The 72089-nt window shown below is 47.3% G+C and overlaps 3 protein-coding genes across 3 annotated transcripts in view; all 3 read right to left on the bottom strand.

Moving 5' to 3' along the window:
• Positions 1–42214: 42214 nt before the first annotated feature.
• LOC142803024 (uncharacterized) lies at positions 42215–44110 on the bottom strand. The gene has a single exon (XM_075888124.1). The coding sequence runs from the start codon at positions 44108–44110 to the stop codon at positions 42215–42217; it is 1896 nt and encodes a 631-aa protein (XP_075744239.1).
• A 17048-nt stretch (positions 44111–61158) lies between these two features.
• Positions 61159–62634, bottom strand: LOC142803023 (uncharacterized). Its single transcript, XM_075888122.1, has 2 exons — positions 62270–62634; positions 61159–62163 (listed from the first exon to the last, which is right to left on the bottom strand). Exons 1-2 carry the CDS (start codon positions 62423–62425, stop codon positions 61159–61161), a joined length of 1161 nt encoding a protein of 386 aa, XP_075744237.1. The 5' UTR covers positions 62426–62634.
• A 7665-nt stretch (positions 62635–70299) lies between these two features.
• Positions 70300–72089, bottom strand: part of LOC142803022 (uncharacterized) — a 21266-nt gene continuing 19476 nt past the window's right edge. Inside the window, exon 3 of the mRNA XM_075888121.1 lies at positions 70300–70335. Coding sequence (XP_075744236.1) covers positions 70300–70335 — 36 coding nt within the window. The remainder of the gene's footprint in view (positions 70336–72089) is intronic.

Below are 72089 nucleotides of genomic sequence, written 5' to 3'. Positions count from 1 at the left end.
TACACCATCGACACATTAAACAGCCTCTTAATGAATATTTGGTGGCTTTCACACCATTCAACACACAAAAACATTTTCACAACACGACATTGTGACAAGGAAGTATGGCAGAGTGACGAACTGACATGCAGCTGTTCAAAAGTTGGAGACAATGCCCTCCCACTCCTAAAATATTGTCCCCTTCATGATTGATGAATGGACACAAGAGTAGGGGGTGCGATGTAGTAGGTAGAGGTGGTTTTATTCTACCCGTAATACATTCTTGACGGAGATACTAATCCCTGGAATAAAAACAACCACAGGTGGTGCAACAACGAAAAAATCCACGACATTCTCTGCTGGGGCAACATCCACAGGGGCAATGGTGGTCACTTTGACGGCAATGGCCGCAGTGGAGGCAATGGTCATACAGGGGGCAATGGTCAAGACGGTAGATGAACAATACACCAGGTGGCTACAACCACAGCAATGGCAGCAATCAAAGAATCCATAATATCTGCAGGAATAACCACCACAGTGGTGGCCAGGCGGTAGTGGTCACAGATACAGCACTGGTGATAGTTGTGACGACATTCTTTGCGAGAATAATGTGCAGTGCATCTTCAACGAAAGGTGAGGCAATTATTTAAGCCATGATATCTATTTAAGCCATGATATCTATGGCAGCAAGGTAGCAGCCACAGCCGAAGTGGCTATAGTCTCAGTGGCAGCAATGGCAACACGGAAAGCCAAAGCCGCAGAGGCAGCAACCGCCACCAGGACAGTAACTATCACAGTGGCATCAACATTTTCACCAGGGAGAACATTCTGTGGAGTTACCACAACCACAGGTGGTGCAACGGTGAAAGAGGAAACATTTCCTGCAGGAAAATTTGCACACGATGTGCTTTTTCGAACCTCAATGAGCTGTTAGCATACATGGATATTCCATGAATGACATCAGACACCTACGCAAAAATACACAATAACATTGGAGACGTTATCAAGCAAGTATCTGTCTGAAATGAGCATCGACAACCTGTAGAGAGCATCATCCGAGCAGAGTGAATCCAGTCTGTGCAACATAGTGATAAAAGAGCGCAGCCTGTTTCTTGACAAAGATCTCTTCCTAGGAGCTACTCCGCATGGTTTCATTGATGAGGACGTTCTCGTGAAAGTGAAGTGCACACACTCGGCAAAGACCTCACTACACTAGGAGAAATTCAAGCCAAAAAAATACCATGTTGTGGGGGAAAACAAGGACAGTACATTCCAGCTAAAGCCAAATAGTAACTATTGGTAACAAGTGCAAGGCCAGATGAATATCTCCCATCAGAAATGATTGTTTGTGGTGTGGACAAAAAAAAAGACATCAGCTTCGAAGCAATCCTGAGAGATGAAGACTTTTTGAAGAAAGAGATGCTTCTCCAGCTCACAAAAATTACACATGCACTGCATGCTACTAGAGCTAATTGGCCCAAGGAGGAGCCATGGTTTACGAACTTGCGAGCCTGATTATATCACCGAAGCAACAAAGAACCACGTGCCCAGCAGGCTTCGAAGAACACGCCCAGAAACGGGGCCACCAATAAATCACCGAACAATCCTGTTCTGAAAATGCTCTAGCCTGGCTTTAGAGATTGCAAGGTAAATCATAAGTCAAGCACAATTCGTTTCGTTAAGGCCGTTATTCATGCTGATGTAGAGACACTGAGATGATAATCAGAATAAACTTTGCCCTGCCTGCACAAGTTACTTCCTGCCACCAATCTCAGAGCATTTTTCTAGCTTTGTTCTTTCATTTGGAGATAGAGCACTGCAGAACCTTCGGCTCACCGGAAATCCCAGAGCCTCGGCACACTCTACAATCGTGTGCGGTTTTCTCAATGAAATGTTATGAATCTTATAGGCAACCAGAGTTGCCACCATCTTTCAAGTAAAAGTCGCCAAACGACGAGCAGGAAATTGCCAAGTTGTCACTCTAGATGTATTTGCCATGCCTAGTAAAAAAATTTGCAAATTATGTGTAGCCCCATACAATGTACAATACAGTACTATCGATAACCCCTAAATTATATTGACATTTTTCATTGCCAGACACATCTCTTGGTTTACTATGAGAGTGCTTGGAGCGCCTGGTTCTCCGAATAGTCGCGAGATGCTCTTTGTGGCACAAAGGCTGCAGCCATTATGAATGGAATGCTCATGCTTATCCTTCCATAGCAATCCTCTTAACACCGGAAAAACGGAAAGAACTTCTTCGAAAGTACTGTGTAACCTTCACAATGTGAGCACCAAGCTTTCTGCGAGGCCAAGTTTATGCAACACATTAACTTCACTGAAGATGCTGAAGACCACTCAGAGAAGCCGACTTATTGGTGTGACGGAAAAATGAGTAAACAAAATCAACTACATGTAGTGAATTAGAAGGTACTGTAGCAGAAACGAAGTCGACAAGATATTCAAGAAAGCTGGAGCTATGCTTGAAACATGCAGCTTATCATTTAGCCACTTCACAAGCCAAACTTTAGAGAAGCTTAAAGCACCTTAGAGAACTTAGTTTAATACCGCAATCTCGCTGCACGTGAAGCAATCCGCTGACTAACACATTGCTGGTAGGTTGCTGGGTGCTGGGGAGACGCACCACCATCTCTGTAATCTAGATTAATTAAGAAATAGCACTGTCATACTAAAGTGTGCAAAAAAAGTGACTTTTACTTGTGAGTCTAAAAGAATGAAAAAAAAAACACTATCGTCTTTAAAATGTTCCTCATTTGTAAGAAAGACACTGAGCATAGAATGCATAATTCATTAAAAGACATAAGCCGAAAATTGCCAAAAATTCGCCATGTCACCATTTCTAATTTTAGGCCACCACGAGCCTCTCAAAGTCGTCAATTTGGCAAAAAGTAGCCACCTGTGACAATTCTATAGGCAACACACATTTCTTATCTTTTCTAATAACCATCTCACCCCCATTCACAACTGAGTGTATGTTGTGGGCATTAGTTACGCGCTTCTCATATATGCATTATCATAATCATCACCCGTCTGAGTCTTTGTCTTCATATTCACTGGGTGTCACTGCCCATCATCATCGTGTGTATGCGCACTCTCTCAGACTGCCCATTCGCTACAGAGCCCTTGGGCTGAATAAATGCTGGCTTAACCCAGACGTCACACGTGGTGGAGGTGGATTTTCGGTCCTTCGTCGTCTCTCACCTCGCTCGACCCCCTGCAGCTTTGTTGAGGCCACTGTTTGCGCCCACTGTCCGGCAGTAAGTCGCAGAACATGCCGGCTGGCGCTGTTGCCATCTCCCTCCCGCCATCTTCAGTTGTGCCTCCTGTTTACGTACACAGCCACCAGCATGATCCCCCTCTCTTCGCCTGTCTTTGAGAAGAAAACGTGAAGGACTGGCTCAATGAATACAGCTGCGTGAGTGTTGCCAATCACTGGGACGATAAGGCCAAGCTCCTATATGTCTCTTTCTATTTTACCGGTGTGGCAAAGACATGGTACTTCAACCACATCATCGACATACCCAACTGGGCGACCTTCGAGCAATAGCTCTGTTGCGTTTTTCGCACACCGGCCCTTCGGTCCACAGTCGCGAAGAGAACCCTCGACACTCGCCAACAACATCCCGGTGAGTCGTACACATCGTAAATCGAGGACGTTTTAGCGCTCTGCCGGAATCCGACAAAATACGCCACATTTTGAAGAGTATAGGCTTTGTTGCCTTCAATGCCTTGGCGGCTCAGAACCCGGCAACCATCGCAGACATCGTTGCAATATGTCAGCACCTTGAGACACTCAATTCGGTTCGTCTACAATCAGACATTGGAGAATATTATTCCACGACTAACAAACGTATTCGTCACAAGTGAAGAGTTGCAGACTATGGATTTCTCACCTCCATAACCGTGTTCTCCACAGTCTACAGGAGCGGTGTTATGCGACATTATCAGGGCAGAACTGACATCCTTGAACTTCCCTGCGCACATCCAGTCACCCTGTATTGGCCCATATAACCTATGCGCAAGTCCCTGTCACGCGTCCCAGAAAAGTAAACACGGCGTTGCCGCTACCATCGTACGCGTCGGTCGCTGCCGCTCCTCCGCTCAACTTAAATTTGGTGCCGCCTAACGCTTCATCTGCACGCCTGACCGCACTCTCTTCAGGTACTCCGAATGCTTTCTACCGTTCCCCCCGACGCTCATATCGCCCAGTACACTATTACTGCAGGTATCGCGGCCACATTTCTCATTTCTGCCACAAGCGCCAATAAGACGAGCGTCGCAGTTAGGACATGCAAGAACGAGATACTTCATCCTATCAAGGTCAACGCCATTCATCGCCTCCACTTCGGTCTCCATCTCCACCCGCATCGAGTGCACCACAGAAGAGCCGGAATTCCAGACGCTGCTAACCTTCAACCTTTTGCCGCTCCTGCTCTCCACTTCGGCCTGCCTCATTCGCCACTGCCAGTCATTTGGAAAAACTAAGTGATGCTGTTTCTGGGGAAAAACTGCATTCCCAAATACGACTGATATTCCTCCATCGGGCCTGAGCAACACGATTTTTGTGGTAGTGAAAAGAGTGTACATCGATGCTCTGGTGGACTCAGGTGTAAGATTTTCTGTTATGCGTGTTGATTTAGGCCAACATCTGAAGAAAGTGATGACCTCTTACGATGGACCCTTGTTGGTTGATGCTAAGGGGTACACCATTCGGCCTTCCGCTTTCTGTACAGCCAGGGCTATCTAGATTAGCAGAAGGCCTCCTCACTTCTGACACGGCCTCTGAAGTCACTCCACCTAGCCTTACCGAAACCCGTCGAAATAGACCCCCTCATTTTTGCACCCAGCGTCACCTAGGTGACTTCTCAGTAATCTTGGTGCACCACTCCCGTCGCTCCTTCGGAAAGCCTCTTTTTTTTGTCGATAGGTGGTACTACAATTTATATTTGTTTTGTGAGAGCACATATTAGCACAACACCAGCAGTTGTATGCTTGCCGCACACGTGCAAATACAGGGCTGCTCTGGCAAAGAAAGGGGGGCTGTTGCGTGCCAAATCGTCGAGGTGGGTACGACGGTGGGCCAAAGGTGTGTCTGTTTTCATTTCTTGCTGATCCCATACGAAAAGCGCAATGGCAGCATGCCGTGCGGCGACACGCCGGCGACGCGTCGCCGGCGACGCGTCGACTCTTTAGGCCTTTCGCTACGGACCCATAGGCCATCGGACACGGAGTTCCGATGATTTCAAATCTCCCACAAAAATTGAAAACTCATGTTTTATGGACATGTAGCGCCATCTAGCCTAAGCTTGGGCAACCAGCTTTTCATTTTCACCTTTCTTGGTTTACATTTCGCCCGCCGAGCCGCGCCCGCGTGCGCACTTTGAACGGAATGGTGTTTCGTTTTACGTGGTAATGGCCGCCATTCCCCGTCGCCCGCTGCGACAGCTGATTGCTGTTGCAAGCATGTCAACCGCTTCTACCGACGATTTTTTCGATCTGAGTAGTGCAGACGACTCGAGTGACGATGTCGAAGTTTCAGAGTCGAGTTCCGACGATGATACTCCAGACCAGACGCCTCAGACTTCGACATGTACTACCAAGTAGGTATCGTTTTTGACTTCGCACTGCTTATGAAGAAAAAAACGCACTTGATATTTGACGATAATGGTATCCTTCCCTTGCTTAGGGTCTCAACAATGTACGGCAAGGATGTTTTGCCAAATGCAGCACGTTGTATCAAGTTTTCACCCGCAAGACAGTCTGGCCCCCATCTTGCAGCAGCGCTACGGAGTGACAAGCGGCGCTTCTCAAGGGCACTTGACTTTTTCCTTTTGTTTTTCACGATGGAAGTGCTCCAGACGTTATGTGATAACACTAACAAGTACGCCTGGATGCGCATTTTGGACCAACAAACCTACGCTCACCGGGACGGCTCCTGGGAAGAGGTAATGACACTGGAGATGCTGAGGTTCATCGGACTAATCATCTACATTGGGGTTGTTGATATACCATGGCTCCAAATGTACTGGCGGACGACGGGGATATTTTCAAGCCTTCTCCCACCAAATATTATGAAACGGGACAGATTCTTTGCACTATTAGCCTTCCTGAGCGTAGGGGACCCGGAAAATCTTGCGGCTGCAGCATCTGATGGGAAAACTTGGAGGGTGTCATGGCTCCTGCGACACATAAATCTGCAGTCACAAAATTTGTTTAAACCACAGCGCAACCTTGCCGTGAATGAACGCATGGTGAAATCAAAAGCGAGGTCAGGAATCGGGCAGTGAATTCGGGACAAAGTGACAAAATTTGGATATAAGCTGTGGGTGCTGGCGGATTCGAATACCGGCTATACTATAAATTTTTTTGTGTACACTAGAAAACGCGAGGTACCCGCACCCCATGGATTAGCGTTTGACGTTGTGGCTCGGCTTTGCGCAGAGTATCTTTATCAGGGATATAAAATTTTTATGGATAACTTTTATACGTCGGCAAAATTATTCGAACACCTCCTTGAGCACAAGACGCTTGCCTGTGGGACCACTCGCAAAGATCGTCGGGGCTTCCCAAAAGAATTGAAGAATGCTACGTGGGAAAGAAGGGCGCAGCGTAGGGGACGTTCGCTGGATTCGCGAAGGCAACATCCTTTTCATACAATGGAAGGATCGACGTTCTGTGTGTCTGATGAGCATGATGCGCACAGCAAATAAACATGTTGCTGCTAAAAGGAGAGAGAAAAGGGGAGGCCAGTGGGTTGTGAATACCATAAAGAAGCCCCTCCTTGTTCATGAGTATAACACCGGAATGCTCGGCGTGGACAAATCTGATCAAATAATTGCCACGTAGAACGTACTCAGAAAGTGTGTACGTTGGTGGAAAACATCGCTTTTTCATGCTGTGGACATTGCGTGCGTAAACAATGTTATATTATTTAGGAAGCACCAAAAAGAGAATCCAAATGTCGAAGAACTATTCAGAAACAGGAACTTTGGCCAATTGGCGTTCAGTGAAGAATTGATTCAACAGATATTTCAATGCGATGAAGTTTCTTAAGGACACACCCCTTTCTCACCCCCCTTCTCCCCTCTAGACCCCGTTCGGCACTAGCCGAAAAGAATGGAAAGAGAAAAAACTGCAAGCTCTGCTACGAAAAAACAAAACCACAAAACAGAACGAACGTATTCTGCTCGACCTATAAAATTTACTTTTGCTTCCTGCCTTCACGAGACTGTTTCGCCGAACGGCACAGTCGTCGGGGCCAGTAGGTTGGTGGGCCGAAAAAAATTGTTGACATGCTACACTGAATTTGTGTTTATCTAGAATGATAGCTAATAGAAGTAGTAACAATTCGTATATTTCAGATTTCTCAAAATAATTTTTTCACTTTTACATTCACTAACTTGTGAAGTGCTTGTATAACTTTTTGTACGTTTTTTGTTATTTAACAATTAAATTTACCAATTCTATAAGTCTCATACCAAAGTGTTTTATATGTATAAAAGGTGGAATCAATAAGCTACCACTTCATATATTACAATGCATTATGTTCTTTTTTTGTCAAGAGTAATAAATTTTTGTGCGAAAGTGCAAAAAAAGTGCTGTTTTTCTGCCGTAGCAAAAGAGTTAAGATCCAAAGGTAAGCAGTGGCCTGTTGCTTTCTCAAAGTGAATGCCGCGTAATCCTGCACTGAACAGTTGTGTGCAAATGAAGACATTAATGCATTACCGTACACGCTATGTTAAATGTTCGCGGTTGCAACTTGTCTGGCTTGTGGTTTGTCTCGTGTTCACTTTCTCAGGCGTGGTTTGTGTGTTGAAATGTGCACCAAGAGCGAATGCAGTTTGCGTGCAAAGAAATAACTGAATGCGTGTGCGGCAATGTTTAACGGACTAACATGTATTCATTTTGTGGTGTTGGCAACACAATATCCATGCTACCAGGCCGATATTGCCAATATTGTGCCCGCATGCATGCGATAAGGTGTTCTTTGCCACACTCATTGTCTTTTGATGGTCATATGTGCAAGTCTGTGAAAGCCATTTCAATCCTGATCATCTGCACACAAATTCCAATAACACGGATGGCGACGGCCGAACAATAGAGGTGCCGATAAAGCGAACTCGGATTACGTCTTACGCTGTTTCGACCATCTTCCCTGATTGTCCAAGCTATCTCTCTTTTACAAAGCAGTCACAAAAAGACCCAGATGTCAAGCGGAGACGCAGCGAAAACACACAACTCCAAGAAGCTGTCCAGCAATCAAGAGCAGCTTATGAGATGGACGAAGCAAACAACAAATTACAAAGCTTAGAATACATATCTTCGCGTGTCCACTGTTTCCACCACAATGGCTTCTGAACAAATGTTTACTGTGACAACTGCATCATATTTGCTCACCTTGAGCCTACAACGCAAGCACCAGAGCTCCTAGCATCAGTGACAGTGTCAGCTGGCTTATGTGTGCGCGTGTTTTGGAAACATGTACAGCTGGCATCGAATGAAGAGATTGATATACCAGGACAGGTTCTCGATTTTTGCCTCTTGGAAAATCTTCTGGATAGTGTGTTAAACTACTGCAAGAAATGAAGCCATCAAATGATGGACGAAGTGAGTGCAGTTTTCGAAATGGTCGTAGCTCTTTTCGATGATATTTGTGACGATGAACTAAGACAGCATGAAAGGGCGGCTTAAGCTAATGGGAAAGAAAAGTAATGCATGTAGATAACTTAGCTGACCTATTGGTTTTCTGTTCTCCGTTGCACACGATTTCACCCCATGCATATAACTTTCTCAGAAGTAGTAGGAAGATGCTGTTGCCACATGAAGCAACAATTAGGCGAGCTTGCGCTGCTCAAGATGTGAGTCCATCAAAAGAGCAAACTGAAGAAGATTTCTTGAGGTTCATGAAGGGACGAGCTGTTTTTCTCAATCCTCATGAAGGGAATATTCTGCTCATGATGGACAAAATACATCTCCAGCAGTTTTTGAGTATAAAGGCGGTTGTTTTACAGGGGCTGCTACTAATTGTGCTGAGCCAGCTAATTGGCTTACGTGGTTATAGTTCAGTCATTGCTTTCATCATACAAAGACGTTGCTCACAAACTTCTGTGAGCAACGTGCAATAATAAGTGCAGAAGAACTACATCATGTTCTGCGAAGAGTGATAATAAACTTAGAAGAGGCTGGCCTTCATGTAGTTGCTGTAATTACCGATAAAGATTCTATTAACAGGAAATTAATGCCACTGTTCAGCAGAAATAAGGAGCCTGGGATTGTATACCCTCATCCGGCACAACAGGAGCAGCCGTTGTTTCATATAACAGACACAGTTCATTTGCTGAAATGCATTCGCAACAATTGGTTAAATCAAAAGACCTGCAACAATTGCTTGTATTAACCTCTTTTGAATGTAACAACAGGATGTGAAGATGCAAGAAGATTCATTTACATCTCTGAGAACGCTCTATGAGGCAGTGTTATTAAGGTTGCATATGGCCTCACTTACAGATCACTGTACCCCGCCAACTTGGAAAGGCAGAATGTACAATTAGTCCTCAAAATTTTTGGCAGCTTTGTCTCATTAGCTTTGAGGCTTAAAGGAACTAAGCTGAAGTTACTTCTTGCTGAAAAAACAGCTGTATTTATCGACCTCATTCTAAGATGGTGGAAAACTGAAAATGTTAAAACTCCCCAAAAAGGATGGAGGCTACGTGATTCCTGTCAAGGGCCAATAAGTGATATGAGTTGCCAACAAATAGAATTCCTTGATAGATTTGTTGCTTGGCTTGACAGATGGAAAAGCGTAGGCATGAAGACAGGCACGCTGATAAATGAAACCGACTCTGCTTTGAGACTGTCGACATATGCACTGATAGAAGTTTCACGATATTGCCTCAAAGATTTAGGATTCAAATACGTTCTTTCAGGGAAATACCAAACTGATTCCCTCGAGGCAAGGTTCGGAAAGAACAGGCGACTCTGAGGTTGTCACTACAATGTCTCCATTACTCAGTTACTCGAAGCGGAGAAAAATATCCGCACCCAAAGCACATTGCTTTTGACCGACTTCATTGAGTCATCTAAAGAACAGAAAGAACTATGTGCAGAAGCTCTGATTAAGAAGTACGAGGTCTGCCTGTCTGAGAAAGAACTGAAGAAACCACGAGAGGACATGTCAGCTATAGCTATATAGCCGATTTTTGCGCACATGCTGCTCTACGGCGTCAGCCTTGTGATGACTGTTCCTCACACCAAATAATCAAAGAAAGAAAGCTCAAGCCAAGTGACCATGTTCTCATCGACGCTATGAGCGAAGGTGGTCTGAAGTTTCCCCAGCCATTTGCTATGCAAGCAGTAATGCGTACAAAAATTGTTGATGATGATGATGCTGTTTGGTGCTTTGTAGCGCAGGGGCCATTTGATGGCCAAAGAGATCCAGTTCATGGGACGAGATGTGGACAATGATTGTAATTATCGGCTGCATATACCCGCTTTGAGGAGGTACGATCACTAAGCAAAGGGAATGCTTTATGCATGCTAATTGTATGTTGTTCAGCAGCGTTGGCGGCCACCCACCACGGAGCCAGAGGAGACTCTGCAAGTTTGTGGATGCTGAAAGCTTGCAGACGTCAGCCGTACAACACTGCCATAACCCAATAAGTCTAGACCAAAGTAGGCTATTTGCACAGTGTTGACCCTTGACGTCGGAAAAATTGGAAGTAAACAGAAAGGAGAAGTAGACAGGAAAGATAAAAAAGTGAGAAAGACGAAGATGTACGAGAGAGAGAGAGAGATAGGAAAAGGCGACTGCCGATTTCCCCTGAGTGGGTCAGCCCAGGAGTGCCGTCGAAATGAAGCCAAGGCAAAAGGAATGTGTTGCCTCCGCCGGGGGGCCTTAAAGGTCCAATCTGCAAGGATTGTTTGGGAGCAAGAAACTGCGAATGAGTATGAGCACCTATTTCATGCTGAAAGTAATTAAAGGCTGGTACTGCTAAGCATCATGAAGTTCCTGCAGGCTGATAGTGAAGACATTGATGCTTGCAACAGCGGCCACTGTCCAGACCTTGTCCGGGAAAATATACTGAAGCCTGCCATCAACACCCCCCCCCCTCCCTTTGTTGAAAAACTATGCGGTTTCCACCAATCATGGCATCACCAAAAAGCATATGCATGCTAAACTAGCTAAGCAAATTTGAAACATTAAAATGAACCTGTAAAGTCATCCCTTTAACACAGAGCAATTTAATTTCACCATGATTGTGCTTTTGTTGAATGTGCAATGTGTGCTAAAGGACAAGTGCAATGCGTATATGGCTTTCACAATGATGGTATGTAGTATGTGGTACATATCTTAAAGACGTCTATTAAATGCTGTTGATGTTTTGTAAAGGAATGTTAAGTGCTTGTCTATGTTTTACCTCCCACCCCCTTTCAAACGTTTTTCTTCTTTCACGCCGTATTCTTACAACACTAAATTGCTTACTCGCTGAGTGTGCTTTGTGACGAATGTCCAATGCAAATAAATGATCCTGACAATGCATAAAACTGCTCTTTCATGTTTTTTTTTTATTGCGGTGCCGTAGTTTTACGGCGGCCAGGAAATTTTGTTTTCAATGTCCCCACATGCTCATTTCTTTCGTCAATGGTTTAATAGTACTACGCTATTAGAGAGCTGTAACGAGCACCTTCAGCTGTCACAGTATTACAAAATAAAGCCGCAAATAGTTTGAAGTGAGCGCAGTTCACGCCTGCTCGTGGGTAGTAGCTGCACGAGTGGCGGAGCGAAGGGGCTTGGCATCATGAGGAGAGTGTGCAGGACTTGTCAATAGTCTAGGTGCGCTTTGGTACAGCCCGTGTTTCTATTGGTAGTATACGACATCACATTCAGTTCGCCGTCCAGACTGACTGCTCTCACCAATGAACTTTAGGATAAAATTCTTTCTTCTGCCCCGTCAACTATTTGCTGTGGCTAACGCGTCGTCCACCTTACTGACACGGACTTCACGCTCAACGACACCCTGAGGCCACTTCGTTTGACAGCTGTGGAAGATACCGAATTACCATCACGTCGACAGCTAATTGGAACTATTACCACCAAAGACATCAACCATGGCGACGTCTTTGTCTCATTATAATTTAGTTGCTTCGGTAAAGGCATCGTTCTCACCTCTGGTGTGGTTCGTATTCTCAATGGTTCCGTACTTGTCACCGTCATGAATACAACATCCGAAAAAGTTCTACTTCCTCGGAACACCACAGTGGCCTACGTGACCAATCCAGAGCCTACGTGAGTCGTGCCACTTGATGCCGTCTCCTCCAACGACTGCCCTAGTGGTGAGCCTGCTTTGTCTCCCACTTTTACTGCATCCATTTTACTACAGCCACTTTCACAGAAGCAACAGCTGTTTGCTTTGTTAAAGAAACACGCAAGTTCTTTCAATGTTTACTCCTCGACGTTGGGCATCGCATCGAATCTACAAAGTCGGAACATCTTTTGTACGTCGCCGCGGCCCTACTGCGTGTCTGTTGCTGAGAGAAAAATTGTCAAAGAAAACGTAGCTGACATGCTCAAATAGGAGGTAATTCACCTTTCATCTAGCCCTTGTTCATCGCCTGTACTTCTGATTCAGAAGGATCGCTCCGTGCACTTTTGTGTCGATGACAGGGCACTAAACAAGATCACTCGCAAGAATCTGTACCCAATGCCAGGTATTGACGCCCTTCATTCAATACAAGGGGCGAAATAATTTTCAAGCCTCGACCTACATTCCGGATACTGGCAAATTCCTACGCTATGCACGAAGAGGATAAAGAAAAAAACGGCATTCGCAACGCGCGACGGGTTATACGAATTCAACGCTATGCCTTTCAGGCTGTGCAACTCGCCCGCTACTTTTGAGCGCATGATCGATACTGTGCTGAGCTGCCTCAAATGAAAGACCTGCCTGTACTAGTTGGACGGCATCGCTAATTTTTTGTCAACGTTTTCGCAGCACCTCCAACGTACGGATGATGTTTTGACCTTGATTGATTGATATGTGGGGTTTAACGTCCCAAAACCACTATATGATTATGAGAGACGCCGTAGTGGAGGGCTCCGGAAATTTAGACCACCTGGGGTTCTTTAACGTGCACCCAAATCTGAGCACACGGGCCTACAACATGATGTTTTGACGTGCCTTGCTGCTTCTTGTCTCCAACTCAACACCAAAAAATGCCATTTCGCCACAAAACCTATCAAGGTCTTGGGTCATGTGGTGACCAAATACTAAATACAGCCGGATCTGGACAAAATTGCTGCAATCCTCGCTTTCCGCGCCCCGAAAGGGCGAAGAAGTTGCGAAGTTTTCTTGCTCTCGCCTCCGATTTCCGCCGTTTTACACGAAACTTTGCATCAATAGCGGCTACAATGGGCAAGCTTCTTGCTTCCAACGTGCCCTTTCAGTGGTCGGAATAATGCCAAATGGCATTCGACCTGCTAAAGGCTGCCCTCACGTCCGAACCTGCACTCTGCCACTTTGATGAGGCTGCACCGACTGTCCTACAAACGAACCCTAGCGACCGCGGTATAGGGGCCATTCTGCTCCAACGCGACACGTCTTCACAAGAGAGAGTAGTTGCACCTCTTCACAAGAGAGAGTAGTTGCATATGCCAATCAAGTACTAACAGCAACCGAGAAGAACTATATATACCATAGCTGAGCAGGAGTGTTGGCTGTGGTCTGCTCAGTGCAAGCGTTCCGTCCCTATCTACACAGCCATCATTGTACGATCGTTACTGACTACCACGCCTTATGCTGGCTGTTCACGCTGAAGAACTTAGCTGGACGCTTGGGTCGGTGGATTCTATGTCTGCAGGAGTATGACTTTGCCGTCATTTACAAGTCTGGCAGAAAACACCAAGACGTCGACGCCCTTTTGCGCTGCTTGCTACCACATGCCCAGCTCAGTAACAGTCAAAGTTCGGCCATTACATCTACCGCAGCAACCACGCTCGCTTCAATAGACCAGTTATTTTCGGGCGACAAGCACACATCGCATTCCTGTCAGTTGTCTGATCCGTACTGCAGGCGTATTATGTACCAGCTCTCAGAAGCTTCATTGTGGGCATTCGTTATGCGCTTCTCATATATGCATTATCATAATCATCATCACTCAACTGGGGCTCTGCCCTCATTTTCACTGGGCGTCATCACCCATTATCATCGTGTGTGTGCACACTCTGTCTCAAAACTGCCCGTTCGCTACTTAGCCCTTGGGCTGGATAAACACTCTCAACCCAGATGTTATATTATATATAATGCAGACATTTTGCTATTTCATTTTTCTACAAGTAAGAGACCAGTTACGGCCGGCAGTGAAATATAGGTGTCCTGACACTCTGAAGTTTGATGCGCTGTAGTGGTACTGCGGCCCTACATAAAGCAGCATTTCTATATTATCACGACAGCATTTCGTCTACCAGCACTTTTTGTAAACAGGGTGTGAAAATCGTCGCTGCTGAGAGATCTTTCTCGAAGTAGTCGTGTCCTGCTTGTAGCTAATCATCTTATTCTGCGGCGGCTGCAGAGATTTTGCTGCAGTGGCAAAATAGACAGTGGCGGCTTCTGCAGTGGAAAGTAGACATGAAGAAACCTATGTGGTTATTTTTGCGCTGTTTTGGCGATCAGGAGATGATGGTTCAAATATGTGACAAGCAATACCTCGTGGCTTTTTAGGAACATTATAAGAATTCAGGCAAATTAAAATCTTCAGACACAATAACGTTATCACCAACCCCTCCTAGAATACTACGCCTGGAATGTCGCTAGCTTTTCCATAAGAGGAACGCTGCCACATGTTTGGAGCGAGCCCTGTGAGATGGTGCTAGCTACTGTAGTCGAGTAATTAAGTGTGCCACCGCTGTTATGTATAGTATACCACTTCTATGCGACACCGTCTACATAGGCCCAACAGGAAGATGTGTAAATGTTGGAATGTGATGGCATTATGCAGATATATAATGCGATAGCCTATCGCGTATTGCTGCGAACTGCCAGAGATGTGGCTGTGAATCTCATTTCAGCAAGACTAGCATCAGTGGAAGGCATAAAGACCAGACAACTCAAGAGGTAATTCAGGCTTGGCATATCACAAGATCATGCACCAGCTTGCCATCTATTACTTCGCAGTACAAAGAAATATTGCATTTAATTATGTAGCACATTATATATAAAGTTGGTTATTATCTCCACAATAGAAAATCACTTAAGTGTGGAGCACTTTTGTTTTGTGTACTAATTCACGATTTATGTCATCATATTTATGGGTAGGATACTATTTTGTTAGTTATTACCTATGTGTATCCACATGAGGCTATATATTTGTGTTCCGCGCATGTGAACACAAGATCAGTGTCCGCCACTTGTGTATTCTATGATAATTTGCAATTTTGTCACACTTTGTGGCTATATTCATGAATTGCCACAAAAGCCATGCAGTGGTGGCTCATAAAGGCTATTTCTCCATGTATTTCTACACCGTCTCTAAGGCAAAGCTTCCTCTTAACAAGGAATATGGCTTCGTCATGAACTGTCATTTCCTCTGCACATTGAGCCTAGTTTGCTTGACTACTAATGTTAACGGGATGCTGAACAATGTTTTTGCCACCAAGATATTCAACAAATTTGAAAGATTGGGTCATGAAATTGATAGGTACAGTTTCATTTCAGGCAGAAACTGCAGCAAAATGATGAAATTAAGGCGTTTTTCATGAACTGCCGCATATAGCATTTGCCCAATAAACTAGACGAGGTGACATGTGACGTTGCCCGAAATAATCGAGCCAACAATTTCAGCCATCACTCGCTTTTCCCAACCCACTCATCTCCCCCAATGCTTCCCAGAGTGACTACAAACAGCACCGTTAATGAACAATGCTGGCAACAAACAAGGCTCTTGCCTGAGAGCTTGGAAACTACAGAATAAAATTTGCGTTCCAGCAAACGAAACTGGTCACGAATATTTATCACGTAGATTAGGAACCATTTCCGCAACAGATGGTTCGGAACTAACGGTTTGTCCACAGGCTAGCAGCAGGTTCGCCTCGCGAGTCCAAGTTGAGAAAGGCCTTTCTTGGAATGAGCTTACCTTCAGTTGTCTTCGGTCAGACTCTTAGGAAGTTTTTACAGTAAGCTTTGAAACACTTACCACCTTTTCCTGAAAGCAACAAAACCATTTAAGGACTAAATTAGAAATCAACTGAGTGGTGGAGCGAATTTCGCTCACTTGCCAATCACTGAGGCACTAGTGGCCGCACTACTGAACAAACTAGTTTACTTATTCCAGCAATTTAGCATCAAGCAGAAGACTATCACGTGAAATCAAAACTTCATAATACCATCAGAGCTCCAATTATTACCAGTGTTGCCACATGAGCATTAAAATATTTTTCTGCTAGTGCTACATTGTGAGCCTAAGGTGCTTATGAATTGATCAATGTACTTTGCCCGAAAAGTGTGAGCGCCAAGAGTCAAATGGAGAATGCAAGCTGTGGTCAAGCTGCATAAAAGAAAATGCCAGCACGCTCCATCAAAGAAGTGGTTCTTTTTTTTTATACAAAATCGATGGTACTATCTCCTGGCACATTTCCCTATGAAAACAAAGAATCAGTTCTCTGGCAGAGTGCACTGGCATCCACTTTTGCTCGGCTTGGCCACAGCTCCCATGCACCATTTTACTTTTGCAGCATCTGTATGGCTTCAGATTAGGGACTACTGACATAAATTGTCAACATGCCAACTATTTCTGAACACCAAACATCTTCAAACACAGGCCTGGCTTGGTTGTTCAATGGCCGACTCCCATGAATAGTGCCTGGTCTCTATTCCAGCCTGAACTCAAACTTTATTTCTCATGTACAGCTGCGGTGAACAACATCGTCACCAAAATCTGGTAGAATGAGGCCACAACAGCTAACGTTATAAAACTGCGAGACACCCAAGACATAAACCTAATCTAACATGATAGCTGTACGACTGCAGCATACGGGTTCAATACTAAACAGCAACACTGTAAAAAATTACATTTCTGCACCCCCATCGTCAAGTGGGTTGGAAACAGTATTTTTTTTTCACGAGTCGATGAGGGGTACCAACGCCGCTGCCCCCCCCCCCCCCAAAAAAAGTGCTAATGCATAAATGCCCTCCTTCTAGTACGGGGAGCCCCTTAAAGCGGTATTCACAAGAGGGAGAAATCCCCAGAGGAGAGGCGAGGATGGCGCATCGCGTGATGAAGACACGGGTTCGTGTGTTGACGTGACCTCGGGGCTCCTTGGGGGACACAGGGATCGTTTCTCCGATTAGTCAAACGATCCCCATGCTGCGGGGGATGTAGCAGAATTTCAAGTGCTTGTCTGGCCACATAGTAGCCCTCTCTCCTGTAAAACGCGGTGGTGGCGGCCTTTCCATATTACGCTCTGGACTTGCGGGCACCGTGATGGCAAAAATGAACAATGAAGCAACTTTTTTCTTTTCTGTCGTGGAAGAATATCCTTGCAGGTGAGACATCTGTTCTGAAGACTATAGTAAAATTAACCCTAACAATGATGTGTGGGAGACGATAGTCAAGCAAATTATGGAGCACTACCCTCTCCATGGTCTGATATTTAGTTTGGTTTTAAAGTAGTTATTGAGATAAGAATTGAGACATCACGCTGTTTTGTTGTTGTTGCTGCTGCTCTGCTTGGTTAACCTAACGAAGAGGAGGAGAAGGAAAGAACTTTATTCAGAGTCCGGCGAGTAGATGGGGTGGGCGATTGGCCCCGCCTAGGTTACGGCCAGGAGTCCTTGAATCCTCGCGGCTTCCTCGGCCCGCTGGACGGCCCACATTTGGTCTTCGAGGACCGAACTGAGCATAGCGGCTTCCCAGCGCGCGTGAAGGCAGTCAGCAGAGGCCGCATACTTGTTATGAGTACTAATCCCTCTACATTCCCATAACATATGCTCCAGAGTGGCTCTGGAGTCGCAACGCTTGCACCTGTCCGTTTTGTATATATCAGGATATATAATGTGCGATAGTGCAGGATTCGGATATGTCCTAGTTTGTAACTGCCGCCATTCGACAGACTGTCTTTTTGTTAATTTTGGGTGAGGGGGCGGGATTATGCCCCTCTGTAATCTATAATGTTTTGTAATTTCATTGTATCTGGTCATTCTGTCTTCCCACTCCCACTCGTCTGCCACGCCGTAATCACCGGAGGAGGTTGGGGCGGCACTTGAGAGGGCAGCTCGGTCGGTGAGCCCTCGAGCTGCGTCATGTACAAACCTGACGAAGATGTCTTACTTTTTAGATAAATTTTTTAATGGGCCTTACGAGTCAAGATTACACGCTTAAAATAGTCGAAGGCAGTCGTAGAATTCAAGGGCTATTTTTTATTTTCAGAAACATGACATAATTCACATTTCACTTTATCGGCTGTACTAATGAAGCGGATTTTTAGGCTGAATTCGCATAGTGAGGACAGAAGCGATCTTCTATTATCTTGTGTTTCGAAATTATAATGAAACTCTTCTTCAGATAATTGTCAAATATTAATAGGCTAAATCACTTCCGTTCTCACTTGTTCTCATGAGAAAAATGCCATGATAGCATAATTTCTTCATTTACATAAAGCCTGCCTGCATCAAAAGATATTTCACTGAAATTCTTATCTGCCGACTCAATAGTAGTATTTGACGAGCCAGAGAGGCTGTGAGCAATTTTGTAGCAAAAAAAAAAAAACTTCATTGTCAATGACACTGCCAGGATTGTCGCTTTGGGCAAGTTTGTCTTTGCAAAAAAGAAAAGCTTGTGGTGGCGATTCAAACTAAGGGCAACGTTGCGTCTGCATTCCATAAAAAGACATTAACAAGAAAGTTTGTAAAAGCAGCAAAACAGCAGGAAAGGGGGGTGTATGCAAAAGGGGCACTCCCCCCCCCCCCCCCTACTACTTTCCTCACCAAAGATAAACCAGCGCTTTTCTCCTCCAATAAGGACACAACGCAGATTTGACTCCCCCCCCCCCCCCTCTTTCAAGACGAAAGCTTGCCGACGTCTATAGCTTGGGGTAAAAAAATTCTTCAGTGCTCGTGCTCCATTGTATGGTGGAGGCTCTGGCCACACTGATCTCCCCCCCTGTTCCCCTCGTCCCTGTAATACCATTGCCACACGGCACCTGTAATCTCAGTCACTGCGAATGACATTAGGTGTTAATGTCACCTTCCTGGCTGCTACACGGACGCAGTGAATGACATTCACATCTAATGACATTCGCCCGTTGAATGTGTTCACCGAACTCATGGAAGCGCAACATGTATAACCACGTCAACAGGCACTTGGCAAGAGATTACAAAATCGACATCTTTAAGCAAGTGTAATGGATGTTCAGATGTTTAGTAATTGTTGTTAACTTTTCTGTAACGTTCTAACGCACAACACGACAGTGGAAGCAATTTCTGCAGCTATGTTCTCTTTCCCAGACTCCGACTTCATGCTATAGCGCCTCCTGTCGACCATATTTAAAAAAGCTCGCTGTTGTTTTCGTGTAGCGTTGCCACGTTAGACTCACTAGTAGCAGAATGAATACACACGAAAGTGTGGGACACCAGTTCTCAGCATAAACGAATTGGCGTGTAGACGCAGCTCCAAATCCCTCACCCATCTGTGATGTTTTTTTAATGGCAAGCTTGAGGCGTCTCATTCGGTTCTGATGCTTCATTCGGAGCAGCTGGAGAGCAATTAATGTTTCTTTGCACTGATCATCATTCATCTCTACCACAAATTCATGAATGCTGTCACGGTTCCAAACATTGCCGACTGCATATTTCAAGCGGCCTTTAGCTAGTCTTGCTTTGGATGTGTACGAGGATCTCTATTTCTGCTGATGCTGTTTTATCACGTCGCAGTACATTATGAACCAGCAGGACAATGTTAAGTAAATAAAAGCACCAACTTTTTAGTACCACAGCAGCCTGCCGATAAACACTGACATCCATTGCGAGTGCCCTTTTATATGGCCGTGTAGACCCGGAACGCAAGATCGCAATGACATTCGTTATGAATGTCATTGCAATCATAACATTTGTTATGAATGTCATTCACTGGGAATGATATTATATGTGCCATGTGACAGAGGTATGAGTGAGGGACATTTGGAGGGACCTCTCTTCACCCATTGACGTCACTGGGCTCGGCATTTACCCCCGCCCTGTTACCCCCTTCGTGAATTTGTCCTTTGTGTGAACACCGCTTAATTCCCACTCTCCCTGTCTACCTATAAATAAATGTTTTCAGTCGATGAGTACACGCGAAGCACAGTGACTTCAACGTCGAGTTATTCATCGTAAACTTACAAGCGTTTGTAGGTGTCTGCCGCTGTAGATCAGTAGTTACGGTGCTTCGCTACTGAACCGATGTATGTTCGCGGGTTCGATACTAGACACGGCGGACGCATAATGGAAACGCCCGTGTACAGCGCGATGTCAGTGCACGATGGTCGAAAATTTCGAAGCTTTCCAATAAACTTCAAATATTATTATTCAGCATTCCTAGTTGCTGTCATTTGCCTACCACATATCCTCCGATGTTGAGACGCGCGAAGCCCTAGAAGTGACGGCTCGAGAATACGGGCCACGAGTACAACTCACCGTCGGTCTCTGTGCCACAACGTTTATCAGGAGGCTGTTACAGTGGTTCAGCGCCAACACCTACAGCAAATTTAACCGTCGAAGTCCGCAACTTTGTCAGGTCATCCCATCAAGCCATTTTTTGATCAACCGAACACTGCGGGAGACCTATCATCATTACTTGGGTGACTCACGCGCTTACATGCAGGCAGCGTCCACAGTAAAGGTTTCCATCCGCTGGGCAAATGTCCTCCATCCGCTGGGTGCTCCATCCGCAGGGCAAACGGACACAATCACTGTGTCAGTTTTATGGAACTGAGCTGCATCGCACATGTGCATTAAGTTTCGACTAACATAAAACGCGAGACTGACGTTGCTAACGTTAGCTAAGGTGGCAAACAAAACACCCGACACGCGCTTGACATTGCGCCCCATTCTAGTGCCTAGAATATACTGACATAATCAGTATATTCCAGGCACTAGCAATTCTAGGCCCTTGGCTAAAGAATCACATGGCGCGCAAGTTTGCGGACTTGGCTCTGCTTGACTAGCCTTGGCCGTGTTTTCGGCTACGAGAAGCATGGAGGTATGTTGAAAATTTTTATTCATGTAAGGAAGTCGTTTTGCCAGCGTTCCGCTTGCACTACAGAAAAACGGTTCCCTGGAGCCTTTTAAATAATACCATAGTCCCTAAATGCTATGATGTTGCTCAAGGCAACGTTGCTCGATCTTTTGTGTAACCTGAAAGCAAGGTGCACAATGAAAATTATTGCTCTGGCTTCTGGCAGAGATAACTCTGGCTTCTAGCACTCTAGTGTTGTAAACACACTTCGATGGCGCCATTTTGTCAGCGACTGCTGAGAGAGCCCTCAGTTCGCGCCATGGTTGGCGCGAACCTCCGTTTTCGACATGTGCGATGTCGACCTTTACAGTACTAGTGCTTAGAGGGGAAAGGTTGTGAAACTGCAGCCAAGGGCATTACGCGATCGAGGGACAAACTGTAATCGCATTAACTCGGGGTGCCGATGGCCGCGGTCACACTTGGTGAAGCGCTGTCCATGACAACTCATTGGTCAAGTGATCGTATTCTCGAATTATTTTACGTCGAAGTATGGACTGATACTGCACGTATGCAGCAGTAGTGAAGCCACAAATGTTTCGGCGGTAGGGTTGGGAGGGCTGTCAATCATACTTTATCCACAAAAAAAAAAAAAAAGACGGAGCGAAAGAAGAGAACGACGACACAGTCGCACACTCGCCGCTGGAAGTCCGGTTCTTGGCCATTACCCCAGCGTGGGTGCGTGCCACAAATGATGATGACGACGCCTTAAATATGGCTTATAACCACTCAGGGAGATCGGCGAAGAACTGATTACCTGAGTTAGGTGTTTCCAATATTGAATATTTCTTGAAAAATAATATACGTAAAACGAAAAGAGTCCCCCGTTCAGACCAGACAAAACAAGCATTGTTTTGACTAACACTGAATTTGCTTCAAAATAATTCATACTAATCATGATCATAGTAAAGAAAACATGACTTTTTTTTAATGTTACGCTGTTGATATATGCTATTGCTGAACTAATGTGACACATTTAGGCAGTTCAAGTCTCATTCGTTTTGTTTCGTAAAAATAAGCACAACCAGCATCAAATACATTCTTGTGGCTGAAGCCCAAACTCGCCGCATCTAATGTAAGTATGTTGTCACTTGAAAAATTCAGCCCCAGCCTAAAGAACGAGATATATCAAGTAGTCTTTTTCTTAGTAGTCTGTACCGGTGACATATATTAAAAAATAATGTTCTGTTGTTTCGGTTCCTAAAGAAAATTCCATACAGGAGCTATCCAGACCACCCCTGTGAGAATATAAATTTAATGAAGGGACACGACAACGTAATCCATTTAATGCGACTTCCAGTTGTCTAGCTGGACACCACTGAATATTCCACGGAAATTTGAAACGACTGAGCTCTGCCCATGACGTAGTTAGTTCTATGACACCTGCACGAAGCGAAAGTTTTCTGTACCTTATCGCAGTTACCATGGCCACTTCAGGAAGGACTGAAAGTACTGGACAATTCAGCGCCACTCGTGATAGAGCGTCAGCCATTTCATTTATTTCTAATCCACAATGGCCAGGCACCCATAAAGCCCTATATCTAAGTATAGGAGCTTTAGGCACACAAACTAACATTGTTAGCTCCAGCATTTGGGGGACTATCATGAGAAACGTCGTTAAGACCATTGATTTCGATGACGCTGTAAGCGATGTACAGACAGAGAGTCGGCAATTATGATTACAATATGAACATTCACTGGTAATTTTCGCAGCGCTAGAATAATTATGGAGAGTTCTGCTTCAAAAACTGCATGGGGTGAAGTCCCGTAGTCTTAACAACCAAGACTAGCCAAGGAAACGGGAGTATATACCTTCGTATATACCTGTCTTTTCTTCCCTCACTGAAGCATCTGTGGCTATTATATTAGTCCTTCCTACGTGTGCAAGATAGTCTTGCAGTTGGCTCCTTGTTTGATCGTGATTTGGGCTTGGAAGGGAGAATACCATTATATCCAATCTTAATATTGATATTCCAGGCTCTTCTTTTTTATTATTGAAGAGGCAACTGTTGAATTTCTATGAATATACGTCAGCACATTTCTAGCTGGGATCTCCGATAGAGTAACAGTGCCGAAAACTGAGCACGAATGTGGGAAAAGTTCGTCTTCGGCTGACTCAGTGCGTAGAGGGAGTGAGGGATTGCTGTTATGCTCGTCAGTGCTTAACTCTATTTTGAAGGCTGTTGGTGTCATTACACATCCGGTGCTGTTTCGCAATAGATTTGTTCGTAATAATCTACGCTTCGCGAGTGATGGCAGTGTGTCTTGGGACTGAGCCGGAAGACGTTACTCTGCTCGTTTGAATTGTCGTATTGTTGCCGCCCAGCGCTTTAACGTCGTCTCCTTGCTAGCTCGGCCTCCTGCACTTCCTCGTCGCAACAGGGCAAGCCGCTCTTAGGTCACGCTACCAGGCTATATAGTCCGTGCTCGAGGAGTGCCATGCGTAATACTTCATGGACCACGGAGACCTGCCTCTTCCTTCATAAAAATTGTTAACACGCTTCCACACCCAACACTCTGAGAGTAGCTCTAGAATGGGCAAGAGGGCCGAGTACACTCAGAAGTATGAGAAGAAATGGGCTATGGAGCCGTATTTCAAAGATACTTTTGAAACTCGGTACAGGTTTTTTCACCATGCTGAGGTGTGGTTTGGTGTGTCGCTATAGTTGCCCCGCACTAAATTACCCTTTAGGAAAAGTCTCAAGCATGTACAAAATTGAAATGCGAAGCTGCTTAAGTGTGCAGTAAATAAGTGTGACAGCGCCACCGTTTTTTTTTTTTTTGAACGTGCAGACTGCTGCAGTGAAATCACTGTGTGACGTTAGGAACCTGAATACCACTGCACAAGACACATACAAACAACATTATGAGTTCCGCTAGTCCGACAGCAAGGACTTTGACATCATTTTTGGTGAAGCACGTGGAAGTCATGTCCCGAGGATTTAATGAGCTCTAAAGCTGCCCAGTTGCTCATCTTGCCATCCACGGAGCTCTCTTACTACAGAGCCTGTGGATGGTTCATTGATGTCGAAAGACATCATTATCAGCCTGACTACGCCCGCCGCAGGACAAGGGCCTCTTTCATGTCTTTCAATATCCGCGGCGGTGGATATCGAAACCATCTGGCTCCAAATCAGCTCACTGTGCCCACGTTCTTGATCTTGCCTAATTTAATATCCTTTGTTTGTTCTCTATTTCAATGGGATTTTCGCAATAGCTACGTAATATCTCGCTATACGCTTGCAGATGAGCTGCTACCTAATCTGAACTGTGCTACCTAGTCTCAACTATGTATTGAGCAGGTTTTGTGCGCTCAATTTTTCGAAGACGACTTCTAAGTAAGCTTTTATCTTTTTTTTCCATTTTTTCACGGAATGTTTCGTTTGTGCTCTCAAGGGACAAAAACTTCTTTGATAACCTGTAGTCACCACACAATCATTTTGTCAAAAACGAAAATGTATTACGCGATAAACTGCAAAAGAAGAAAAATATTACAAAGCATCATTTGGTCTGAAAGATATTTAGCACCCTATTTTACTGACTAATATTCTAATTGGCAGAAATTTTTGCAGGAAAGTAATTGCCTAAGAACACCCCCTCCCCCGTAAGATACAACTGATTTGGGCTATTTTGGGGCTGCATAAGATTTACGTTTTTGGAGACGTTTGAACAAGTGCCACAGTCCGATTTCGCTGTTTGAGATTCATGCCACCTGGTAGCCCTCGCAGTGTTTCGAAGTGTTGCGCGACATTAAACAACATTGCGGCAACAATTCATGCTACTAGGGTAGAAGGGTTCGAAAGAGGCATCAGCGCTTCCCAAACAACATGAAACCCCCCCCTCCCCACAATGCAACACGGGTTCGCAACTTTGCACCCCTCACGACAAAATCTCGTCGATGCCCATGCGTCTTGAAAAAGACGAAGTTTTACTTCGACCGTAACAAAAAAAAGCGTCGTAACTATCTTCGCTTAGAATGACGACACGTTGTGATGGAAGCTGCTTTGCGGCTATTTCTTCACCCATTCGATAGCGAAGTAGTTGTGGCCATCCAGCGACTATCTTCGCTTAGAATGATGACACGCTGTGACGGAAGCTGCTTTGCTGCTCTGCTCTTCACCCATCCGATAGTGAAGTAGTTGTGGCCGTCCAGCGACTCGTAGGCCTTTATACGTTACAGCGTGACACGACTTGTCGAAAGCACCAAATAGTTAGCGATTTCGCCCTGTCTCACGGAATTGAGGCAGGAGATCGACGTTCGGTATTGCATACATCCTTACCGGTGTGCAGTTCGTACGGGTCGGCACCATCGCACAATTCAATTTTCGCGCGGGAACGAGCCAGTCCCGCAAGCTCTTCGAAGTGCGACGGGTGAAGCGCGTGCGCGTTTTCTAACGCCATATCGCTCGAATGACGCTGACAAGCTCCCATGCGGCGGTAAGCTGCACGCGCAGCCTGACTCCGCGTTGACAAACATGGCGGTCGCCCATTTTGCCAGCCGAAAATAACGTCACGTGCAAGCCATGTTAGTATGGGGTCGAGTTTGCTCCCCCACCCCCCTTTAAGTCGCAGCGCCCATCCCACCCTATTATGCCAATGTGTCGAGCTGATATTTCGCTCCCCTTTACTAAATAAGAGGACCCGCGCCCCTCTTGCAATTGTGCGCACGCCCACGCGTACACAACAAAGGGCCTTGCAACACTTTTCTAAGTAACCAAAAGTCGACGGCTGCAAAAATGTATAGAATCCTTCAATAGTAACGAATCCCCCCTCCCACCAATGTCTCCACCCCAGCGTACGCGTACTGGGAGATGGCCAGCGTGTTTCCTCTCAGCTTGAGCCGCCATGGCTGGCAGCCTTTCTCCGCTTTTACTAGCACCTAGAGAGTTCGAGGTGCGTGGTAATATTTTGATTTAGACTTCTAACGGAACATCACGCGTCACCGTGATGTTCCGTGAGAAGTCTTAACGAATATTATCAAGCCGATAATGAACATGGTGTGTCCACAGAACTGCTATCGTAATGATATACTGGCTGGAGTGAACTTGCATGGTATCTTGAGACGTGCTAATAGGCTCATGGGACAAAAATCGTATTGGTGACCCCCGGTCAGCCTGCTACCGAAGTCCTATTTTCGTTTTATTTATGAAACTAAAATTTCAGAATTAAACTTTCAGAAAAACAAGCCAGTCCGTAAAGGAACGTTTTCCTAATGGCAGGCTTTCTGTAACGTCGGCTTTTTTGTAACTGGCCGGGCAGCTAGCCCATGCGATGACCTGAAAAATTAATAACTGGATGTCTGAGCCGGGAACCTCCGACGAGTGGGCTTCAAGCACGGTACCGGTTACCGTCAGTGGCTCCTTCGCACCCACTTGGCTACTTTGCGAACTCGTCTGGCGAGGGATATTTCTGATTGACGTCATGGCTATTTTCTGGCTGTTTATATTTTGGAACATTAAGTAGCTATTTCTCACGTTATTTCCACATATAAAACACACTATTGTCTATCTGTTCAGTAGTATCAGCCGATGAATGCCCATACCACCCTTTCTCCACTCAGCAGGTTGGTGCTGATAGCGCGCCTGATAGCACGCCTGCAGATACGAAGTGGCCAAGTTACATGCATGCTGGTAAACATGCTAACGCTGCGAGATTTCCTGATGCGCAGCGCGAATATTCTCTTGTGAATTTGAGAAAAACAGAGAATCGTGACGCAATGAAGCTGCACTGGTATTACGCCAGGTTCATTGATATAATTCGATCTCTTCCACCCTTCCCATGTTGCAAACTGGGTCCTATTCCAGCTTAGCCAGGGTCAGCAGGTACGCGGACTCCTACGAGCCTGATTGTCCAGATTGCGGAGATACCCTCCTGCACTTTAGGAACTATATGATCTGGCAGTGTCCCTCATTACGGCACAACGATAATCTAACCAGGGAAGCAGAGTGGGAGGAGGTGCTCAAGATCCGCGAACACCGTGTCCAGATCCGACCTCACCGCTCCCTACCTTACTTTGACAGACCCAGAGGCCATGAAGAGACCGTGCGACGCTGTGGTCCGACACCGCCTGCCCCTCGACGTGGCTCGTCTACTATCAGGGTACTTTCCTAGTCGCCACTCAGGATATTTAGCATCCGTACTGTCTAGTAAGCTGCAGTGTCCCAAAATTGCTCTTCATGCGAATGAATAAAGTTTATTAGAAGTCCAGCAGTTTCCTTCGAGTGAGGTGGGAGTAGAGGAGATTAACCCCTGTCCCTTCCCACCCTCCATCGATGATGGTGACTGCTCAAAGTCCTTGGACAGGGGCAGCATATCTTCGGCTTCTCGGGTGGCCCAAGCTGATCGACCAGCTCATCGCTGGTGAATGCCGCCTACTAGTGGCAGCGAAGCTATTCTACATGACCTAGATACCACGGTGAACAGAAACAATTTACACATTGTGCTTTGTTATTCAGGCATTATTCTACATGAACTATATAAATGGTGAATTGAGTTTATTATATATAATGTATTCTTTTATTCAGCCTCGCGTTTGGTTTGAATACCTAGCAAGATGGATATTCTCTTATTTTTGCCGTATTATTTATAAACCTAGTATTTTGTTATAAAAACACGACTCATTGTGCCACTTTTGTTCACTTTGCCTACAAATCAGGTGATAAAATTATATGACACGGCTAAATTGGGTAATTATAGCTAGAGTTCTGGCCACTTTGGAAATGCATTCCTGGATAGAACTCAGGATAACCCAACATCAATCGATTAGGTTATCAATAGATTATCGAGCCATCATCCTGATACGAGCACATCTAGCCTTGCAGCGTCGTAACGATCTGCACCCGCTCAGGATCGGACGTCTACATCATGGATCACTTATGTAAGCCATTGATTTTACCAAAACTGCCTCTCCGGTAATGCCACTTCACGTCAATGTAGTACCCTTTAGAAGGACGTTAGTCCGTTTCGCGTAAACGTGATGTGTACAGTGGCGATTGCGAAGAAACGCGATAAGCGCGGCGCACTGTTTTCACCAAGCTTTGACCTTGGCGGCCACAAAAAGGTGCTACATGGCTCTGAATTGTATGATGTAGAACGTGTAGAACAATAGTAATGACCATGCACAAAACACTACACATAGCTTGATGTTTCATCTGTACTTGCTTCTTTGTTTGATTATGAACTAAGCCTAACAATGTTATAATCCTTAAATTTCTATACGTGCTATCACGCATTTACGTCACCCTAAATCCTAATGAAATCTCTCGTTTATTCCTGTTCATTTTGTTTAAAAAACGTTTTTTATGTTCTGATCTTTTTATACAAGCTGGTATTCTGCTTGTATACCTTCTCCCGTTAGACTCCCTACTAGCCTATTGCTATGGATTTATAATCAGTGTTGTGAATACGTGAATTGTATTCAAAACAATCCCAATAAGTTTTGAATGCGTCTCTTTTTAAAGTGACTTTTTATCTCCATTGAGACTACAACCTCTTGAATATAAATGTAAAGATGGCACAGAATGTAGATGCCGCACGATCGCGTTTCTGTCCATTTTCATTGTACATTTCAGCGTTGTATACGTGTGCAGGATGTGCAGACCACGTGAATATCTGAGCCATATCGGTCAATGGCTAGTCGCTTGTGCTAAACCCAATCATCTTCATTTTCTCGCTCATAAACTGGCACTGCCTCCGCTGCACTGAACCATCCTCCAGCTCATTAGTGTAGCCAGAGTGGTGGTACACCGGGCCTGCGCCACCCCCGCTCTCCCACTGGATTTCGTTCTACAATGATATATAGAGCGCAGAAGGACACTCGACTAGCTGGCAGGAGCCCTTGCCGTGTAAAGGGCGTTCCCAGTAAGATAATATTGGTTTATATGTGAGGTTTAACGTCTCAAAACCACCATTTGATTATGAGAGACGCCGCAGTGGAGGTCTCCGGAAATTTCGACCACCTGGGGTTCTTAAATGTGCGTCCAAATATGAACACGCGGGCCTACAGCATTTTCGCCTCCATCGAAAATGCAGCCGCCACAGCCGGGATTCGATCCCGTGACCTGCGGGTCAGCAGCCGAGTACCTTAGCCGCTAGACCACTGCGGCGGGGTGGCGTTCACAGTAAGAAGTCTAGTTCTTCATTTACCCTGCGCTTTCGTTATGCTTGTAGAAGTAAAGGCGTCATGCGAGTCACGTGGTGAGAGTGAAGTGAATAAAATACAAATGAAATACGTTTACAATGATAATGTTCCTAACGATGGTAATATTGGGAACTCACGAGGATGTTCCCGAGATTTGGCTCCACGTTCCTAGCGATCCCTACTACACAGTATCATTAGATGAGGAAGATGTGACTTCAACAGGGTGCAGCAGGGCGGGAGCTGAGGATTTCGTTATGGCCATTGCGACCTGTGTTGAGCAATATCTCGTCACTTCCTGCCCTTTAGCCACTTTGCGGGAAACAAACAAGGACGAAGGAAAGAGCACGGACTAGCGCAAATCCGTGTTTGTTCTGCCACAAATCGCGCCCGTTCGAGTAGGCGTCCCCATCGAGAAAAAAAAAATTGGCAGCATATCCACGGAGTGAATGATGGAGAGTGGGGCGAAGCATTCGTCCGTACATTCGTTCTTGCTTCCGTCCGTACATGCGTCCGTCTGTGTGACCGCCCATGCGTCCATCCGCCCGTCCGTGGGTGCGTCTGTTCGTGCGTCCGTCCCTGCGTTCGTCCATGCATCCGCCCGTGCGTCCGTCCCGGCGTTCGTCGATGCATCTGTCTGTGTGTCCGCTCGTCCATCTATTCAACACTCCAAGTACCATCATCTCGCATCTTTTCATCATATATTCCCCATATAGAAGCACCGCCATCCAGCGGACATTCCAACGACTAAACGAGAGGTTGCACACGCACACTTTCTTATGGCTTGTGCTTCGGGTCTACTTCCCACCTTTAACCACCTCGAGTTCCCGGTATATACTAGTTCAGTGTATTTATGGCACTGCGGCCCAACGCTTGCTAAACCTTTCTAAAACCAAGGAGGTTACGCCTAGCGAGTATAACGTAGCAACCTTTTCCTGTCAGATAGTGCTCATTGTACATGCCAATGACGGCTAATGGGAAATGAGAGACAGGAGGATTCGGGTTTTACTTTCTTACTGCTTGCACTTCGTATCTACTTCCCACCTTTAACCACCTTGAGTTCATGGTATATACTGCTTCATTCTATTCATGGTACTGCGGCTCGACGCTCGCTAAACCTTTTTAAATCTATATAAGGAGGTTACACCCAGTGAGTATAACGCAGCAACCCTTTTTTGTCAGATAGTCAGATGTACATGCCAATGGCTGCTAATGGGGATCGCAGTGTGCGCTTTTAACTAAAATCCGAATGCTCCGGTCTCTCATTCCCCATTAGCAGTGATTGTCATGTACACTGAGCACTATTTTTTACTATTCAACAACGCACAGAAGAAATCTCCCACCGGCACCACCTTGGAGGTCAAAACGTAACAATGGTTACACACTACGACTACGCGAGGACGAACAGGTGCCGCTATAAAAAGCTTCGCCCCTAAACACATCGTTTTCAGTATCCCCCAGTGCGTTTCAACGCACTGGGTGACACTGGAAACGCTGTACAGTATGTCTCAGTGTACTACAGCGCGCTGCGAGGCACTGGGACACAGTGTAAAGCGCGGCCAGCGTCACCCAGTGCACTGAGACGCACTGGGCCACCCTGTACAGCATATCTATAACGAACGTGGTGCGCACAGCGGGACGGCTCAGTGCTCTCCCATAGTCGAGTACCAAGTACTCAAAATCGTTAAACATTTTTTTCTTAACACAGCCCAGTGTCTTGAAGCGCGGTGGGAGACACTGGTCACGCTGCACCGTCTCTAACGCTAGCGGCTCTTTGAAATAAACTAGGCGCCATCAGCGCACTTTCTGTAAGACTTCATATTGAATCACTAGATGTCGAGCGTAAAATTTACCGAATATGATGATTCTCTCATCTATGCAGGCAACCCCTTCAATACAAGGCATAGTTTCAGAAATTAGCAAACGCCAAAATTGCTAATCTCAAAGGCCAGGCCACGCTGCTGTATCTACGGCTCGATTACATATCGCCCTCCTGGTGAACCGGTAATCCGTCAACTTCAACTCGTGTGTTGCAAGCAACTGGATTCTATCAACAACTGCTATCTGCTGTCTCCGCCACTGGTGTCGCTGCTGTGCCTGTATCCAGGATACTTAAGCTGCCCCGTGGCCATCCAGCAGCATCATTTGAGCGAGCGATCAGAGCCTGCGGACTGCTGTATTTCGGTCATCTAATCCGTCTACCTTTCCTACACAGGTGATTCAAGCGCCTCATTCTTACGTTTTATTCTACATTATTTTCCCCTGACTGCAGTGCTCTGATCGCTCGTTTTAATATGGCTCCTACCGTTGCATCGCTTTCCAAAGAGTTTGAAGACTTTAAGGTGTCAATTGAAAGAAAATTAGCTAGCGTTCATAACACGTTGGAATCTGTAAAATCTGCAGTGACTGGGTGTCATCCTGAAATTGTGAACAAGCTGCAATCTGAGATTGATGACATGAAAAAAGCCATGGATTTCATGAGCAGTAAGTTTGAGGCTGCAAAGTCGGAAAACAGCGGCCTCAAATCTGACAATAAGCACCTAAATGAAAATAATCAGATGCTGCTGCAAAAGATTAGTCATTTGGAACAGTACTCTCGCCTCAATAATTTGGAAATAAGAGGTGTTCCAACAACGCAAGGCGAAAACTGCAGAAACATTGTCGAGCTTCTCGGCAAAAAGGTCGGTTGTCCTATCAAACCTGATGACATCGATACTGTACACAGAGTACCAACGCGCGACATAAATAACAAAAACATCATTGTGCGCTTCTGCTCGCGCGACATGCGCACAGAGTTTCTGAAGAAGGCTCGGAAGTTCCGGCCAAAAACAGACTTGCTCGGTTTTTCGGCAGCGCAGGAAAAGCCTATATATGTTAATGAGCACCTGACGTCTGATAATAAGCGTCTGTTTTCTAAAGCACTTGCTCTCAAGAAACAAATGAAGTGGGCTTTTCTGTGGACTGACAATTGTGTTATTAAGGCAAGACAAACTCTTGATAGTGTAGTGCACAGAATTGTCAGTGATGTCGATCTACATGTGTTCAACTCATAGGTGTGAAATTACGTAAGCTTGAAAAAAAAACACCATGGCTTATTTTCTTCCGAGTGACTTTAATAACATTTCTTCGCAGAACTGGGGTTTTTCTTCGATTCATTTCAATGCTCGTAGCCTCCCTAAAAATCATGACAGTATTACCACTCTACTAGCTTCCCTTACTCATCAGTTCTCGGCTATCTGTTGCTCCGAAACTTGGTTATCGCCTGGTCATGGGGACTTGTATGGCTTTCCCGGGTATGTAAGCGAATATGCTCACCGAACTGATGATCGTCATGGTGGCTCCACCATTTTTATATCAAACAACATTCTGTATAAAAGGCGCAACGATTTAAACCTAAATGTGGCGAAATGTGAATCTCTTTGGTTGGAAATCGATCTGCCGGGTCTTTGTCAGAATCAACGAAAAACTATTCTTGCTACTGTCTATCGATCCCCTTCCAGTGACCCCTCCGCTTTTTGTAATGCGCTTCATCTCTTGCTTGATAAACTTCTACTGAGCGCAAGAGTATAATAATTATGGGCGATATGAACTTTGATTTACTAGATTCCTCTAATCATTCTGCTCTCGAGTATAAGACTTGTTTTCATAGTTTTGGGTTTAAATCACTAATATCTGTACCAACACGCTGTTCTGATAACGGTTCACGGTCATCAATCGATCACATCCTCACAAGCATTGATGACGTCAGTCACGCTGGTGTCATTGAGAGTGACATCACAGATCACTTTCCTGTATTCCTATATTTTGAACAGGTCATGACTTGTAGCAACATAATACGACAAAAGTATCGCTTTGATTCAGACAAGTACTGCATGCTCATTGCCGATGAAGATTGGTCCAGTGTATATGCCGCGAATGATCCTGAAGAGGCCTTGACCAGGTTCTACGACGCTATTTATTCAGCAGTCGAGCGTTCAACTACATTGCAATCATCTAACAGACGCTACTTCGCCCCACGGTGCCCTTGGTTGTCGCAATCACTGATACGATCTCTTCGCAAAAAAGAGAACCTATATAAAAAGACGAAACGTCAGCCTTTTAATTCACGCTTGAAATCACGCTATAAAACTTACTCCAGCACATTAGCCACACTTTTGAGAAAGGCTAAACAAAGTTATTACGAGCGGGAACTACAGAATTGTGGACATAACTCAGGGAAAAAATGGCAGCTTCTAAAAGAATTTTTAAATTCCCCTCAGTCGTGCAGAAAAGTGACCTCTATTCGTGTCGACAACGTCACCCTCACTGCGGCCAGTGCCGTGGCCGACGCCTTTAATGTACACTTTTCCACTAGCCTTGCAGTCCCCTTCTGCTCAGACTATGTACCTCCGTTTTCTCACAGCCCTCAGTCGATGTTTCTTTTTCCTACGTGTGCTTCTGAAATTTCCTCAATTATTTCTGGATTAAAAACTACCGGAGCTGGGTTAGACAACATTCATTCAAAGCACATTAAACTTGTAAGATATCTTGTAGCTCCTATATTAAGTCATGTTTTTAACCGCTGTTTGAAGTACGGTGTTTTCCCGGATAAATTAAAGGTTGCGAAGGTAGTGCCAGTATTTAAAAAAGGTGATACCCTCAGTATGTGCAATTACAGGCCCATATCTGTCCTTCCCTTCCTGGATAAAATTTTGGAAAAACTAATTGAAATAAGATTATCTAAATATTTAAGCAAATTTACCATACTTTCTCCTTGTCAGTTTGGTTTTAGGGCTGGTCTTTCCACTGATACTGCAATTGCTTGTTTCACTGACAAAATCAGATCATTCATTGATAATGGTAACATCGCAGGATCTGTCTTCGTCGACTTTACTAAAGCATTTGATAGTATTGATCATTTCATCCTATTTCGCAAACTCGAGTACTATGGCATAACTGGTCCCGCATTAACGCTATTACAGAGCTTTCTTCTTAATAGGTTGCAGGTGGTCTCGGTCGATAATTTACATCCAGTCCCAACCCCATTACAAGAGGTGTTCCGCAAGGTTCAATTTTGGGTCCATTATTATTTTTATTATTCATAAATGATTTACCACGTTGCCTTAATTATTCTTCCTGTTTACTTTACGCTGATGACACGACTCTCTTTTCTCATCACTTGGATTTAGCGACTCTCGTGTCAAGACTTCAAGCTGACCTTAATTGTCTTGTTGACTGGTGCAACTGTAATAGATTGTTGATTAATCCTTGCAAAACCTGTTTTATGCTTTTTTATTCACCAAACAAAAAACTATCATTTATTCCTTACCTTAATGTGAACTCAATAGTTATTCTTTAAGTGATCATACGTCATTTTTAGGAGTTATAATGGACACACATCTAAAATTTCAGCAACATATCAATTCTGTTTGTAAAAAGATTTCGTACGGTATCAGGGCATTGGTCAAGTCACGAATGTGTTTTAACATCGAAACTCTCAAGGCATTGTATTATGCATTCATACACAGTCATCTCAGTTATTGCATTACATCTTGGGGTAATTCATATTCGGTGCACATTTGGCCGTTAAAGGTATTGCAAAAACAAGCAATTCGACTCATATCTTTCGCTTCACGTCAAGCGCCATCACATGAGATTTTTCGCCAGCTTGACGTATTACCGATCTCCCAAATGTACGTTTACAATGTGTGTGTTTTGTTTTTCAAAATTTTCCACCGTACCCTCACTATCGACATCTTTCCTATTACCTTGTTGGATAATTCCAATAATACTAGATTCGCGGTCGCCCATAACCTGTTATTACCTAAAGTTCGCACTAATTATGGAAAAATGAGCATTGTTTTTTCATCAATTTCATTATGGAATTCTTTGTCACATGATGTGAAAGACTTAATGCACATTCATGTTTTTAAGAGGAAATTGAAAAAGTCTCTATTAAACGTATAACTGCTGGATTTTGTTAAGTTTTGATATCTTGCTTTGTTTGTAGAAAAAAAAAGTTCAAAATGTTCTGTGACTTGCTCTTTCGATATTCATATTTTAGCTTTTTCATTGTAATAACATAGGAGGTCCCGCCTGCGGTTTACTACCTTGGGACCTCCTCCTGCATACTTACTCACAATGTGCACTTCTGATGCTAATAAAGAAACATTGATTGATTGATTGATTGATTGATGTGCTACACATATATAGCTTTGTTTTAGTTAAGCAATGAATGCGAGTACGCTGAAGCATTCATATGTCAAGCGCGCGGGTCAGGGGCGCCGCCAGAATTTTTCTGTGGGGGGGGGGGGGGCGGGGACCAACGACAATTGTGTTCCTGCAGGGGGCAGGGAGGCACAGAACTGATGCGTCGTGTTTAACACTGCTTGCTCCTGGGGGGCGGGGGTGGGAAGGGGGCATGCGACAATTTCGGAAAAAAAGGCTCCAGCCTACCCATGAATGCCCCCCCCCCCCTCCCTGGCACAGGTGCGCTTTCATTGAAGTTTGATTGAATTTCGTCAATGCTTTTCATAAACGGCATCGATAGAACTGATAATTGGAAACACAGTATGACAGTATAATCAGCCTGATAACCAAGACCAATCTACTCTAGCAGTGAGTCGTTGCGGCTCGTGCCGTAGGAAGCCGCACGTCCCCGGCAGCAGTTATCCGCTGCTATGCCCAATCTCGGTGTTTTTAGCTTCTCAATTGTGTAGTCGAAGGTGAAAATATCCCCACTCATGCGTCAGTTTTGGTGCAAACTACACTTTAACGATTATTAGACTCTTTCTAACTGAATGTCTACGATCTTCAGCGCAACCATGGCACAAGAGGTACGGCCCTAAGCCTAATGTTCGTTTCGGTTAGAATGAAGTGCTGCGGTTGTCGTGCACGTAACGTAAATGAGAAGGACAGAAAATACTTCCAAACTATCGAGGAACTAAATTTACAGTGTTCAATGAGCAGTACAGATGAACGCTGTTTTCTACATAGGTATTACTAGCCGCATAGCGAGTCACTACGATTGCCGTGACACATCTGCAGCTACGCTAACGAGCTTTGCGGCAAAACATGCCAGATAAATGTGATCCAAGGCACCCCCCCCCCCCCAGAAAAAAAAACTAAGCTAACAATCACCTGTTTAGCGCGAGAACGAAGAGACGAAGCACTGCGTATGTAAACGAAAAAAACAAAATATTGCATACCTGAATGTCTTTAAGATGAAGAAAAATACACTTACCCTCGTTTTCAGGCGTAGAGATGAGTAGCGTGTTAAGCTCAGAATGTGTGATGTGTTGAGGTAGTAAATTCGACTCCGACTGACTCACTTTTCTCAATTTTTTCTTGTTTTCTTTTTTCACTTCACGCGTGTTTCAGCCTTATTTACGATGTGCGCATGAGCAGAAGTTTTAAAAACAATTTAAAAGCCAGATTTCGGCCGATAATGGGTGACCCAGTGAGCAGTGCCAGCGTGCCTCGTGCAGCGCGGCACTGTCCCAGTGTCAGCGCCACACTGGCCAGTAATCAGGTATGGCGCTGGGCTAGTGCCACTGGTTTTTGCCGGATAGGGGTACGCTGCTTTCTTCTTTTTTGTTTCGCCTGAAGTGGCCAGAAGAATTGGTTCCGACTAGGTCGGCTAGCAGTTCTACTCCGTCTAACTTTCATCTTTTCTTCTTTGCAAATAATTGCTCAGAGAATGTCACGGTACTGTACAACCTCCATAGCATAAGATTAGATCAAAGTGGGTAATACTGTGACAAATGTAACAGCCTCACTACAAAGATGTTCTATTGACACTGCTTATTAAGGGCGAACTTTCTACACAATAAAGCCTAATGTAAATAGCCCCAATGCGAGAGTGGTTCGCGGCTAGTGAATGTAGCCCCCAGAAATAAAAAAAAGGGGGGGGCGCTTGCTTATCTTTCCAAGAAGCTATTTGGTGCAATGGGAGAACCCCAAAGTGCCATTAGCGCTTGTGGACTATGTCCGGCTGGCGGCCTAAGCTGGTGAAGCCTTAGACCTGAGACCCCCACCCATCTAGCTCCTCAACCCTTCCCCCTTTTTCAATAAAAGTTTGTTTTCTTCTCTGAGACAGAATGCAGTCCGCACTCGTGAGGTACTTATTCAAATTTATGCGTTGTCTTTTTGTGTTTTTGCATTTACAAAAAAGTCGCGGCTTTTGCGTATAGCTCAAACCTTAAAAACTGTCCACCCCATTAGGTGAGTGTCCGTCCCATTTTTATTTTTCCCATGGCTGTGGGTAGCGGGAGTTGAGAGGATTCTGATGCCCCCCGAAATACTTCCATGTTTTAACTTTCCGGGTAATACTGGATATATTTACATGCGCATCTTCACATTGACCACCACTTGCCAAACTTAGAGCCGTTCTATACACATGCTCACCCACCGAAAAAAAATTTTTTGGTACAGCTCTCGTTCTTCCACCTAACTAAACAACTGTCCACAAGCTTCACCGACTAATGGTCAGAAAAGAAGAAAAACGAAATGCTGTGCAGCCATCTCTTTCCACAGTGGTAAGAGATGCGTACGAAACCGGAGGACTATGCTAAGTAGTACGCACGCATGTAGTTTTCTGCTATATTTGTTATAGGGAAAACTCTATTACGCATGCGCAGAAGCCCTATTCCCGTTTGTCAGGGAAAGTTGTCGGTTCAAATAGCTTCAAATACTGTTACAAGCAAGCAAGACCGTAAGAGGCACGGAAATGCGAGAAAGACAACGATAATTCAAGCGAGGTACGTTTATTTTGCTTTTACGTTTTATCTAGAAAGCGGTTATTAAACAGTGTGGATGCATGATTGATAAAATGCAACCGTATTGTGGAGCCTTCTCGAATTGTGGCGCCGAAACGACAGGTTATCTCCGCGTCAAATGAAGCTCGCAAGACAAGCTGTGGAGTTGCCCATTGCTGGGCAACGAAAGGCAGCTTGAAACGCGCGGCTGTTCTCCAGGAGGTCTTGGATGCTGAAAAAGAAAGGCACATTTTACATTAACAATGCCAGAAAAAATGTCGCTTCATGCCACCAGGGTCACCCTCGTAATTCTCAAAGGTACGACCGAACTGATAGCTTTGGTCAGGCCATGGCCTCCGAGATGGCGGGCGCGCGGCGTGTTACTCTCCGGCTGTCCCAATCGCCGCACTCCCCAGCAAAATGGACGAGTATCTCCTCACATGGCCGGCTACCACGAGAGTGGGAAAGGGCTGAGAAAAGGGTTCTTAGTAGTACATCAACGGGCCCAGATGACATTCCAATTATGCTGATAAAAACATTAAATTCGAAGGCTAAGCAGGCTTTGAGAGAGGGAGTGAGCAAAATAATAATTGATGGAGAAGTTCCCGATGAATGGAAACTTAGCAGGATGAGCATGATCTATAAATGAAAGGGGGACAAAGCTGACATAAACAGCTACCGTCCTATAACAGTGACATCAGTGGTCTACAGGCTGGCGATGAAGATTATAAAAGAAAGACTCCAGGCATGGATAGAGGATGAGGGGGTGCTGGGGGAACTGCAGAATGGGTGTCGAAAACACAGGAGGTTGGAAGACAATCTGTTCTCACTGATGCAGTGCATCGAAATAGCAAAAAAGGAACACAGGCCCCTGTGGCTAGCATTTTTGGATATCAAGGGAGCGTACGATAGCGTGGTTCAAGAGGAATTGTGGGGAATAATGGACACACTAGGCGTGGAAGATGTAGTCACTAATCTCTTAAAGGATATTGTTACGGAAAAGAAGAGACGTCGTAATGACGAAGCTGGGGATTAGATATATTCAAAACCAGCGGTAATGGCGTGCCCAGTTCACCAGCGATCGAGCGGGGACAACTCTTTGTCTTCCTCGTCAGGCACACACGCGCGTCGCCCCCTATAATGTCAATACACATGCATGTAGCATAACCCCCGGCGGCGCAAGCGCCGCCTCGGCGCATTTAGATGTCAACGTCACTAGGAGAGTTGTAGGGCTTCAAGCGCGCAACATGTACAATATAGGTAGCCTGTTGGGCACATGAAGGCAATGGGGTGGCAGGACCGATCTCATATGTTACAGGCGTAACCACACGAAGTACTCGGTATGGGCCTTTGTAGCGAGTAAGTAGTTTTTCTGACAAGCCAACTTGACGGGTTGGAGACCAGAGTAGTACCAGAGAACCGGGCGGAAAGTGTACGTCGCGGTGCCGTTGGTCATACAAGCGCCGTTGCTTCTCTTGAGAGGTCAGAAGGCGAGTACGGGTGATTTCGCGTGCGTGAGCGGCCCGAGTGATAGCGTCCATGGTATATTCACTGGTCGGTACTCCAGGGGACGGTATGGCGGTGTCTAGAGGCAATGTTGGTTCTCGGCCAAACAGCAGAAAAAATGGAGAGTAACCGGCAGTGTCATGGCGCGAAGAATTGTAGGCAAATGTGACGTACGGCAACGCGAGATCCCAGTCAGTGTGGTTGGTAGAAACATACTTAGCGAGCATGTCTGTAAGAGTTCGATTTAGGCGCTCCGTGAGTCCATTGGTTTGTGGGTGGTATGACGTAGTCAGCTTGTGTCTCGTTTTACAGGACTGCAAGATGTCGGCTATGACCTTCGACAAAAAGGTGCGGCCGCGGTCTGTAAGCAGCTGCCGTGGGGCTCCGTGTTGCAAAATCACGTCCTTGAGGAGGAAGTCGGCGACATCTGTGGCGCAGCTTGTTAGGAGAGCTCGTGTGATGGCATAACGCGTGGCGTAGTCGGTGGCCACGGCTATCCACTTGTTACCCGAGGAAGACAAGGGAAAAGGGCCAAGTAGGTCCAAGCCAATGCGGAAGAACGGTTCTGACGGAATATCAAGTGGTTGAAGGCGTCCGGCGGGAAGTGTCGATGGCGTTTTGCGGCGCTGACATTTCTCACAAGCCGCAACGTATTTTATGACTGAGCGTGCAAGCCCTGGCCAGTAGAAGCGTCGGCGTATTCGGTCGTAAGTGCGTCACACACCAAGGTGACCAGCAGTCGGAAGGTCATGAAGTTCATGTAGAACTTCTGAGCGAAGGTGTTTCGGAATGACAAGCAGCAGAGCTGGTCCATCCGGCTCAAAACTTTGGCGGCATAATACACCATCGTGGAGCGCGAATGAGCGATCGGACTGACTGGGAGATGGTGATTCGAGGCGCTCAATGATAGCACGCAAGGACGAATCATAGCGCTGCTCGTCACCGATGCATGTCATTTGCTAAAGGGAAAAGACGCAAGGCTCGGTGTGGGTGTCATGCATAGTGCTCGACTCAGCGACCGGGTAGTGCGATAGGCAGTCTGCGTCCTGATGTAGGCGTCCGGACTTGTACGTCACCGTAAAGGTATACTCTTGGAGTCGCAGAGCCCAACGCCCGAGCCGGCCAGTAGGATCCTTCAGTGACGTAAGCCAACATAGCGCATGATGGTCAGTTATCACAGAGAAATTAGTGCCATATAAATATGGGCGGAACTTTGAGACTGCCCAAACAAGAGCAAGACATTCACGCTCCGAAATAGAATAGTTGCGCTCAGCAGCTGTGAGGAGGTGGCTAGCGTAGGCGACAATCGGTCGTGTCCCCATTGGCGCTGGGCTAACACGGCTCCGATTCCGTGACCACTAGCATCGGTTCGAACTTCCGTCGGAGCGAATAGGTCAAAGTGAGCCAATATAGGTGGAGTCGTCAGTAGCGTGATTAGGTGAGATAAAGCAGCAGCTTGGTCGGTACCCCACGTAAATGTGACGTCTTTCTTTAGAAGCTCTGTGAGGGGTCGAGCGATGGTTGCGAAATCTTTCACAAACCTTCTAAAATAGGAGCAAAGTCCTACAAAACTCCGGAGGTCTTTGGCTTACTGGGGTACAGGAAAACTGGTGACTGCACGAATTTTCTCGGGGTCCGGCTGCACACCAGAGGCGTCGACAAGGTGGCCCAACTCTGTAATTTGCCGGCGTCCGAAGCGGCACTTCGACGAGTTCAATTGGAGGCCTGCAGTGCGGAATATGTCGAGAATAGCTGACAAACGCTGAAGGTGGGTCTCAAATGTTGGGGAATATACAACGACATCGTCAAGATAACAAAGACATGTTGACCATTTGAACCCTTGTAGCAGAGAGTCCATAATGCGCTCGAACGTGGCTGGGGCATTGCATAGCCCAAATGGCATAACCTTGAACTGATATAGGCCGTCTGGAGTTACAAATGCAGTCTTCTCTTGGTCTTTTTCGTCGACAGCAATCTGCCAGTAGCCGGAACGTAGGTCTATTGTGGAAAAGTATCGGGCGCCATGGAGACAATCGAGAGCGTCATCGATGCGGGGTAAAGGGTAAACGTCCTTTTTCGTGATTCTATTCAGATGACGGTAATCCACGCAGAAGCGCCACGTGCCATCTTTCTTTTTAACGAGCACAAAGGGGGACGCCCAAGGGCTCGAAGAGGGTTCAATAATTCCTTTGGCTAACATTTTGGTGACTTCTTGTTGAATTATTTTACGCTCGGTGGCAGACACCCGGTATGGTCGCCGACGAATGGGATGAGAATCACCTGTGTTAATGCGGTGCTTGACGAGTGAAGTCTGGCCGAGTGGACGGTGGTCGATGTCGAATATGTCGCGGTGTGAAGCCAGGGGGGGAAGTGGTTCTTAAAATTGGAAAAGAAAAGAAAAGTGAACCCCGCAACTGTCTGCAGCTAAGTGCGACACCTCAGCAGTGGTTCACATGGGAAGGGGAATGGGGGATAATAGACTTGAGCGAAGAGAGGAAAGAGAAAGGAGAGAGCGAGCAAAGGAAGGGGGGGGGGACGCACAGATCGTCTACCAAAATCACGGGGCGCGAATTCTCTAAATTCGCTCACGCAGTCCGCTTCCGTCTACAAAGTCGAGCAGCGCTGAAAGGGCATGCTCGATATGCGCGCGGCCACTGTTCGGGAACAAGAGGTGCTCAGTTGTTGTCCGAGGCAGGCCGAGAGCTCCGTACGTTGCGAGCATCACCTGTCTGCTCGCGTCACCAGCCGGGCAATGAAGCAAAAGGTGGTCCAGAGTCTCCAGGTCGCCGCAGTCCATGCAGTATGGACTGCCACGCCCGGAGTGCCGATGTTTTCGCTCGGCGGTGTAGTTGTCTCCGGTGCGGAGACGGAGAAGGAAACCGCGGTCTCGTCTTGGGAGTCCCTTGAGAGGGAGCCGCCGCGGCGGCTTTCCAGCTGCTACGCGAGGGTCGGGATGACGCTCGCGCACGTAGCGGGCGGTGAGGAGACGGCCGGCATCCGCGGAGCACACGAAGTTGGTGACGCCGGTGTCGGGGTCGTGCGCATCCCTCGCGGCACAGTCGGCCGCCTCGTTGCCGGGTATTCCGATGTGCGAAGGCACCCAGTGCAGCGAAAGGTCGCAGCCCGTTTGCTGCACGGCGTGTAGCTTCCGGGCAACTCTCTGCGCAAGGAGGCTGCCGTCTTCCTCGCGCGAGATCGCGGCCAAGGCCGCCCGGGAGTCGCAGATGATGGCTGCAGCGCTCATGGGTGCCCGCTCACTCAGGAAATCGGCTGCCAAATTTATAGCGGCGAGTTCCGCCACAGTGGAGGAGGCGAGGGAGGGGAGGCGGCACTTGAGAACCGCGCCGACTGATGGCACAACGCAGGCGGCGGCCGCGGAGCCGTCGCGAAGCACTGACCCGTCGACGTAAACAAGCAGCCGGCCGTTCAGCTGTTCGTGAAGGAGGGCGGAGCACTCCTGCTGCATCGCTGCCAGCGGGGTGCGCGCCTTCGCTTTGATGCCGCCAATGGTCTTGGTGATCACCAGAGGGGTGTGGCGGTAGGGTGGGATAGCCAGCCAGCTGGGGTACTGCGTGTCTGGCACAACCGTCAAGAGCTCACTCGCCCGCTGCCCCATGGATGAGTGAGGTAGAGCATATAGCCTGTTCACAAGGAGCTGCCCCTGCCTTGTGGTTTTCAGCCGCAGTACATGATTTAGTGTCCGCTGGGTCACCCGCAGGGAGATGGGAGTTTCCCCCGCTTCGGCGAGCGTGGGGCCCACCTGGGAGGTTTGGGGAAGTCCGTAGTACTCCCGCACGGCGTTGCGATGGTCCGCGTCCAAGGCAGCTAGCTGGCAAGCACTCAACGAAGCCACTGCTGCAGTGTAGATCACGCGTGCCGATGCGACTGCGTTGTAGACTCGCAGGGCAAGGGCAGGGGTGCAGCCGTGACCTCGCGCGAGGAGACTGCGTGCGGCGCCGAGTACCTTGCGGTTGCTCGTCCGCAGATCGTTGACGGCCGGTCGCCAGCTGAGCCGGTGGTCTATGGTCACCCCCAAGTAGCGCACCTTCGTGCTCCACTCGATGGGGAGGCCCCGGAGTGAGAGCCGAGGCGTGGAGCGGCGTGTCGACGCTCGCGGGTGGACGAGCAGTGCCTCCGTCTTGGAGGCGGCGAGCGCCAGTCCAACCCCGTTCAGGAATGCGTCAACCGCGTCGATGGCCACCTGGAGGGACTCGAGAAGGGCTGCCCGGTGGCGACCGGGGCCGCAGGCAAACAGCGCAATGTCATCGGCGTAAATCGCCACATGCACTTCACACGCCGTGTTGCACGGGATGTAGTCGGGCAGCTTGGCAAGAGCCAGATTGAACAGAAAAGGGCTCAATATGCTGCCCTGGGGTACGCCTGCGGTGACGGAGTGGGGACCGCTGATTGTGGAGCCAACACGAACGCGAAGAGTGCGGTCGCCCAAGAAGCTCTCCAGGTAGTCAAACATCCACCCGCACACACCGAGGTCACGAAGTGCGTCCAAAATCGATGCGTGGGGCAAACAGTCAAACGCACTTCTCACGTCGAGCAGCACGAGGATGCCGTAATCGCCGCGGTACTTGGCCTCCTCGAGGGTGGCGATCACGTCGGCCAGTGAGTCGAACGTACAGCGCCTTGGGCGAAATCCGCTCTGTTCGGGAGGGAATGCGTTGGTTGCGGTGGCAATCCAGCGAAGGCGTCGCAATGCCATGGCTTCCATGACTTTCCCTGCGGCCGAGGTAAGTGACACTGGCCGGTAGGATGAAAGCTCCGTTGCCGGCTTCCGTGGCTTCAGGATGGGCACCACGAGCGCCTCTTTCCAGCCAGGAGGCACCTGACTTGTGCGCCACACTTCGTTGTAGGCCTCCAGCAACCGGGCCGCGTGGAGGGGTCAATGTTGCGCAGCACCTGGTAGGTGAGGCCGTCCACTCCCGGGGCAGACCGCTTCGTGCGGTTGTTGAGCACTGCGGTCAGCTCGCTGAGAGTAAACTCCTCCGTGCACAATGCGCGGATCTCTAGCAGAATGCCCTCGGTGGGAAAGTACCGCTCGGGAGCGAACAGCTCAGGCCTGTTGAGTGCAGGCACAGGTGGTAGTCCCTGTGGAGGCTGTGGGCAAGCAGGAGGGGCAAACTTGTCTGCCAGCAGCTCAGCCAATTCCTGCGTGGCGATCTTCATTGCAACAGCAACACAGAGAACCGGGCAGCGAGGCTCTCTGGTGCGAAGAACGGCAGCGAAAATGCGCCAGGCTTGGGCGTGGTTCTGAGGGTCATCTAGTGACGAGCAGAGGCTCCCCCAGCTCTGGTTGCGACGGCGTCTGGCGTGCCTGCGGCACACCGCGTCAATAGAGTTATAGGCACGCCAATGTTCCGCCTTCTGCGAGCGCACCGCCACAATCTGCGCCCTGCGACGCGCGGCGCGAAGGTTGAGGAGGCTGATGTCTGGTGCGGGGGTGCCCGCAGGCACGGTGCAGTGGGTGGTAGCTGCGTCGTGACACTCGGCCAGCGCGGTGAAGAAGTCTGCAGAGACTGGCACTCTAGCACACAGTTCTCTGAAGCGAGTCCACTTCACAACACTGTAGGTCCGAGTGTACCTGATGTAAGCTGAGGGGGGTGTGACCACGATGGGGTAGTGGTCGGAGCCCTGAGAGTCCGGTGCACGTTGCCACTCATATTTACACGTACCACCCACGAGAGTCAGGTCGATGGCACTGTCGGACACACCACGGCGCGCGAGAGTACAGCTACCCGTGTTTATAACGAGCAGTCCGGCCTTTTGCACGGCATCGAGAAGGTCGCGCCCACGGTGGTTCGTCACGCCACTGCCCCACGAGGTGTGGTGAGAGTTAAAGTCGCCACCGATGACCGCGTCGCGATTTAGGCGGTCTGCGAGGCGGCACACGAATTGGGTGTCCCAGCGTGCCGAGTAGTTCGATGTGCGCACGTACACGCTCGCGACACTGGTGTCCGTGCTCCCGATGCGCACAGTCAGGGCGACGGCCTCGAGGGTGTCACAGAGAATGTCCTCGATGTCCACTGCAGCGTGAGGGAGGTCGGCGCGCACATAAACCGAAGCCCGCGACGTGCCGGGAGGATGCGAGGGAGTGCTGCACCGGACTGCGCTACACTCTTCAAGTTCGCACTGCGTGGTGCTGTGATAGCCGACAAAACCAGGTAGGTTGAGTGTTCCGACGCGAGCGTAGGTTTCCTGCAGCAGCAAGACGTCGTACTCGCGTCGGAGGAGTTGGGTAGACAGCTCGGCGTGACGGCAGCGGAGAGAACGAACGTTCCATTGAAGAATCCGCGGCCGAAACACCTTGCCGCTAGCCATGTTGATTGAGGGCAGCGTGGGCGGCCAGGGCCGCGTTGCACAGCTCGAACACAGGGCCGGATTGCGGTATTGTCCCGAAGCCAGAAGGCGGCATAGCGTGGTTGACTTTTCAGGTTTGAGGTCCGGGGCGATCATGGAACGTAAGGTCGCATCCTGCGAGTGATGTGTGTATTCGGGACATACGTCTGCCGTAAAACAGGTGACGTGGTCGTCAATTAAGGGCCTTAGTGTGGCGACCGAAATTCCTTGGGGTAGCACTTGTTTTATGAAACCGAAATTGATAACAGGTAAATATGTTCGGTTAGAGGTCATGCTTACAACAGAGTGTGGGACAGTAATGTCACGCGCCAGGAGAACATCAGTAATCGGCGTCACGATATAATCACCGTCGAGCACGGGAGAGGGTGTTGCCAATTCAATGAATGTGAAAGCTTTAGGCGGTATCCGGAAGAAGTCAGTGGTGCACAAGCTGTTCGGGAGTTCATGGTGAGAATCCGGGAGAAGAGGAAGTTCTAGGCAGAGAGTACCGGCGGCACAATCGATGAGGGCAGAATACGTCGATAGGAAGTCCATGCCGAAGATTAGGTCGTGGGGGCAATTTTCAAGCACCGTAAATAAAACGGGAACATGGCGGCCGGCATTCCGTCCGAGAGGATCCACAGTTGACCGGCGACGGATAGCGGCGTGGTTGGGGCGATGGGGAACGGCGGCGTTGAGGTGGCGGCGAACGAGCAGTGGAGCGGCTGTTGGGGATGTCGGAAGAAGGGTACACACGACTGGGCGAATACCGACGAAAGTCCTCGTATGGTCGATTAGAGGAAAATTGGCTCCAGTTTGAGGGCGTCCAAGTGCTGCGGCAGTAGCGGGAGATATGGGCGACTCGGTGGCAGCGGAAGCAGATCGGCTTGTCGTCTGCAGTTCTCCGTTCCGCCAGATTGCGGGATCGCGGAATAAAGTTTAAGTCATGGCGTGGTGCATTTGTTGTCATTGGTCGGGAGATGGGTCGGGAGACAGAGCAGGCCACAGGAAAACCAAGCTTTGCAATTTCCTGCCTCACGACGGCTTGAATAACGGAGACCGGCGGAGGCGTTTGTGCGGCACCATGGTTGAGCGGATGTGGAGGAAATGGTGCCGGACTTGACGCCTCAAGCTCCCGTCGAACTATTCGTGTCACGCTGTCCTGCATGGGTGGTGTGGCACCGAGATCGGTGCAAGTGGATGTAACAGCCGTTTTTGGTAGCCGCGTAAATTGAGGCAGAACACGGCGGCTTTTGGCCATTTCGAAGCGACGGCATTCCTTGATAGTCATGTCTACGGTCGTGACGTTATTGTAGACGAGCAAATTGAAGCCGTCGTCCGCGATGCTCTCAAGTATGTGGCCCACCTTGTCACTCTCTGTCGTTTGCTCGTCGACTTTTCGGCACAACGCGAGCACATCCTGTATGTACGAGACATACGACTCTGTTGACGACTGCACACGAGTGGCGAGTTCTTTTCGCGCTTCCATTTGGCGACCGGACGGGTCCCCAAAGATGTCGTGTAGTCGCTCCTTGAAGGTATCCCAGCTGGTGAGCTCGGTCTCATGGGCGTCGAACCAGACCCGTGGGGTGCCGTTCAAGTAAAATATTACGTTGGCGAGCATCATGGTAGGGTCCCATCGGTGTGTGTGGCTAACACGCTCGTACATACGGAGCCAGTAGTCGACGTCGAGCCCAGGTTGTGCGGAGAATGTACCTGGATCACAGGGGGTGGGCATCGTCAGGTATGTAGTGGCTGGAGCTCCAGATGGAGACGCTGACAGGCTGTAGTCATTGGTAGCCGTGGGCGGAGACTGAATGGTGCGGCCACTGCGAAGCTTCGTGGTGAAGACGGGGGACGTTCCACCTCCACCAAATATGTTACGGAAAAGAAGAGACGCCGTAACGACGAGGCTGGGGATTAGATATATTCAAAACCAGCGGTAATGGCGTGCCCGGTTCACCAGCGATCGAGCGGGGACAACTCTTTGTCTTCCTCGTCAGGCACACACGCGCGTCGCCCCCTATAATGTCAATACACATGCATGTAGCAATATTTTAAAGGTAACAAGGTAGTTATAAAGTGGGAAACACAGGTATCGAAGCCTGCAGAGGTAAAACGGGGGCTTGGGTAGGGGTGTCCTCTTTCACCCTTGTTATTCATGATGCACCTACAGGGATTAGAGGCCAAATTAGAGGGAAGTGAACTGAGCCTCAACCTCTCTTTCGTCAAACAAGGAAAACTCATTGAACAGGCACTACCAGCTTTGATGTACACAAATGATAGTGATAATGGCCGACAACAAGGAAGATTTGCAGAGATTGGTGGACATCTGCGGTAATGAGGGACATAGGTTAGATTTCAGACTCAGTAAGGAAAAATCACCAGTCTTGATATTTAATGACAATAAAGGTAAGGAGCTTGTAATACAGGAGGTCACGCTAGATATAACAGATAAATACAAATATCTGGGCATATGGATAAGCAATGGGGCCGAGTACTTAAGGGAATATGAAATGTACGTGAGGACTAAAGGTAACAGGAATGCAGCGCTAATGAAAAAAACAGGGCGCTGTGGAATTACAATAGGCATGATGTTGTGAGAGGAATATGGAAAGGAGTCATGGTTCGTGATCTGACGTTCGGCAATGCGGTCTTGTGCATGAGATGAGAAGTTCAAGCAAGATTTGAAATTAAGCAACGTGAAATAGGTAGGCTTGCCTTAGGAGCTTGCGGGAATACACCAAATCAGGGAGTACAAGGAGATATGGTATGGACATCATTTGAGGGCAGGGAAGCTAGCAGCAAGATAAAATTTGAGAAGCGATTGAGAGAAATGGGGGAGGAGCGTTGGGCTAGGAAGGTGTTCAGCTACTTGTACACGAAGAACGTCGATACAAAATGGAGGAAGCGAACCAGAAAATTGACTGGTAAATACTTAGAAAACAGCAGGGGCCAAACCAAAAAGATTTATCGGTTAAGAAGAAGGTGAAGAAAGCTAAGACCGATATGTGGAGAATCAGCATGATTAAAAAGTCCGCACTAGAGATCTATCGAACTTTTAGGCAGGAAATTGCCAAGGAAAGGATCTATGATAATACTTGGGGTGGTTCTCTACTGTTTGAGGCCAGGACGAGAGTATTGCGAACCAAGACATATCGGGCCAAATACGAAGGGGTAGACACGGTATGAAGTGCGTGTGGAGAGGAAGAAGAAACAGCCGAACACTTTATAATGTTCTGTAAAGGACTTCACCCTATAATTCAGGATGATGGCGCAGAGTTTTTCAAAGTACTATTGTTTAGGGACAGGGAGGGCAAAATAGACTTTAGGCGGGTAGAACTAACTACAAGGAGGTTATCTGATTGGTGGCTAAAATCAAGGCACGAGTGAAAATTGAACCCTTCACTGCAAATTACGAATCCTCAACCTGGTTATTTAAAGGGAAAAAAATAAATCTAGTTTTTGGTTCATTAAGCGTTACGGCTTGGTGGCGCTAGCCACCGCCCGATCTAAAGAGTACAGCCATATCCGTCCGTCCGTCCGTCCGACCGACCGACCGACCGACCGACCGACCGACCGACCGACCGACCGACCGACCGACCGACCGACCGACCGACCGACCGACCGACCGACCGACCGACCGACCGACCGACCGACCGACCGACCGACCGACCGACCGACCGACCGACCGACCGACCGACCGACCGACCGACCGACCGACCGACCGACCGACCGACCGACCGACCGACCGACCGACCGACCGACCGACCGACCGACCGACCGACCGACCGACCGACCGACCGACCGACCGACCGACCGACCGACCGACCGACCGACCGACCATCCATCCATCCATCCATCCATCCATCCATCCATCCATCCATCCATCCATCCATCCATCCATCCATCCATCCATCCATCCATCCATCCATCCATCCATCCATCCATCCATCCATCCATCCATCCATCCATCCATCCAGCTGAGACCCTGGCAGACAGCAGAACACACGGGATTCCGATGTGCGCTTGTTTTTTTTTTCAGTGTACCAGCAAGAATCACCACCAGAATGTTTTGACTAAAGGGAAAGAAGGTATTTTTTCTTTTACTGCATTTATTTCGGCCCAATTTACGAAAAAAACATTTACTGCTGCGTTTTTTTCTGATAGGCAGGAGTTATCAACTCGTCTCTGGCGGTATCACATTATTTTTTCATTAAGGGTCGCTTGGTCTCGTTTCTAAATACCTCGATTTAAGAAAAATATATACAGACATTCTAGCATTCTTCCTTTCTGTAGAGTTGCATGGGGGAAAACTGGACCAATTATCGCCGTTAAATTGTATTGCTCTCCTCTCCTGAGTCATAATTTCAATGTTACATTGCGTATGCATATTTATGAGGTGGCCAATCAAAACGCAGTTATGCTCTATGTAACTAAGTGCCCTAATCATGTTATTGAATTAGGGTACGTGAGAAGTAATTTTGCCGGGATATTGTAGAAGGCTTCGACTATCTGACATACATATCCACTCCCTACGTCTTTCAAGATGAAAGTGCCTGAGTTGTCATCCTCTCCTTTTTCGTCAGCTGAATTTTCATTATGTTTTGGTAGACCCGGCGTGGTGGAGAAGTGGCTAAGGTACTGGGCTGCTGACCTGCAGGCCGCGGGATTGACACTCGGCTGCGGCAGCTCCATTTTCGATGGAGGCGAAAATGCTGAAGGCCCGTCTGCACAGATTTGGGTGCATGTTAAAGAACTTCATGTGGTCGAAATTTTCGGAGCCTTCCACAACGGCGTATCTCATAATATTATGGCGGTTTTGGGACGTTGAACGCAACATATCAATGAATCAATGAATGAATCAATCAATCAATGAAATTTTGGTAGCACAATGGCAATATCAGTGTCGTGTTCAGTTATTGTACTGTCGACAGCATCCAAATTAAAGAGTCGCACATATAGCATAATGGCGTCTCTCTAATGAAAACTGAATTCGCAGAGGTAGACTACAAAAAAAAATTGCCCCCACCTCCACGAAGGGATTCGTGAGGCAATGCGAATGCATTTCTTGTGCTGAGAGACAGAGAGAGAGAGGTTAATCAAAAAGGAAGAGATGAAAAGGATGCTATATTCTGCCTCCCCCGTCGCGGGGGCACGGCTAAGTGCTTTTAGAAAAGGGGGAATGGGGAAGTAATGATGATAGGAAGAAGAGAGGAGAGAAGGAAAAAGTAAGAAGCATGGCAAGAGAACGTCTTGTCAGCACAGTCATCTGTACGAAGCAAAAGCGTTCGTCTATAAGGTGGTGAGGTCCGCACACGCACAGAAATCAGGGAAGGCTCGGACGGCTTGCGTCTTCGGGCGCGCGGGAAAGAGTATGTCTTCCATCGTTGTGGCAAGTAGACGAAGCAGACGATAGTGGCTCATTAGTACGCAAAGGTCTTTGGCCAGGTCAGGGCAGGAGCAATTAAGATGCTGGAGCGTTACGTCACCACCGCACCTTCGGCACGCTGGTGATGAATAGGCCAGACGCGGCTGGTACGCAGGTGAATCAACATCCACCTCTCGCGTCTGTCTAGGCCGGTCTTCAGAAGGGATGGTGGAGGTTGGCCGTTTGTCACCGGTGTGTCGGGGTGGGCCGTTGGTAGAACCATTCGCTGTCACTGCCGTGAGTAATCTGACTGGGCTACCGCCTTGGTGACTGGCGTGTCGCAGTGGTGTGCAGCCTTAGCTGCAGCGTCAGCCTCCTCGTTACCAGCTATTCCAACGTACGAGGAAAGCCAGTGGAGGGACAGGCGCACACTGCTATCTTTGATGGCTGCCAGTTTGGCGTGCAGCAACGCCACAGTCATGCTTGTTTGGTCTGGTTGGAGCAGCGCTTGTGGGGCTGGTCGGGAGTCGCACAGAATCGCCACAAGCAGATGGGGTAACGGGTAGCCAAGTGAAGGCCGGCCAATTCAGCTGCAATGGAGCTGGCATGAAAGAGAAGTCGGCACCGGACGGTTGTCCCAGTCGATGGTAGACGCAGGCAGCCGCAGCCAAATGGGGGCCTTTCAGAACGAACCCGTCCGTGGACACCAGGGCCTGCCCCCTGAGCTGGTCGTGCAGTTTCGCCACGGCTGCCTGGTGGAGCTCGCACACCAATGTCCACCTTTTCCTGAGGTGGTCGAGCCCTAATTGTACGTCCAGAGGTTGCTGATGGGGAGGAGGGGGCTGGATAGGACTGGGAGGTTCGGGGATTAGCTCTTAATAGAGAGCGCAGGCCTGTGCTATTAGCGACGCTGGTTGGCTCCGCAGTCTCCGAAGGATGCCTGCGGAGCCAGCCTGCACAGGACCCCGGGGGCCCTGTGCAGGCGATCCCCATGATGCACCGCCTGTCGTAGCATCGAAAGTGACAGTGGCCAGGTCTGGGCCTCCGCGAGTGTTGCAGCTATGGGCGACTGACGGGGAAGTCCCATGAAGCGCCGAATCGCCATGCTGTGTTGCCGCTCCAGCTGCTCCTTGCGGTGTGGCGCCAGCGGTACCAAGGGCTGTGCGTAAGTTTGCGCTGCCGTTGCAGCCCCTTGGTAGAGCCTTAGGGCCAGCCACGATGTGCACCCTTGGCCCTGCTGAATAGCTTGCTTGTGGCAGTTTCGACCCCGGTGGCCTTGAAGACAGTGAGTTTAACGGCCGGTATCAAGGTAACGCAGTGGTCGATCCTTAGCCCCAGGTGCGTCACTGCCTTGCTCCACGGGATCGGTTGATCCGAGAGAGGGCACCGTTGCCGTCAGACATTCGTCTTCACCGACTTCTGGACTTCTCCCATCGCCCTGAGTGGGGACCAGCTAGCGAACGGTCGAGAGTGAGGAGCGAGCGGATGGGAAAGTGGCGCGCCAGCGTTCTCGGCTCTGCATTGACGTTTCACAGCGGCATGTCAAGCACACATTTCAGGATGTTCTTGAGAGGCGCCCAACCAGCAAACGACGAGGGTGAGGCGCGAGTGGACGGGAGAGTGGAGTGCAGGGAGGAGAGAGAGCGAGAGACGGAGCGGCGAAGCACTGCACCTACCCTCTCCTACAGCCACTGCGCCGTGCTCCCGACTGGGCTGCAGAAATTAGGTGCCGTTTTCCTTTTCCTACCACTACCACCACCCCCTCTCCTACACTCTCTCGCACCACATGCTCCGCTTGCTACAGGCGAAGATGAGCGCGCGCACCCGCATTTGTTCCAATGGGACAGAGTGAGAGGGGAGACATTAACACAAGCCAGTACGCGGCCGCTGCCACTGGATGCCTGACATAGCCCGACTAAGAAATGCATTCGCATTTAATTAAAAAAGTACAAATTGTCCCTGCTATGTAACACCACTGTGTTACATACAAAGTACATCAAACTCTGAACGCGTGTTGCGTATACTTCTAGAACAAGCAAAATATTTCGATGTGTGTTCCTACATTTCGAACATATCCACTGAAGACCGTAAAATTTACAATGCGAATGGGTGACCCAAATTGATCAAAACGTGCCTGCAACTAACCCGTGGTTGTCGCAGAGCCGGCAACGTTTAATCTAGACCCTCCTCTCCGTATCCTGCTTCTGCGGCAATGAAAATTAGCGCTAGTCACATGAAAGGAAAGAAAAAGCAACCCTTTTATTCGAGTATAACCCGCGAGCGTAGAACGTGGCACTCTTCTGACTTCGCTTGTCCATCGGGCTGTCATTTTTTTCTTCGTCAGTGTCCTGCATACTATGTACAGCCAGCAAATTTCGAAGTGCAGTAAGTTTTCAGCACATCCGGATCTCTTACAGAGGTATCGCAATTATAAGTGCTCTATGTGGGTGGTGCAAATCTACAACAAAAAAGCCAATTTCAGAATATATTCGTCCAAGCACTCACTTTCCCTATCGTGCACCTTGGCTCGACATTCCTTAATGAGCACGAACATAAAGGAAAGCACAAAACCACTTTTTTTCGCCACATGCGAGCTTTGCCAGCAGCGCGGCAGCCTTTTCGGATGGATGGATGAATGGATGTATCCGGCTGTTCCCCTTAGGTCGCGTGGTGGCTCACGCCACCTAGCCATAAAGTTAAGTACTATCACTGTATGTTTAGGGATTGAGTTTAACTCACGCCTCGATTGCAGCCACCAATGTTAGCCTCCTCCTGGTTATTTCTACCCATTTAAAGCCTATTTTGCCTTCACTCCCTAAACCCCAATGCTTTGAAAAATTTGGTGCCATTATCTTCGACTACAGGGTGGAGCCCTTTACAGAACATTATGAAATGTTCAGCCGTTTCCTCCTCCTGTCCCCATGCACTACATACCATATCTTTGCCTTCGCATTTTGCTCGGTACTTCTCGGTCCACAAAACTCTCGTTCTAGCCTCGAAGAGCGGAGAACTACTCTGGGAATCATCGTAGATCCCTTGCAATTTCCTGCTTAAAAGTTCGGCAGGTCTCCAGTGATGATTTCGTAAGCATTCCCATCTTCCACATCTCCCTCCCTGTTTCCTTCACCTTCTTCTTACCGATGTTTCTTTTTGGCTTGGTATTCTGTTGTTGTCTTTCCGACCATACAAAGAAGCACCGCGGTGCGGAGAAAAAAGCGGGTCACACCCACCTCTCTGTGCGATTGGGACGGTCGGAGAGAACCCGCCCCACCCCTGCCACATCAGAGGCCATTGTCCTGCTTACAGGCCGTTTTTCCTGGTTATTAACACGGTCTCATTTTTATCATGCTCCAGTTATCCACATTCCAGATAGAAAACGGAAAAATCTGTAATTGTTATTTCGAGAACCAAACCTTATTCGCAATATATTTCCTCCTTGTGTCATGGTAGGCGATTTATATGAAACGTATGTTTTCGCACGCGGAGGTCTCTGTGGTGGAACTGTTTTAGTGAGCCTATTTTCTCAATGTTTATCCGTTCATCTTCGTATTGCCAATTAGAATTGATTGTGTTTATCGTTAGGGTTAGTCAAAATAAAATACTTGAAACTACGACGCAATGTTGCATTGATCTCTTTTTTACCAGAATAACAACAGCGAAACTTCTTGTTCGCAAACGCTGCACTACCAGATTACGAAGCTATACAACAATAATAAAGCTGCAGGATAAAGAAATGACTAATCCGGAAAAATAGTTAAGCAGGCGATAAGTCAACTCTCTTTCGTAGTAGTTTATACACTTATCCCAACTTTACTGAGAAAAAAAACGTACTAATTTAAACTGTAGCCCATAATGCTTATACAGGTTCGCAATGACGTGCACATGCAACAATGATGCAGCGATTGGTCTTTCACACGCTTGTATGAGCACTGAACGTTGCAGGCGATCATTTATGCGCATTTCCTGTGCTTCTAGGCAACATAATCTATTCTGTTTGTTGCGAGCGCTTGTGTGTGCAAATTGTTGTTTCAGATGAAAAGACACCGTCAGGCGTTAATGCATTTTGCCCTCTCTTTCTTGAAGACTTTGTACCGTTGAATAAAGAAAAAATTCAATTATGTAGACGTGTTTTTGCATACTTCTTTTCCTGTTAGTTTCGCTTATTGAATGTAATGTATATTCCACCTATATTTTCGTGCAGGTGTCACGCGCACACAAGAAGAATACGTTCTTCAAGTAAATATGCATTGATCTCGGCGACATTACTAGTGCTGCACCACTGTAAAGCACTACAAACATGATTTTGTTCCAATAGTATAGACAAATCAACATTGTTTTTATTTATATGCAAAGAGTATGAACAACTACTTTCGAGGAAGTCATGAAGTCATGTTTTGGAGTGTGTTTAAAGAAAACTGCGGGCCATCTCCCTGAAGGGAACCCTGATGAGATGCGAAGCAGCAGCGGTGCGCACGGCATTGACATGTCAAACGAATATTAGCGCGAAGAAAACAGGGACGGGAAAAAAAGACAAAACCGAACGTTGTAGTTGATCTTTTCTTTCCCGTTCCTGTTTTCGTCGAACTAATATTCGTTTAAGATGAAAGTGCACCTACTCGCCCAATTGTCCCTTCTGACGCACGGCATTGACCCGGTTGAAACGGGCGTCGACGCGAGTGCTGGGAGAATGGTTTGAAGTGAAACTCGGCTTAGCGTTTACTCTAGCAAATGTTTGTTTGAAACGCAAAGATGCGGCAGGCGGGACGCGGTGAAGATGCTTCTACTCGGCTACCTTGGCTCTCGTCTCGTCGTTTTTACCCGCGTGCCGTCTTTATTCTCGAACGCGATTGGCGTTCTTCACTCGCACCTCGTCGATGTTAATGGTCTTCCACTGCCGTAGCTTGCGTTCAGCTTCCCTGGCTCACTCATCGTCGGTGTTGACATCGCCATTTGCGAAAGCAATCGGCTTCGCTAACACTCGTGACGCAGGTGACAGCAGGGAAAGGTACGCGCACACTAGCGGGAAGCATGCCACGACGGCGTCCCCGCCCGTCAGTGCGATCGCGCAGTAAGCAGAGGCACGCTGTCCACAATGCCGGCGCCCTGGGATTCTCGAAGTGAGGCCACAGAACTTCTTGTGAGGCGTGCAGCGCGCGAACCCGCCGACTCCCGGCTTCTTACTGACAGATGAAGAGTAGTGGCGCGAGTAAGATGATGCCCACGCGAGCAGTGGGCTCGAGTGTTGCGAGCGGTAGCGAGGGTGAAGCGAGAGAGAGCTGACAACGCGGCGAGCGCGCGGCAGGTGAGGGCGGGAGACGTTACCAAGCGCTGCTAGGAGGGCGTGAGCTACTTCGCTCCGCTCCAACACCTGCGACTATGGGAGGGGTGAGGCGGAGGGACAGCGTTACACTGGCTAGTAAAAGAGCTGGTTGGCATCTAAATCTTTTCAATGACTACTAGGGGAGAAAGACCATTGGGTTGGCGATGTTACTTCGAAATGAAACCTATTAGTGGTATCAATGAATTAATAAAAAGAGATTCTCACCTCAACATGGTTGAGCGCTCACGAGCAATGTGCCTGTCAGGAGCTCCATCTCCATTGCAGAGGCTCTGCAGAGAAGCAAACACGTAGTACCATATTACACAATAGTGCCACACATCGTCAAAAGCTGCCCCTAGGTGTCAGACTCTGCCCAGGCGGCACTGCAAAAGACGCCGCCACCAGCGCTACCATCGCCGCGCCGGTCATAATTGGGTAGAGCAAGTGAACGTGCATAGGCCTTCTTTTGCGTTGGTATTGAGGGGCGGTTTGCTGAAAATCACGGGCCTAGCAAGCCTCTTCCTTGAATCCAAGCTCGCTTCAGAAAAGTAGAAAGCTCATCAAAACAAACTGCGGGCACAATGCAAAAGATGTTTGCTATTTTGGTGAGCTTTGCATAACACGAGTTTAAGGTAAGCACTCCGACGAGCGTTCTGTAACGCCTAAATGTGTTAAACTTGGGCATACACATGATGTTAAAGCATTGAAGTCCATACACGAGCAATCTAATGACCAAAGTTGAAGCGAAGCGCGCTTTATCTGGCATGGATGGCCCTGGAGATTTTCACCTTTGCAGTTGTATTCTCTATCGATCTCCCGCATCCTGTGCGTTGAGCTGTTTGATTTCGCATGTCAGAACGTTCGGTGGACGGATGTCTTCCATTTGTATGTACTGCGAATGGGGACACATGTGTGCCCTATTTTTCGGTGCACAACGAAAGGCAAAACGGAGGCCTCCGAGATAGCTCTGGTCATCGCGGAGACCAACGGCAAGAAAAAAAACTGATTGTGGTCGTGATCATTTTGCGGTTTACCTGTACGTGTTCGCATTTCGTAGTTAAAGCCGGAACCTAGAGGCTTCAAAAACCTACATGCGTAATGTTGCGTGGTAGGGACAACTTCAGATTATTTGTGGTCGCGTCACCTGTCCACTGTTGCACGGCGCGCACCGTGGTCAGAGGCTCTGCTAATCTTCATAATCAATGTTACCTTTGTTCTCCGTCAAGGCTCCTGAAAACAATAACAGGAGACCTACAATATCACACTTTCTAATGCGACCGGCTGTGGAAAACGCAAGTAATTCGCTTACCCAACACGTATACGCAACGACCCGCATCCAGCGCTCTCGCCATTCTGCTTCGCGAAAGCTGCGGAAGTCGGCGAAACTGAAGTCGTTCACGTCCGTGGCAATTCACAACGCAATAGCGTCGAGTGGGGTCTTTTTACGTAGAGCGAGGAGCTGTTGCGCCTGCTCTTGTTTTCACTATAGTTCTGGTGAGTAAATCAGCAAGCCCGGTGAGTAAACCAGCAAGCACTTCATGGCGGTTCGGTGACGCGTCCGAATAGCGGAGAGAGATTCGTAGCTCTTTTTCGAAGTGTTCAATGCGCAAATACTTTAACATTTAGCTCAGTTGATGTTTCGTACGCCGGAGCTGTGCCTGGTTCTGCAGAAAACGGAAGAGTCTATTACCACCTCAACAGTTCCGGGTCACGTGACCCAAGGTAAAACATATGACGTCATCAGTAAAGCGATCGGCTTCAAAGGGCAATACAACTGGCTACGCCTTATCAAGCGAGTTGAAGCCATGTGACAAAAAAAGGACGAGTTTTCTTTACCTTAGTGGGTATGCGCCCCAGTTAATAGAGAAACAAGAACAAGCTTTTGTAATGGGTTGGATCACCGGATGACCCACTCGTTACGCTATTCACATTGTGCGACGACTGGTTGCTCTTCCGCTGTTATGTTTATAGGTTGTACTAACGCGATTGCTTTCCCGACATCAAGCCTGCCTAAGGCAAGTTTATCAACAAGTCCTATGCACCGGTGTGGCTCAGTGGTAGAATACTGGGTTGCACCAACACCGCCTAGATAAGCAGGCCTCTTCACTGCCGCCGTGACGTCACGCACCTGGCCCGTCGACGCGCGCGCGCGCGAGCCGCTGCGGCGCGGACGCTTCCCGCGCGGCGGCCACTACAGATGAGTAAAACATTAATTTCTGCATTGCCGCGATATAGGCATGCAATATAAAATTTCTGAACGAACGTTATTTCACATCAAGATGAAATAGTGCTGTTCCGCTCCATCTTGGCGGACGTGACTGCTTCAGATTGCACTTAAAAGAAACGTACACAAGTCCCGGGCACCTGGCAAAATATTTATTACAATGTGTGTACCATGTATCACAAGGAACATACGAACTTCCAGCTTTTAGCAGCCATATTGACATCTATGACTACATTGTGCAACACAAAAACCGAAACTGACAAGATTGAGCAAAAAAAAAAACAAGGCGCTAGATTATTCGTTATAATGTTACAAAATTTATCACAGTGAAAAACTTTTAGCATCTGGTACAGTCATATTCACAGCCATAATCACATTATGGGGCAAACAGAAAAACACAACTGCTCTTAGAACGAAAGAAACTAGCTACTGGAGTATTTATTACAATGTATAAAGTGTATCACAAGGAACAAACATTTAGCATTTGGAACAGTCATATTCGAAGCCATATTCACATTGTGGGACAAAAAGAAAATACGAACCGGCCAGCTTAAAAAAACTAGCCATTAGTAAAGCTTGCTTCATATTTTAGCGAAGGGGCCACTAGCAAAGTTTACTGTAGCGTTAGCAACTTTCTTTGCTTTGCACAGGCTTTTTCTTTCATGACACTGTCATTCCTGCAAGCGACATAGTTTTTTAGAAGCGTGTTGACAGCTGGTTTTAGAATGTTCTTGAGTACGGTATCTGGATGGTGGCCACTTGCACACATGTCCAACTCCTCGCCGTCGCTTAGTAGGAACTGCATGATGCTCAAGAGGACCATCCTTTGGTTGGCTTCTGCATGAAACCGCTGCTCCTGTTCCTTACTGACAAGGTGCTCTAATACTATCTTAGTGCCAAGAACAACATTAACAACAAAAGGCTGCGGAAACTTCAAGGCGCCTCTGCTCATGCTGTCAATGAGTACGTGCTCACTTTGCTGCAGCTCTCGGTCAGTGATCATGAGCTGTGACTGACAATCCTCACATGGCTGACGTTTAATTGCAGCATGCGCACAATAGCCTGCAATGTATGTCAACGCAGGCACGTCAGTTTGTGATGCCTTCAGGTCACTTTGGGTGAGTTTGATGGCATACTTTGCTATTAGCATCTCGGCATCAAGCTCCTGTTCCTTAGGTGCCAATGACAGCGGCATGTCTTCCAGCTTTAAAGTGTCCTGCAAGCGAATCTTTGTCTCCGCTTCGAATACTTCTGTGATTGACACATTGTAGTGAGATCCACACATTTGGCGGTACTTCCAGAACCTGGCCTCAAGGCAATCTGTTTGAAACTTCCCCAAAAGGACGTACCTAAAGCCCAGCTCATTAAGGCAATACCGTGACAGCTCAATCAATGAATACGTGTTTAGCCGGAGAGCAAAGTGGGTCTCCTTTGTCAAACCTCCAGCCGTGGTTCCCCTCCGGCTCCACCTGTCAAGCCAGGTAATGAACTGATCAAGGTACTGAACTTGCAAACAAGACATATCCTTCACAGGCTGCTGATAAACATCACGTAGTCTGTGCCCCTTTTCTGGAGTCTTAACATTTACAATGCTCCACCACCTGACAATCAAATCAATAAAGGTGGCCGTTTCCTGCAGTGCAGCCAAATGCAATTTCTGCGCTTCAAGTGACAAAGCTGATGACACAAAGCTGTTAAAAACTTTCAACACCAATTTCACATTTTGACGCTCTAGGTGGCTTGGATAAAGTGCTTTATAGCTCAGACCATAGGCAACCTTTGCAAGCTTGCTTTGTTCACTCTGGTACAGCTTCCTCAAAAAAGTAAACGAAGCTTTTTGGTCCTCACCACTTCCACAGCTTTCAAAATGAGGATACAAAAACGACTTGTCATCATCCTTCTGATTGAGCCAATTGTTGCGTATACACTTGAGCAAGTGAACAGTGTCCACAACATGAAACAATGGCTGCTGCGGGTTGGCAGGATGAGGAAAAACAATCCCTGGCTCATTTTGCTCGCTAAACAGAGACATCATTTTCCTGTTTATGGCATTGTTGTCTGTTACGACCGCAACAACATGCAGACCAGCACTTTCAAGCCTCATGATTAGTGTCTTTAGAACATCATGCAGCTCCGTTGCTGTGATACGAGTTACCGGAAGGATATGAGCAACATCTTTATAAGATGAAAGCAAAGACTGTACCATGAACACGTGCGCTGTCTTTGCTGGTTCCGCACAATGCGCAGCAAACCCTGTTAGGCAGCCACCTTTATATTCAAAAAACTGTTGCAGGTTATTTCATCAAGCATGACAGTCACATTTTTTTCATGAGGCTTCAGAATGGTTGCTCTGCGCTTAATGTACCTCAGAAAACCTTCTTCGCACTGCTCTTTCGATGGGCTCACATCATGTGCAGCACAAACTCGCTTGATGGTAGTGTCATGCGGCAAGACAAGCTTGTTGCTGTGGCGAAAAAACTTGTAAGCATGTGGAGAAATTGTGTGCAATATACTGCTAAAAACTAAAAGCTCTGCAGAATACCGCACGCCATTACTCTTCTTTGTCAGCAGCTTGCACTGCTCCTTCAGGAAGATTAGTGCGTCAGCCCTCTCATCATCATGCAGCTCATCATCACAAATGTCATCCAGCAAGGATAAAACAAGCCTAAGCACTCCCCCCACCTTGTCCTCCTGGTGACGGGCCTTCTTTTCACAATATCGCTCCACGCTGTCTAGAAGGTTGTCCAGCACACGGACATCACGGACTTCGTCAGGAATGCACACATCATCCGACACCAACGGAGCGCACTTAAAATACACGGAAACGGACAGATCCTCTGTAACCACCACAGATACAAGCATCTCCGGAGCTTGCAACGCCGGCTCGATGTGGGCGACGATGAGGCACGTCTCGCAGGCTGTTGTACACCAAAACTTCTTATTTGGACGCTCGTTAACCCGAGAAATCAGTTCACCCAGATTACAAACTTTGTACTGTTTTTCTTCTTTTTCAAACGCTGCTTGGGACTCGTGTATGGCTTTCTGGAGTAGCTCATTTTCAGTCCGCTTCCTTTTCAGTTCAGGCTCTTCTCGCGACGTGCGCGAATCCGAGATATACGAAGGGCAGTCTGGAAAAATGGCTGGGAAGGCGTCTGGAGTCAGCCGTGTCAACTTCATAGGAGCTTCAATGGTTCGTCCATCGCAGTCCGTATACGTTGACGTTGTGCGCAGGTGTTCCGACTTGAAGTGACGCTCGCAAACCTGCGCGTGACCGGAACAAAAAAAAAAAAAAACACCAATTAGAATCTCCTGGGATAATTACGAGAAATCTCGTTAATTCTGAAGGGGTACGCTCGATGCAGCTTACCTTGGGGTCCTTCAACAGCCTCACGTCGACGTCGCTCCGTCGCACAGCCCGCTGCCATTCCGCTCTTCGCTTAGCGTCTCTCGGAAAAGAAAACAAGCGGACTTTCGGACCATTGTCATAGTTCCCTCGACAGTTGGGTACACAACACCGCCCCATGTCTCAGGATACATTCGTCAACAAAATAAATTCGGCGGAAGCGGTAACTGCAACACGGAACAGCGCGCACGGCGTGGCCGCGTGGTCTCGTTCAACGACAGAGTGAAATAATTGTCACGGCTGCCGCCACCTGTCGGAGACTCGGACAACTTACGGCTCTGCCGCAAAGCTACGGGCTACCACGGTGCTCGCTCTCTCGAGAGAGGTCGCCCTCCTCTTTGCCTGTCAACATGCCCGGACACGCCGAAACGCTGCCGGTACGGCGTGAGCTAGGTGGTGTTGGCGTGAGAGGCTCGGGCAAAGTTGAATGACGTCACACGAAGGCGCGCCGGAGTGAAGAGGCCTGAACTCATTTAGGTGGTGTTGGTTGCACCCCACGGACCTGGTTTCGAGCCTCACTGTGGCATTGGTGCTAGATTTTTTTTCTACTTTCACACGATGTGGCTACGGACACCAGCGCCGGCAGCTGAAAACTGCACGTGACCCGAGTTGTGATCGATCATAACAGCTTTCGCTGTAAAAATGCTTGAGGCCCATGCACATTGGCATAGGTGCATGTTAAAGACCGAAAGTGGTAAACGTTCCGTGGCACCCCACTACCACGACTCTCATAATCATATCGTGGTTTTGTGGAGTTAAACCCCGTCAATTGATGATTATATCAAGAATTCCCTAAGGATCTGCTAAGCCTGATAAACTACTCCCTTCAGACGGCATCGATAGCTGATGAGTGAAAAATTGTTAAAACCATACCGCTGCTAAAAAAAGCAAGGAGACGGATATAATATCGACAATATAGGACCTATAGTGTATGATGAGTGGGGCGAAGCGTTCGTCCGATCGTTCTTGCTTCCGTCCCTCTGTACAACCGTCCGTGCGTCCACCCATAGATCCGTCCGTCGATGCGTCCGTCCATCCATGCGTCCATCGCTCCGTCCATTCATCCATGCATGTGTCAGCCCGTGCATCTGTCGGTCTGGCTATCCATTCGTCTGTCAATCTAGTGAACACTCCAAGTACCGCCATCTCGCATATTTTCATCATATATTCAGCGTATATAAGTACAGCCATCGAGCGGATATTCTAAGGACAAAACGAGGGGTGGTACTCGCGAACTTTTTACGGCCTGCGCTTCAGGCATGCTTCCAACCTTTCACCGCCTCTAGTTTATGGTTATAATCCTCTATATCCTAGTTCACTATAACCATGGCATTTCGGCCCAATCCTCGCTAGAGCTTTCTAAAACCAAGAAGATTACGCCCTGCGATTTTAACGTGGAAACCCTTTCTGGTAGGATAGATAGTCTGATACAAGTTTTTAGTTTGATATTAGTTTGATACTACTACTAGTTTGATACTAGTTTGATACTACTACTAGTTTGATACTAGTTTGATAATAGTTTGATACTAGTTTTTTTTAGTAAGCGTCAAATTCAAGGGCAAATTTATTGGAGATCTTAAGCCACCAATACACATCTCTGTAAGTTTTCATCAGAAATAATCTGTTTATACATTATTAACGTGCGCGAGTTTCCTCCTCAATTGAAAAGGGCGCGCGCACGTGCCGCTCCTGTGGTCCGACCTTGAAGGTGGCTACTTGCGACTACGACGACTACTACATACATCGCGGACGCACGACCCACGGCATAAGGAGCTTCACTCCCAAAAAGGCTCTGAAAGGCCGCTCTTCCAGAATTTGCTATGACAGTGCTGCGCGTTCCGCGTAGGCCTGGCGTTTTTTTTTAAATGCGGAGCATTTCTTAGTCGCGCTTCGGCGTCGGCGCCGTCCACACCCACACTACACACGCTCGACTCGTTCCTCGTCTCGTCTCCCTCGAACAGAGGCGGTGTGTGTATAAACGGTGGAGCGCGCTTTCGGAATTAAATCGAGGGCGTCTTTGCGGACCTCTCTCCCGTACTCCTGTCCCTCGAAGACGGGTGGTTGGTGAGCGCGCGTTCGCGATTCAATCAAGGGTGTTTCCTCCCCGCCCAATACAACAATGGCACCAAGCAATAAAGACACACTTTAACTTTACTGCCCTTGCCTTCGCCTCTCCTGCATTCAATAAATAAAAATAATAGAGTCAAAGTAACAATTAAGCATTCCCAAACCATACCCAATTGCGCAACATTCACGCAATATCCCCACCACTCTGCGACGCATTTACCCATGGAAAGATGCGGGCGCCAATTTTAGAGACGAAGCTCTTTAAGCCGTAGGTCGTGCTTTCCCGACGTACGTACGTAGTAGTAGTAGTAGTAGTAGTAGTAGTAGTAGTAGTAGTAGTAGTAGTAGTTAGCCACCTCCCATTTAGTTTTGAATGTCCGCTAGATGGTAGTACTTCTATATGATGAATATATGATGAAACGATGCAAAATGGCGGTAGGCGGAGTGTTCACTAGATGGATGGAGAGACAGATGGACGCATGGACGGACGGACAGACAGGCACACACACAGACGCACAAACAGACGAGCGAACGAACGGAAGGACGTATGAACGGGCCCACGGATGTACGGTTGCAAAAATGAACGGACGGACGGCAGCACGAATGGACTGATGGACGCTTCGCCCAACTCTTCATGATTCACTCCATGGATATGCCATGATTGTTCTTTTCTTGGTTCGCTGATAGCTTTACCTAGTGTGATGGGCATTAGAGTCTCTGATGAGAACTAGTGGTTCATTCGCAGCTTCATTTCTTCCTTTTCTCAATATGCTACAAAAGGTATTGTTTTCTTTGCGGTGGGCTGTATAATCGTATGTAAAGTATCTACAGGCATTTAATTTTTTTGTGTTTAAGCACGAGTTGTACAAATGTATAATGAATATTTTTTCTCTCATAATAATATAGTGAATTTGGGACGTTAAACTCCACATATCAATCAATCAATCAATCAATCAATCAATCAATCAATCAATCAATCAATCAATTAATGAGTGTTTTTCAATACCAAGTCGATTTTCATCGACGCTATGTAAGGTTGTGTGGCTGTCGCTGTTCTCAATTTTTTGTTGTGGAAATATTGTTGTATTTTTGTTTCCGTTTCATTTCCCTGCCGGGCTATTGCGTCAATCCCTGGGTCGAAGTTGGCAAGGTGAATAGCCGTGCCGGCAGCTTTTTGCAAATGACCAGTGATGCTACTGAACAAGTCTGACATGACCCATCATCCTTATTAGAGTAGGGTTAAGCTCTGACGTGTACTGTGTTCACTATCTTGCCGCTTCGAGCTTTACTTGATTTAGTTTGACTTGGCCACTTATCAAGTAAGTCGAACGTTGCTTGGGAGTAGTTTCTGCCGAGTTACGTTCGAGAGCAATATTATTATTTGTCTGCTCAGCATTTCGCGAAACGTGTTCAGAGTTTGTCGGGTGGAGTAATGGATAGCTATCTCTTTTCATGTGTTTCCTTTAACATTGCCACAACAGCGTTCTGTTTGGCAGCTTTTCCCGCAATGATGATAGGGTCCTCGTGTTTCTCTTCATCTTCCTAGATGACGTTTCGTTTAAGATTACGTGTTCCTTCTTTTTCCATCAAATGTGCGCTGTGCCTGAACTCGCTTGAATCTATTTTTCTAGTAGCGTTTGCAAGGCTAAGTGATTTGGTTTTTTCTACGACTTGAATTTTTTTGCGGATTCTAGCTGTTTTCTGAGTTCTCGAACTTCAGCAGACAACTTCTTACTATTATGCTGTCTTGTCTCTTCGTTTTGGACTCGTTTCTGGGGCCTTCTGTTAGCCACCTGGCGTCTCTTTGCTCTAATTATTTTTGGCGCTGGACACGGACCAGCTGGTGGGCCGTCCTCTGCTGTTGTACCGAGTTCGGCTCGGCGAGCGAGCGAGCTTGATGCTGCTGCCTTGATCGGGTTGGTTGTTCCACACCACATCCCGATAGCACGTGCTCATTGTGCTAAGTTGGGTTGCTGTGTCACATGACCGAGATTGGCCTTGCCTGCCATACTCTCTTGGCCTGCTGACAACATGCCGCTCACTGCATTGGTGCTTCCTTTGCGAAGCTCATGCCATGTGTGTGTGTGTGTGTGTGTGTGTGTGTGTGTGTGTGTGTGCGTGCGTGTGTGCGTGTGTGTGTGTGTGTGTGTGTGTGTGTGTTTACTACGTACATATCCAAGTAAAATTTCTCAAAACAAAATGCACCACTGCCTGCCTACGCTTTTGACACTTAATCAAGGCACTACACTTATATTACAAAACATCGTCATAAATTTGACGGCTTGCTTTGGCATTACGCCAATAAAATATCTGGAAAGCAGCACAATTTAAGCTGTCGATACAGAGAATTTACAATGGTTAGCAGACGGCCTACTTTTTAACATCTGAAACTTTTTAATATGTTTAAGATAACTTTTTTTGCCTAGGGTTCATGACCTAGAGGCACACTCGTTCCTTCAACTCGGCTCCCTGGTTAGGCCTCCTGGCATTATAAGCACGTCCAGCTTGCATAACAGAAAGTGAGCACGAAAGCACACGGTTGAAAGAAGGTAAGCCTTTCAGAAAGCATTATTATTATCTTCCGCAAAACAAAACTGCGTGGTCACCGATATAAATGTTGTGACAACGTTACTTATACTAGGGTTCCTCATAAAACAATCGAGTGCATGTGGGCTCATATGAGGAACAGTATTCTGGAAATTGTAAAGACTGGCGACAAAACAACCGTATTATTTAATTGTGCTTTTGATACTTTTCCTATCTTTGTAGTTCATTAGTAGCCACTTAAGATGTAGTGAAGCTCAAAGCGTTGCTTGAGTGAGAAGCTAGGCGGATCCGGGCGAATTCCGATTGTACATTTGTGTGTGCGTGTGTGTGTGTGTGTGTGTGTGTTGTGTGTGCGTGCGCACGTGTGTGTGTGTTGTGTGGGCAGGCCCTTGAAACAGTGAATGTCTCGGCGGAATTTCGGCGTGCTTGCATATTCACTCGTGCACCATGGCACGTAGAAAATGTGCATACACTGATAAAGATTCAGAAACGCATTAAACGCGCTAAAAACGAGCAATTACACGATTTCGCAGGCTATGATGCGCGCGCTCCGAATTCAGACTCTCCTGAGGTCTTCATTACATGTAGTATGACTACAGCGCCGCCGCTACAGCACCCGCCGGAAAATCAGCCGAGATGCGGCGCGGCCGCTTCGTTCATCTCACTGCCGGCTTCTAGTACACTGTAGCAAGGGGAGGAGGAAGGAGGGCACACATCGGGAACTGTAGTTTTACACGCGCTCCTGCGGTCTACAAAGCTTTCACCACCACTGTACGTACACCAACCAAATAAAGCCGTAGTCTCATGTGTCCTGCGCTGCTCGGCTGTGCTCACGAGCCGTGCTTACCCAAGGTGATTCGGAGGCCGCGTCGTCGCCTCTCTGTCTAGGGACCTTCGCGGTAGATTTTGGAACGACACCTTACTAACGCTTACGCTTGTAGCCTGCGTGCAATGAACAGCTGAAGTACAGGCGAGGTGGTGAAACATGGTTGCTAGCTTACCGAAGAGTGACGCGGGTGGGTATAACAAAAGCAACGCCTCCTAGAAAAATTAAGCCTGGAACGTGAGCCGCGAACGCACCGCCCTACTCTCGGATTTTACCCTCCCCCTCCGGTACGGAGGCGAACGCCTGTGGCGGTTGCCCCATGCGAACACAGCATTGCTCTCACAATTGCCTCCGAGGAACTGTGATGTCACGTGACAGAACGATACGGTAATGTCACGTGACAGAGCGGTACGGAGGCAAGTGGTCCCACGCGGCGGACGGTCGCAACACGCGGTAGGAGGCATGACTTCCAAGATTTTGTGCTGGCAGCAAGCTCTCAACTGAAGAGAGAGCCACGTTCCAGGCATGGTTTTTCTAGGAGGCGTCGGCAAAAGTTGCTCTCAGCCAAGTGCTTGCTGCACACGGTCGATGAAGGCGTGGGGCGCTTTCCCTTTCTGAGTTGACTATCCACTTCTTCTTGATCTTCGAGTCCTTAGGATAGGCCGAAACAAAAAACAAAACGCTGTGCTTTTAAAATGAGCGTTAAAAGTGGACTCCATGATTGTTAGAACAGTGTCGGTAGCCACGAAACACAAGATAACCAATCGAGCTGCTTCTTTGTCGAGTTTTACCACCACGGTATGGCGCCACGCCTCTAGAGCATATTAACTGCGCGTGAATTACCGAAAGTACATACACGGTTTGCAGCGCCGCATCGGTCGCATAGCTGAACCACTTTCCCTTCCAAATTTCGCGACCGATATGTTTTGACCATGGTGCTGGTTAAACAAGAAGTGCGGTAACGCTGTACTGTCCTAAGCTCGGAGGTTGCAAAAATTTCAGCCATTTAAAGACTGTTTTTCTTCTGTGGCTTAAATTTCATGAACTTTGCTATTAAAGTCGTATGCAGGGGTCCTAACGTCTTCGGAATAAACTCATACGAATAAAATTTATACATATTTTCGGAAAAAATTGTGATGAAATCAACTATTGTGCCTGTCACGTTTATGAAGGTTATGTGGGATGGTATGTAAAAAAAGATAACTGCGCCAATTCGTCTTTTGCGAGGGGATAAAACCCTGCGAACATGCACCATTCAAAGCGTTAGCCTTCAGCATACGTGCTGAGGCCCACGGGACGGCTTTAAGCTCTCCCATAGTAGAGTACTCTGTGCTCTAAATCGTTACCCCCTTTTTCTAACCCCCCCCCCCCCCCCACCATTCAAAGCGTTAGCCTTCAGCATACGTGCTGAGGCCCACGGGACGGCTTTAAGCTCTCCCATAGTAGAGTACTCTGTGCTCTAAATCGTTACCCCCTTTTTATACCCCCCCCCCATTCAAAGAGTTAGCCTTGAGCAAACGTGCTAAGGCCCTTAAGGTCTCCCATAGTAGAGTACTAAGTGCTCTAAATCGTTACACCCACTATTTCTAAACACCATTCAAAGCGATAGCCTTGAGCATTCGTGCTGAGGCCCATGGAACGGTTTTAAGCTCTCCCATAGTAGAGTGCCAAGTGCTCTAATTCGTTAACCACTTTTTCTAAACACCTACTGGTGCGAGTTGGATGCCCACTGGACGTCTTTAGGCTCTCCCATAGTAGAGTCACAGAACACTACCACTATATTTTACCTATTAGACAAGGGAAACTGCACCTTTGACATTGCAACGAAAATGAGGGTAGCGGTGGCGTTGTGAACTAACATATCCGAGCTAGAGGCGGCGGTGGTTGGCCTATCACCACGATTGCGCTAAAGCAATATGGCGGCTGCTTTGGTAGCGGGTGCGGGGGGTCGCGGTGCACGCCCGCAGGTTTATGGGCGTTTATTCGCTGATATTGCGGGATGTTTTTCGCGCACACGGCACCCTAAAGTTACTATAAATATTGCCGCTATGCCGCCAGGTGACCGAGAGGCCTCCACTGGCAAAAACACACCAAGCAAGTAAGATTGCATTGTTTATTGACAATCGTGAATGCAGCAGTATACATGTAAACAAGGAACACTGGTGCTCACAGAGTTGAACAATACACAAAAAAAATGTGATAGCCATCTGTTCATTAAAATTACCCGCTGAAATTGTGCAACCTTGTCTCTTGGCTCGTTCAGTCAGACAACGATATTTACACTGGACACCCCTAGCACAATACTTGGTACTGTGCTGCCCATTGGCTTTCTCACCACACATGCTCTCAAAAAGTGCAGTGTCAGTACGATTAGCCTAAGCAGCCGTATGATATTTGACAACGCATTGGCGAGAAGAAAATCGTGTTGAATAAATAGAAACGACCCCACGCTGTCGTGCTAGGTATCCCTGCATTGTTCTCGGTATAACATTGTTCTCGATATTGTGTTTAGAATCTGTGTTTTTAACTGCGCGTCCGATCTTTTTAGGATTAACTAGATCAACTTCCAGTTGTGGTAAGCAAGTGCATCCTGGGAAAACACAATTTACAGGATCATGTTGAAAAGAAAACTTGGTTTACGTTTCAAAAGAGGTAAAAGGGTTGCAGTGTCAGGCACTTTAATTGAGGAACACTTGGTGAATAATGAAAGCCTGAGTCAAACATTCCAGCAAATCAACATTCTTGCGAATGTTGTCACCGATGACAAGTTAAGAGAATTAGCTACCCTTGCCCTTGCTCGCCTACTGTAGATCAGCTGACACATGAGATACAGGATGCCTGTTGGTGCTCCCAAAATCACTCCTTCGTAAAAAATACATTAAGCACCAGTGGATAGCACTCGCAATACACTGCACATGACATATACGTATACAATAGAGACATATGGAACACTAGACAGCTAAGAAGTGCTGGAAGTCACGGTAGCAATGATAAAAAAATAGCCAGTGAATTAGCATTGCAGTCAAATCTGCATAATGAAATTTTCTACGATGTTTATTCACAAAGTAAGGGCCATTTCCTAATCTTTAAGTATTTGCACGTCAGACTGAAGAGTTATGTGCAGAACACAATCTGCTACTTCTCAGTGAAAGTACTGAAGTGATTGTTCTGGCTTAGTAGCAATCTGCTTGACGGGGAACACAGACACCAATGTTGCGAATATTGTTGTTTCCGCCTGTTGTGGGGTGCACACTGTATTTACATTTTTGAATGCAAAAGATTCACTAGCTTTTCCAATTTACGAGGAGTTTTGCACAGTTCATGGACCAACTGTGAGGAGTGAGACAAGTGTTGGAACACGGTGCTGAGACTTGCAAAACGGCTGCACAAATGCGTACGAAAAAGAGTGGAGCACCACGCCAAGCACCCAGACCAACCAAACTGTTCAAGTGGACAGGATATTGCAATAAATTGAGGACTAACAGTTACTGGTCTGTAAGGCAAAGTTCCCCTTGTTGGCCTCGCTACAGTTTGCACAACTGTAGCCGACATGCCCAGATATCACAAAGCTAGGTTCCAAAAATGCTTACCGACCAACCCAAATAATAAAGAACATCAAGTGGATCAGCGTTTTTGGACTGCTACTGATAAAACAGGGATGATTTGTTTTCGCACACTGTTGCACAGATAACGATGCTTTATAGTGTACGCAATTACAGAAAGAACACAGTGGTGCCACCACTCCTTTTCACAAAAATGGAAAAAAATTCGAGCAGTTAGCTTACTTCAGTTAGAAAATAGCAGCTACCATTTTCCAAGTCAAAAATGAAATTTTTAGTGTTTAACTTTAGAAAATATTGGCCACACGTACAGCTGACATATACTGTGAAACACTCACCACAGTAATAAGTACAATAAACATTGATGACGTCCCTCATTCTCATACGGAATCAGCCTCCTAGATGACAACATTCATCCCTGCACCACAATCTCAACCAATGGGAAGATCAAATATTTTGGTAGGGAACACTAATTACTCGCCGTGCTGTCCTGCGCCAGCACCATGTGATTATTTTTTCTTTCACTCGAAACATTGGCAAGTGGTACGATTTGAAGACCGTGAGAAAATCAAGATCACCTCAGATTAACTAAAGAAACTACTGCGACGGTACGAGAAGCACTAAAAAGTTAGCAGTGATTTTGTAGAAAAGTGAAGTAGGTTTTCGCTAAACTAAGCCTACCAATAAAAACTTTTGCTAATGAATATTTACTTGATTGGAGCCAAATGGCCTTTACTTTTTGAATGACCTTCATAAAATTGTCATGCTTTGGATCGACAGGTGG

The sequence above is a fragment of the Rhipicephalus microplus genome, chromosome 3, assembly GCF_043290135.1.
Source record: "Rhipicephalus microplus isolate Deutch F79 chromosome 3, USDA_Rmic, whole genome shotgun sequence".
Taxonomy (NCBI): domain Eukaryota; kingdom Metazoa; phylum Arthropoda; class Arachnida; order Ixodida; family Ixodidae; genus Rhipicephalus; species Rhipicephalus microplus.
This window is presented reverse-complemented; position numbering and strand designations above follow the sequence as displayed.

What these genes read in the sequence shown, in the direction of transcription:
- LOC142803024 (XM_075888124.1), bottom strand. Translation starts at nt 44,110, where the DNA reads ATGTTTGACTACCTGGAGAGCTTCTTGGGCGACCGCACTCTTCGCGTT.
- LOC142803023 (XM_075888122.1), bottom strand. Translation starts at nt 62,425, where the DNA reads ATGGGGCGGTGTTGTGTACCCAACTGTCGAGGGAACTATGACAATGGT. An exon ending in GGCTGTTGAAGGACCCCAAG is followed by an intron (nt 62,164 to 62,269) that starts GTAAGCTGCATC and finishes GGTCACGCGCAG; the next exon opens with GTTTGCGAGCGTCACTTCAA.